Source organism: Argiope bruennichi, chromosome 7, assembly GCF_947563725.1.
Source record: "Argiope bruennichi chromosome 7, qqArgBrue1.1, whole genome shotgun sequence".
In the NCBI taxonomy this organism is placed as follows: domain Eukaryota; kingdom Metazoa; phylum Arthropoda; class Arachnida; order Araneae; family Araneidae; genus Argiope; species Argiope bruennichi.
This window is the reverse complement of record NC_079157.1, coordinates 6,111,004-6,169,509: the sequence shown is the minus strand read 5'-3', so window position 1 is coordinate 6,169,509 and position 58,506 is coordinate 6,111,004. Positions and strand designations below refer to the sequence as shown.

Genomic DNA, 58,506 nt, shown 5'->3' with positions numbered 1-58,506 from the left:
CAAAGCATTCTATGCACCTCACACGCAGTTTTCTTCAAATAAAAGCAAAAAATCAAAACTTCCCTCAAATAGCGAGAATTTATTACATATTTTACCGAGACTAAAGTTACAATGCAAGTACAAATTCACTGATGCTGTCGTTAAGTTGGCAGATATCCAAAAATAATAGGTGACATTTTTGATTTGACGATTTCGACCACCATTTACCACTGTAGTCATCTATCGAAAAACGGAGGAAGTGAAATTGTACACCAAGTATTAAATACTCAGTAGTTGTTCTCTTATGCAAAATATTTATTTCAAATTTTCAGCAATGAACTTGAAATCCATAAAATTGATGTTCGTTCCCGGTTTTGCATCTGAATCCAATTCTAATATTTGAAACAAATCTCTTTACATTGCCTTGAATAAGATTAAAACAATATACACGTTTCTTTTTTAGACAAAATACTGCATTCATGACACGAATGATCCATAGAATATCCGGATTGCGTGCAACGTTCAGCACATTCCCTCCACTGATAAAATTGTTCTCACGTTGAATTAGCATGGAATACAGAAGAAAGGGTAGCACGTTTGTTCTTGAATTTCAAATCGGATAGCTTTCTAAGCAAATAAAGTATTTCCTCAAAAGCTATCGTGTAATTCCATCCATTTTGATTGCTTCCACGAGTAATGTTCCTTATTATTTTACTTAAGGGAGCTATCAGAAATATTCAGAGATCGATGCGATATAACTTGCATATACACTTTACCACACCAATTAAGCGTGTCATGTTCTTATTGCTCTAGTAGTGGTTTATGCAAAAACATTAAATTATGTGTATTTATTCACGTTTACATGCCTAATAAACGTTGATAAAAACTTGGATGGCTTTGAGAGTCTCAAACATTTAAAGATTTTGGAAAGATTGAAGGAATATGAGGTTTATTATACAACTCCAACAATATTCGAAACATTATAAATAAAAATTAACCTAAGAAATGAATAAACATAATGAGTTCATTAAACCTTGGTTGATTGCCAATTAAACCTTCTAAAAATAATTTAAAAAATCTAATTGTTTGTAATAAAATATAAAAATGTGAGTGGTAGATAACATCCCAGTGATAAAACGAATAACGCAGATTTTTAGGGAGTCAGAGGTTGGTGTTAGGTTCTCGTATTTTGAATCGACAAAGATCTAATTCAATATATATAAATATATAGTGTATCTTTATCCAGTAGAAACTAAATTTATTTCTAAGTGGTGAGGAAGAGATCGACCTATCGTCTGAATTAGTTTGTTTATGGTGTATTGATATCAAACTAATTGTTGAATTTGTCGAAAATAAGACTGTGCCGAGTAGACAACAAGAAATCGGGCCACTAATGATAAAATGAGCAGATAATGATTTGATTAGTGTAAAAAAAATAATAATAAGGAACAGAAACAAATTAAAAGTCATATGGATTTTAAAAATGGGAAAAGTTGACGAGGTTTCACAAATAAGTTCAAGAAAGTAGCTGAAGATGTATGATGTATTCTTTGATGATTTAAAAATGGACATTTTACAAAAATCTCAGAAACTTATAGTGAGAATTTACAGCATAGATATATAGGCCTCTCTTTAACAAATTTCTAGAAATTCAATTCTGGCATATTCTGTGAGCAGTTAGTTGCCTAAAAAGAAAATCGCTTTTACCATTTTTCTATATAGGTTAGTTTTCTAAAGCAATAACTGTATATATTATTTTTGCATTTGCGAGCTTGAATAATATATTTTCTTTATTATTTATAGATATTTACAAGATATTTACTTTATTATTACAAGATATTTTCTTTTCGAAAAATGAGTTCAAGGATGGATATGAATCAAAAATTTGATACCTGTTTGTCCAGAGATCGGTACATTTTGAAAGTGAGAAATATTGATATGTTAATTTAGATGTCGTCTTGGTCTTTTGGCCGTTGCCCAAAACTACAATGTCTGTGCCAAAACAACTTCTGTTTCTAGAAATATATCTGCCAAATAAACTTATATACGAAATAATGCAATTTTATAGCTCTTCATCGAACTTTTCAAGAAATTTATTATGAAGATTTCCAGTAACAATCTTACAATAGGAATAAAGTCTCACAAAGATTAAATATATGAGAATGGTCAAAAATTGTGTTTAACCCAAAAACAGTTTCTTAAACCATCAATATTCTCTGTAAACAGAAATGTACTTTTCAAGACCTTTGCTTTCACTGATTTCATTTATTTTCTAGCGGTCGAGTGTCACAACACCAAGCGGCTCATATTTATCTTCCGGTCATTTCGGAGGGTGATAAAGATTTCTTGCCTCAAAGCAGATCTTCGAAATTTTTTATAATGTGCATTCAACTGCACGAAAAATTTTTTCTTTTACACTTTACCATTTTGGATATCGATGTTGCTTTCTGAAGTTTTTATTCGTTTTTGATTAAAACAAAGGAATTGTTTAAATGGCTTATATAAATCTTTATTGAATCGTGAATAAAGATAAATCTCATTTTTTTTATTCTTTATGAAACTCTAATATATTTTTTCAATGGTATAGTATTATTGATCAATTTGCTTGCCGGCGTCCTGGCTTAGGGGAAGCGCGTCTTCTCCGTGATCTGGGTGTCCCGGCTTCGAGTCCTGGTTCTGGCATAGTTGTTCTTCTCCCTGTGTTCTGCCTATGAGGTGTGTGAAAGAGCTCCCATGTAAAAAGATGTTGTGTAAGCGAGTGTGTGAGTGCCATCTTTACATGAGCTAGAAGTCAGAATCCTCCTACTGCGTCCACCTTTCCGTGGTAACACGGGCAAGACATCATCACCAATTTGCTTGAAATTCAGTTGCAGTCGTATCGATTTTAATTAGTGTTATTATAAAAAAAAATCTTTGTCATAAGAAACTTTTAGCTTTATTTGATTACCACTGTCTAGTATCTCTATTTTTTTTTATGCATTTTCTGTCTTACAATAAAAATATACTTTAATTGATGTAGTAGAAACGCACCATTTTTTAAGTATAATGATAAGAAATATAAATTGATGCCACTGAATGTTAAAATATATTCGTTTTTTTTTTTTTTTTTTTTTTGCTTTTGTGATAGAATGTCTCATATAAAACGCATAAAGGACTTCATAAATAAAACATTAATTGCTAAGCACAAGTTAATACTATTCCACTACCTTTTCAGTAATGTATTTTATGTACATTTGAAAGCAAATTGCATTTCATTATGAAATTAATTCAAATAATTTTAAAAACAATATTTTTTTATTGCAATTGTTTGGTTTCATTATTTTCATTTTTCTTCACTAAAATTTCCGTTAACATTTTAAGATTACAAGTGACATCTTTGCAAAATATTTTAAATAAAGGATCATGTATAATTCGAACTTCCTTCATAATGACAGCAGGAGAAATTAAATTTAGAAAACGACGGAATAACGCTCGGTTAATCGAATTCTTTTTACTACTAAATAATGACATATTAACCTCAAAAACGACTTTCGAGCTTCCACATTCAGTAAAGAATTATAAAAACATTTTAAAGTGAATAGCTTTTGAGGAAACCAAGAGTACTTCAAATTTAAATGAATCCTTCATAGCATGATGCGACAATTTTGTTGCACATCATTTCATTTCTTACAAATTAATTATTACAATAAGTACATTATACATTTTTATCAATTTTAAAGCATATGCTCAGAAACTTTGAATAAATGCTCTTAATGTATCATTTGTTATTAATAAGTTGATTTAAATTTTGGAAACTAGGGAGGACACACATATGGAAACATTGAGAAAATTAAATCTCATTTCTACGAGCTCTATAATATATGTTTTTGTGTAATGTTACAATAACTTATTTCAAGACCAATAAAGGTAATGTTACAATAACTTATTTCAAGCCAATTATTTCAAGGTATTTCACACTTCATCAATCATTTATCAAAATACTATGTATTTTGTCACTTTTTAGAAGTTGAATAACAATTCATGCAAGAAATTGATTTGAATATAAATTTTTGAAACATCTATTTTCGATTAAATACTTAAATTCCTTTGAAATTTTCTGTAAATAGAAATAGTTTTTTGAATATGAATCTTCATCTCGCAAATTTTGTCATAAAAAATTAACTTTTATTGTCTTGCACACAAGAATTTGATTATATGAACAAACTAAAAACACACTAACAATTAGGAAGCAAAGTGAAAAAGGAATAATAAAAATAAGAAGAAAAATAAGTGGAAGCAAAAATAAGAACTACAAAATTAATGATTTTCTTGTTGTTGTCTATTTCATAACATGAAATTTGTTTTTTTAATACTCATAGAATTTTGGAAACAACATTTTTTTGCTTTCGAAAAAATTCATTTATCTAATTCCTGAATACAAAATTATTATTATAAGTTGATATATTTCCATTCTTGTTCCAAATGAAGAAAATTATTTATTAATCTCGTTTATTACCTATATTACATGTGCACATTTATAAATAAATTTCCAAGAAATATATGAAAAACAAAGAAACAAAACTGTCTGGTTGAATGGAGTGCATTTTTGGCAACTAAGAGAAATCATGAAAGATCGTTGATATCTATGGTATTTCTTTCGTTCATTTAGACATTCATTCCTCATTATCAGATGTTTTTTTATACCAAAAGAAGTCATTTCAGAATTACTTCTAATCTTCTTCCAGATCAAAAAGACATTCATTTATCCCAAGTATCACTTGAATTAGATGCGCATCGTTAAAAATATGCTCCTAAAAAGGACAAAACGGCCAAATCGATTGAGTGCCTGGACAACCAAGAAAAAACATGAAAGATCTTCAATATCTATGGTATTCCTTTATCCATCTGAGGCTTTCTACCTTTATTATCCGAGGTATTTTTTATATATTAAAAGAAGCAATGGAAAATCATTAGATAGCGCTGCATTCGCAATTATGAATGTTTGTTTGTTTGTTTGTCTGTGGTTTAATGGCGCAAGAACCATGTTTGGTTATACTGCGCCAAGCAAACGGTAAAATCAGAGCAGATTATAAAATATAAAATCTATTATATCAACATAAAACTGGTTAAAATATAGCACTGTAAAAATCAAATTTATGGCAGTATAATATGAACATGGGTGTTTGATTGAGTTTGATGTTTGATGTTTATGGCACAAGAGCCAGATTTGGCTATGCTGCGCCAAATATATGGTAAAATGAGATAAAAAAGTTTTTAAAAAATTTTAAGCTAGGTGTTAAAATTTTTGTCAATAGTAATATCGAGTATTATAAAAATATAAATCTTCAAAAGTTTACTAATGAATTATAAAATTAGATAAGATGTAAAAACCCAATTTCTTTTAAAAATTTAAAAATGTTCGCATGAGGATTTTCTCCCAATAAGTCACGGATGTTCAAATTTGATGTTCCGAAATGATGCAGCCGGTTTCTAATAAAAACTGGACATTCGATTAAAATATGAACGATGGTAAATTCGACTTGACATGATGTGCAAGTTGGACATCGTTCACCAAACAAAAGGTGTTTGTGGGTGAAACGGGTGTGCCCAATGCGAAGTCGTGTCAGTTTGACATCAAGTTCTCTCACTGGGATAATTGGCCATAATGTAATATGTGATTTAATAAAATGTAACTTATTAGATATTTGGAGGTCCCACGATTCTTGCCATAGTGAATGAATATGATGAGATAGATACTTCTTCGCATCAAGATAGGGAAGTGGTCGTTGTAGATATACTGATGCTTCCTTAGCTGCAACATCTGCTTTCTCATTTCCATTTATGCCAACGTGGCTAGGTAGCCAGCAAAATATTATGTCTATGCTTTTAGATTGTAGAGTTCGTAGAAGACAAACTATCAATGGCTATTGGATGCGTCATATTATGATGATTACCAATAGCTTCAAGAGCGCTCATACTATCGGAATAAATACAAAATTTTTGTTCCCCAAGAGTGGAAATTTTTTCTAGTGCAAATAAGATTGCCATTAATTCGGCCGTTAAAACAGAGTGACTATTGTCTAATCGTATACTTAAAATATTTTCAGAAAAGACGATACCACATCCCACATGATGAGCAGTTTTCGATCCATCCGTAAAGACAGCAGTGTAATCTGAAAACTTATATCGGTGATAATTAAAAATTTGTTGGAAAATGGAGGGTGAAACTGTAGTTTTATCAAAAGTAGAAAATGGATTATGAAATGAAATTTGTGGAATATCCCAAGGTGGGAGGGATATAAAATTTATAGGATGGATTTGGACATTACAAAGATCTGAGTTGTCAAGTAATTGTTTCATCCTCTCGCAAAAAGGAGGGATATTAGAGGGACGAGCATTGTATAATCGGCCAATGCCAACAGGAATATTCATGTCCCGCATAGGGTGAGTAGTATGACATTTCAATCTTAAAAAATATTGGACGCACAACTTTTTGCGACGTAGATTTAGTGGCAATTGGTGACAAACGACATATAAGGTGTGCACGGGAGAAGTTCGAAACGCTCCAGAACAGATCCTGAGAGCTGTATGATGCACAGTATCTAATTGCTTTAGAACACTAGTACGTGCAGAACCATACACTTCGCACCCATAATCAATACGCGAGAGTACTACAGACTGATAGATGCGAAGTAGAGATGTTCGGTCCGCACCCCATGATGTAGTTGAAAGAACCTTCAAAATATTAAGTGATTTCTCACACTTCTTCCGCAGATAACGGATATGAGGAAGGAAAGTGAGTTTACGATCAAATATCAGTCCTAAAAACCGAACCTCATCCACAACTGCTATTCTAATTCCCCGAATATTAATTATAGGGTCTAGGTGGAGGCTTCGTTTTCTACAGAAATGGACACAACAGCTCTTTTCAGGGGAGAGTGTGTGTCCATTCTCATCGCACCAATCTATGAGCTTGTCAACAGCTTTCTGAAGTTGCCGTTCTATTAAGGCCATACTAGATCCCTGACAAGAGATCTGTAGGTCATCGACATACAATGTGCCAGAGACAGATGATGGTATGATTTTGAGGATTTGACTCAAATGAAGGATAAAAAGGGTGACACTCAATACACTTCCTTGAGGAACACCCTCCTGTTGGATAAAAGTATTAGATAACGTTTGGTTAAAACGAACACGAAAATTACGAAATTCTAAGAAATTTTGAATAAAAACAGGCAGGTTACCCCTAAACCCCATATCAAATAAAATTTTAAGAATACCATAGCGCCATGTACGGTCATAAGCCTTTTTAATGTCAAAAAATATCGAAACAAGATGGTTTCGGCGAACAAACGCATTGCGTATTTGAGATTCAAGGTGAATAAGATTATCAACTGTGGATCGACCTCGACGAAATCCACTCTGAAAGGGTGAAATACAACCTTTTTTCTCTATTTCATACATGAGACGTGAATTGACCATACGCTCGAATGTTTTACATAAGCAACTAGTCAAAGCGATCGGTCTATAGTTCGGAGGATCTACCGGATCTTTCCCTGGCTTCAGGATAGGAATCACAATCGCCTCTCGCCACTGTTCTGGAAACACTTGCTCATTCCAGATTCTGTTAAAGAGATGAAGGAGATGAAAGAGAGAGGATTCATCCAGATGGCGGAGCATGCTGTATGTTATTCCATCAACACCTGGGCTAGTATCACGTGTCCGAGAGAGAGCCTTCTTTAGTTCATATATCCGGAATGTGCAGTTGTATGAAAAGCAACTGCGAGTTTCGAATTTTAATTTTAGTTGTTCTGCCCGTCTCTTTTTCTTGAGAAAAGCTGAATTACAGGAAGTAGAATTGGAGATATCAGCAAACGTTTGACCCATGATATTCACAATGTTCAATGGGGAAGAGTAAGAAGACGATCCAACGGTTAATACAGGAAAAGTAAACTCTCTATATATGCCATTGGCCGCCCGGACTTTCCGCCACACTTGGGCGCTGGATGTAGTAGAGGTGATTGAGGAAACGTACCTTATCCATGAAGCTCTTTGGCTTCGACGTCGTATACGGCGCGCATTTGCTCTTGCCTTTTTAAATGCAATGAGGTTTTCAGTTGTAGGGTATCTTCGAAAGATCCCCCATAATCTCTTTTGGTTCCTATAAGCTTCACGACAAGCGTCGTTCCACCACGGTTTGTGATATTTTCGTGGAAAGGATGAGCGCTTAGGAATTGTAGCATTCGCAGCACCAATGATACAGTCGATAACATTTTGAACCGCATTGGTAATACTAGTAGAAGTAACCATTTCATCAGTAATCACTGCTTTCCTAGTAAACGTACCCCAGTCTGCTCTGTGGAATACGTAAGTCTGTGGATATTGCGTTGCATTGTTCTCATCAGCACGGGATATGATCAAGGGAAAGTGATCGCTATTGTATAGATCACTTGCCACTGTAATGTTCAGCAAAGGGGAAAAGTGCAGGAGTGCAAATAGCCAAATCAACAGAATGAAATGTACCTGTGGGTTCATGAAAATGTGTCTTCTAGTTATTATTGAGCAGACAGAGACAGTTATCAGAAATAAATTGTTCTATCTGTCGCCCGCGAGAATTTGTTCTATCAGAACCCCACATAGTACCATGGCCATTGAAGTCACCTAGCAGTATGAAAGGCACTGGAAGTTGATCAACCAGAATGTTAAGATCATTTTGAGAGATAACATCATTCGGTGGTAGATAAATACAACAGACTGTAACTAATGTTTTGACGTGCACCTGTACCGCCACAGCCTGCAAGGAAGTGTGTAGGTTTAGGATAGTACTGGGGTAATTGTTGGAGGTCAAAAGGCACACTCCACCAGAAGATAAGTCAGTAATGTTATCCTTTCGGACACAATTATATCCACGTAACTTCAAGTGCACATTTGACTTCAAGAACGTTTCTTGAAGAGCTATACACACAGGGTGTGTGGAATTCACGAGAGCTTTGAGGTCTTCCAGCTTTGTCCTAATTCCACGACAATTCCAGGAAATAAAAGGGGCCATTAATGAGTGGGAGTTGGACTGTTATCAACGCCAGTGAGAGGAGTTGCCGACTGTTCGCAACCCATGTGGAAATCTTCATCATCCTCTGAAGGATGGATTTTTAATAGCTCAGAATTAGATGGATTCCCAAATAAAGAAGGCAAGTCCTTGGTGGCCAGACCAGCTTTGCCTATCTCAAGAGCAACTGACTTCCGAGATTTCAAATCTTTCAGGGAAGCACCTTTCTTTGAAAATTTCAAAGTCAAAGACTTTTGGGCTTTTGATATGCGTGACCTTTTCTTAAAATCAGATGGTTTTGCCTTTATTGGACTTAAAATTAAGTCAGAATCGGATTCGCTTGATAAAATGGTTACAGGTTTTGTTTGTACCTCACAATTTCTGAGTGATTTTGTTACGGAGGCGTAGCTACGACCTTCGGTTGGAGTCTGCGCTAACACCAGTCGTCTGGCTTCCTGAAATGATATATCTTTTTTTACCTTCGTTGTAACAATTTCTTTCTCGAGCTTCCATTTGGGGCAGGCTCGTGAGAAAGAGGTATGCTCTCCCTTGCAATTTGTGCATTTTTCTTTTAATGTGCAGTCAGTGCTCTCATGACCAACTTCAGCACAACGAGCACATGTCAGCTTGCCGCGACAATTAGCCTTTGAATGGCCAAAACGCTGGCATTTAAAGCATCTCAAGGGATTGGGAATAAATGCCTTCACAGGTAATTTGAGATATCCTGCTTTTATCGATTCTGGTGCCTTAGGGGAATTAAACGTGAGAACTAGATGCTTCGTTTCAAGAAGCTTACCGTCACGTCGAATAGTAATACGCCGGGCATGTGTCACTCCTTGCGAGCTTAGTTTCTGAGTTATTTCCTCCAGTGAAACATTAAACAATTCACCGCAGGTTATAACACCTTTGGATGAATTAAGCGTTCGATGTGCACTCACATTTACTGGTATCGTTGCTAATGCTTTAAATTTCAAAAGTTGTTGAGCTTGCTTGCGGGAATTCACTTCCACAAGCAAGTCTCCAGAACGTAATTTTCGAATTGAAACAACTTCTCCGACAGTGCTTGATATAGCTTTTTCCACTAAAAATGGTGAAACTGTATGAAAATTTTCTTCATCTTTGGTTCTTTTAATCACGAAAAATGATTCAAAGTGTTTTGTAAATACATTTGATACAATTGGTTGCCCACTGAAGGGAGCACGTTTGGATTTGCCCATACGATATTAGAAGTGTTTCAGGCCCGACGGCACCGCCCACCACGGAGCCCAACAAGGGAAGGCAGCCACCGGCTCTGGCCATTCCCAGCCTCGGCGCTTACCCTAGCGCTAGCCGGAACCTATACGCTGGGAGTTACCCCCGGGGACAGTGACCACCCTTAACGCCAAGCCCAAGGAGTAACCCCTTCGCTTGATCCCTAGCAGACTAGCCACTCAGGTGACTAGCTACCAGCCGATTGATGCACAGGGGACCACAGTACACCACCCGTCTTTCAAATGGGTTGCCACGCACGGCCAACACGTGGGGTTTTGGCTGTCCATGAGAAGCAGGAAGCAAACAGAGCGGCGACAGCTTCTCATGGAGAGCTCCCTCGCTTGCCGTCGAGGGAAGGAAAGACACAGCAGACAGCAGAAGGCGTAGAGGAGTGGAAACTTAAAGGGAGTATAGATCCCTGGGTACCTCGGGATTGGGACACCCGTACTCACCTATAGTAGGTGAGCCCCTGAGGGGGAACATGGGTGTTAATATGATATTGAAAACGTAATGAAAAGCAATGAGAAAATGCAAAACTAACAAACGGTAAAAGGTTCTAAATGCAAGTATAAAAACGAATGGCTCGTAAAAACGCAATTATGAATGATAAAACCCTTATTCAATAAATTATTGACGTTTATTGCCGGAAGAATGAGAAATAGAATCCTTGTAAGTCACCTCTTAGGTCCACCGTGAAGCTTCAGCAATACTTAGAATGCTTCTCCAGGCATTTATCGACACACAAAAATGGTATTACATTTCCGATTTATATATAAAATGCATTATTGCAAATAGATCGAGTGATTAATAAACAGTTTCGGTAGTTCTCGTAAAAAAGTGGATTAGTTTTAATATTGATAATGCTTTTGAAATGGATCAAAACACTCAAAACAGGAGAAAACACGTGGAAATGAGATTATTTTAGAGAAATTAAACTATTTTGAAAATTTGTTTTTCATTAACTGAAAAGGGAAAACAGCTATATTTATTAAATGGTAAACGCTATTTTTATCAAGTGGTAAAAGCTATTTTTATTTAAAGAATATAAATGCAATTACTTATAAACGCAACGGCATAATAACAATGAAATTTGACATGCGACTTTGAGACGACAACTGTAGTTCCGTATCATATTTCATTCAGTCGGAATAAAAGCTTACAAAATACGTATTCACGTGACATATTAAGTAAAAAATGGCATATTAAGTTCCCAGCAAAAATCTATATTTTGTAACCGTTGTTCGACAGAGTCATGCAACATATTCACTGTCTCACCCAAGGCTCACAATTTCATGCACTTTGTGTCTCGTGTCAAGAAAGTGTCTGGAAGAACTCGCCCGCTGGTTTCATGAACATTCAAAGCAAAATCATAACTTTTATTTTATAAATGTAATTTTATTTTGCAATATCATTCAAAATAATTCATATAAAATCAAAATAATATATTTCTTAATTAAATTATATTGTATTTGATAATTTATCTTCAAATGATTCTTTGAAAATAATGACAAAATATGAGCCGAAATTGACATTCCATTATTATTATATTTTAAAAGTTTTGAGATTGAATAATTTTAAATAAATTCTTAAAACTCAGTAAATTGTGGCTGAGGCCAAAACCAAATTTCTTTACAACTATAGTAGTGGCTAAAATAGTGCGAATCTTTTGGAAAAAAAGCGTATTTTCAACGCCTCATGGACCATAATTACGATTTTGTTAAGAGAAATTCCATAAAGTTGCATATTATTTTCAAGTTCATTTTAACAAGAATTTAAAAGAATATTATTTCTGATGGATATTTCTAATGGAATAATGACATATGCTCAGAGAGAGAAGGGGGGGGGGATAGAGAGAGAAGAGACACGCAATCATCATAATTATAGGGAGAAACAGAAGTAGAGATTTCAATTTTCATTTTATTTTTAAATGCAATATCAACAAATATTTTTCAGTATTAAATTTACATTTATTGTTTAAAGGTCATTTATTCATTAAAAAAACATTAATAGCTATTTCCTGTTTGTAGATTGAATTAAAAACTGAGAAATAATAATTATTTCCTACTTTGCGAATAAAAAATCTTGATATTTAATTGCGATTCTTTACAAAGTAAAATGAATGCTGCAAAATAAGGCTAATTTCTAGGCAGATATAAAATTAGTTATTTTATTCAATTTTATTTTATATTTTGACACAAAAAATAAACAATAACATTCCCATCAATACAATTTATAGCTATATGACATTTATTGAATATATAAATTGAGATAGGATCCAAGCATAAATTTAAGTACACTATAAAATGGAAAAAATATATATTTTCCATCAACTTCCATTCCAGGATAATACAAATATCGCTTTCAATGACATATTGTATGGTAGTAACAAAAGTAATTAAATAAATAAAACAGACAAAAAGTGGAATCGTTTATTTATAGAAGGAAATTCTTATTTACTTAAATCAAGTTTAAAAGTTTTGAGTTTGACTTTTTGGAAATCTCTCCTGCATTCCTTTTGCCAAAGAAAGTGTCATTTGCATCCCAGAAGAAGTTTTAGCAAACAAAAATAATTCACAGTAAATAAAAGAAAACGTCAAAATAAAATTGAACGTGACAGGTTTCAAACCTTTTAAGATTTTTTTCTGAACTTATTTTCGCTCTCTGAGAAGTTAGCCGATAAATTCTTTGTTGTTTTGGATAGAAATCCGATGAAGAAGCTTTTAGAGTCCGTCTCGCTTTCCTTTCACGATTGAGTAAAAGATCAAGAAATAAAACATAAAATAAACGAATATTTTCTCCAGAAAGTTAGGAAATGACGGATCTATATTCATATTTAACAGTTTGGTGGCATTTAATTTTTCTTCTTCCTTTGTTATCATTTAACTAAGACAACTTTGGCATGCGAAATAAAATTTCTATTTTGATCCTTCCTTATTTCTGTCCAAAAACTCGTACAAGAAGAAGAGCTCTAGACATTCTAAATCATCCATCATCCCGTCTTCAGGATTTTGAAGAAAAAATAAAACAATAAAGTTAATAAAATAATCATTCAAACACATACTCTTGTACCAATGCACTCTGAAGTAAAATGGCAAGTATGTTTATTTTAATTATCTTATCTTTCTTAATTGCTAATTTATATTTTCTAACCATAAATACTATAGAATCTTATAATTAATGTTTATAAATTAATTACCAGGTATCTATACTTTTATGAAGTAAAAATTTAATTAAATGAAACATTAAAATTATAAGATCAGAAATATTAAACTAATATTACTCATCTAAAAATTAGAAATATATAAGATCTGAAAATGCTATCATTAAATAAGTGAAAAACCGATATCAGAATTCCATTTGCTCTATTATAAACTAATCAAACTGTTTAAGCATCGATATTTAGAAATCTAACACTACTGAATATTTATACTAATGTACAAATTAAATCACAGGTATATCATCTGGAAACACTAATATGGCAAGAAATGACTGAAAAATAAGTTAACATTTCATGTATTCAAAAATGAAACATATTAAATTACATAAATGTTTAATAATTGAAGTTTAGAAATCAAATATTACTGAAAATTGATTTATTTAAAACAATTTAATTCAGAGAACAATACAAAAGAAAGAATTTCACTGATTACTTCTTAAAGCAATAATATAATATTTAAAAAAAATTTTATAAATAGAAAATAAATCAAAATAATATCATCCAAATAAAATTGCAGTTATGTCTAATTAAGTCAGAAGATTTCCAATGAATTACTCTTATTTAAATAAAAGTATAAAAATATTAAATTCTTAAATATTATTTTTTTTTAAATATGGTGAATGGGAATTTCCAAAACAGTGTATGGCAGCCTTTATTTATATCTGCTTCTATTCATCCACGTCTGATCACTAAGCGGTCTAGACTAGTCGAAAATTTCACTAAGATATTTTGCAGCTCTCAACATAAAACATTTTTTATTCAATCCATTCGGATGAGTAGAATTTAAAATTATATAAAAAATATAACACTTTATAGAGAATACTATAGCTAATGCGCGAAGAACGAGGTGGATAGCAGACGTTCAGAGGTACGTGGTTGGTGGTTGGTAGTTGGTAGTTAGTGTTTTATGGCGCAAGAACCATACTTGATCATACTGCGCCAAGCAAATGGTAAAATAATAGACCAAACTATATAAAAAAAAACACATGATAAAATATAAAATCAAAAGTTATCAACATACAAATTCCAAAAAAAAGTTCTAGTACGTACAACGTTAATAAATTTAAATGAAACAGTGGTATAAAAACGCATTGCATTGAAGCAATGTAAAAATCAGGCGTTAATGAAAGTTAAAAGTATTAAATACATGTGTAAAAGCTAATGTATTTTAAAAATTTAAAGATGTTTGGGTGGAATTTTTCACCCACCAGATCTTGTAAAGTTAATGACGATGATTTAAAAAAGTTTAAACGGGAGGAATTAAAAGATGGGCACTCGATTAAAATATGATTAATGGTAAAATCCACATGACATGCAGGGCACTTTGGTGCCGCCTCGCCAAAAATGAGATGTTTATGCGTGTAGCGAGTATGCCCAATGCGGAGGCGAGTCAACTTGACATCAACCTCGCGTATAGGGTGATTAGGCAAGTGTCCAAAAATTGGTTTCACAGAATGAAGTTTATTCTGGATCTGCAGATCCCATGTGTTTTGCCAGGTAAAATAGATGTGTTTATTAAAGGCCTTCCTAACATCACTGTAGGGAAGACCTTGGTTAAAGGGCGACACTGCAGATTTTGCAGCAGAATCCGCCTGTTCGTTGCCATAGATTCCTACATGACTACATGGGTCCCGACCCAACAAAAAAGGATATCAAAATTTTCATTTTGCAAGGTGTGCAAAGTGAACAGAATTCGTATAGCAATTGGATGTATTTGATAATTGTGGTTGGTTCGTTAGGGTTTTTTGGCGCAAGAACCATACTTGATCATGCTGCGCCAAGCAAATGGTAAAATCATATACCAAACTATAAAACCAGACATGATAAAGTATAAAAGAAAAAGTTATCTACATTCAGATTCAAAAATAAATGTTCAAGTACGTACAAGGTTAAAATCTAAATGAAACAGTAGTGCAAAGAACGCATTATAATGAAGCGTTGAGGAAGTCAAGCGTGAACAAAAGTTAAAAGTATTAAATACAGGTGTAAAAGCCAATGGATTTTAAAAATTTAAAAATGTTTGGGTGGAATTTCTCACCCACCAGGTCCTGCAAAGCCAATGACGATGACTTAAAAAAGTTTAAACGAGAGGAATTAAAAGATGGGCATTCGATTAAAATATGATTAATGGTGAAATCTACACGACATGTGGGACATTTAGGTGCCGCCTCGCCAAAAATGAGATGTTTATGCGTATAGCGTGTATGTCCTATACGGAGGCGTGTCAATTTGACATCAACCTCTCGTATAGGGTGAACAGGCCACAAATCAGTCCTTGGGTTTATTGAATGCAATTTGTTGTGGATCTGCAGATCCCAAGATTCTTGCCAAGTAGCAAAAAGTCGGCATACAAATGACCTTTTAGCATCACAATATGGGAGGGCCTGAGACAGAAATGTTGATGCAGATTTGGCTGCAAAATCTGCCCTTTCATTGCCCGAAATACCTGCATGACCCGGAACCCAGCAGAAGAGAATATTAAAGCCCCTGTTTTGTAATAGCTGCCAGATAGATAAAATTTGGATAGTCACTGGATGCATCTGGTTATGAAAATGAGCAAGTGCCTCCAAAGCACTCATACTATCGGTGTATATGATAAAATTACGCTGAGCTGAAGGCGGAATTTCCTGTAGAGCGCAAAAAATTGCCACCAACTCAGCAGTAAAAACAGAACAACAATTGTTTAGACGATAGCCGAGTATATCAGATGGAGTCACAATGGCGCAACCAACATGTTCATTTGATTTTGAGCCATCTGTATATACTGGGATAAAAGAAGAATACTGACAGCGGTGCTCATGAAAAATCTGTTGGAAAATAATAGGACTAGTCGAAATTTTATCAAATCCCAAGAATGGGTTCAGAAAAGAAAAAGGGGGAATATCCCAAGGGGGAAAGGAATACAAATCAAGAGATTTAATGGTAACATTATAAAGATTCGAGTCATTCAGGGAAGTTTTAACTCTCTCTAAAAATGGAAGAATATTTGAGGGTCGGGAATTATAAATTCTTCTTAGACTAACAGGTATTATCGTGCTGCATATGGGATGATTTGAGACGGACTTTGCACGAAAATAATATAACGTAGACAATTTTTTACATCGCAAATAAAGTGGCAATTGGTGGCAAATAACATATAAGCTCTCAACTGGAGAAGTGCGAAAAGCTCCCGAGCAGATCCTGAGAGCAGAATGGTGTACGGTATCAAGTCGCCGCAAAACAGAAGGGCGTGCAGAACCATATACCATACACCCATAGTCTATGCGCGAAAGAATGATGGCTTGGTAGACACGGAGAAGAGAGGTTCGATATGCACCCCAAGATGTTTTAGAAAGTACTTTCAAGATATTCAAGTTTTTCTCACACCTCTTCCTCAGTTGTAAGATATGAGGAAGGAAAGTGAGTTTACGATCGAAAACTACACCCAAAAAGCGTATTTCAGCCGCAACTGGAATTGCCATGTTTCGTATTAAGATAACAGGATCTAAATGGATATTTCTCTTCCTACAAAAATGAATACATCGACTCTTCTCGGGAGAGATAGTGTGGCCATTGTTATTACACCAATTTACCACTCTATCAACTGCATTTTGCAATTGTCTCTCAATTAAATTCATGTTGCTACCTTGGCATGAGATCTGCAAATCATCAACATAAAGTGTTCCATGAACAGATGAAGGTAAAACAGATAAAACTTTACTGAGATGAACTATAAAAAGTGTTACACTAAGGACACTACCCTGAGGAACACCCTCAGTTTGTATAAAATGATTTGAATAAAAATTACCGAATCGAACACGAAATGTACGAAGTGATAAAAAGTTTTGTATAAATACGGGCATGTTTCCTCTAAAACCAAATTCAAAAAGTGTGGATAATATACCATAGCGCCATGCACGGTCGTAGGCTTTCTCGATGTCAAAGAATATGGAGACCAGGTGATTCCTCCTAACAAAGGCATTGCGTATTTCTGTTTCAAGTAAAATGAGGTTATCAAAGGTCGATCTGCCTCTGCGGAAACCGCTTTGCATAGGGGAGATGGAACCCTGTTTCTCCAGTTCATAAATTAAACGAGCATTCACCATACGTTCTAATGTTTTGCACAGGCAGCTCGTAAGAGCGATTGGTCGATAGCTCAGAGGGTTCGATGGATCTTTATCGGGTTTTAAGATTGGAATCACAATTGCTTCCTGCCATTGTGAAGGATATTTTTGCTCATTCCAAATTCTGTTGAATAAAAGTAACAGATTGGAAAGAGAAGTGGTGTTCAAATGGCGAAGCATATTATAGGTGATTCCATCTGGCCCTGGGCTGGTATCATGGGCTTGACATAAAGCCATTTCCAGTTCCGACATCTTGAATTCACAATTGTATGTAAAGTTTCTTCTAGTATTGAAATGCAAATGCAACCGCTCCGCGCGATTCCTAATTGCCAGGAAATCAGGATTATAGGAATCAATTGCGGAGACTTGTGCAAATGCTTGGCCGAGAATGTTGACAATCTCTAATGGGTCGGAATGCATCCCAGTTCCCGTTTTTAAAACAGGAAAGGATGACTCATTGTAGATCCCATTAGCAGCCTTTACCTTTCTCCATAGGGTTCGACTGGAAATGTGTGATGTTATAGATGACACAAATGATATCCAGGAATTCCTCTGACTTTGACGCCGAATGCGACGAGCAAGTGCTTTGGCTCTTTTGAAAGCAATAAGATTTTCTGTTGTTGGGTACCTTCTAAATTTATTCCACAGTTTTTTCTGTTGCTTATAACTGTCCCGACAGGCTCCGTTCCACCACGGTCTTCGAAATTTTCGTAGACGTGGGGATGATTTTGGAATAGTGTTGTTAGCGGCGTTCATTATGGTATCAACGACATTTTGTACCGCATCCGTGATGTTTGATGTATTGACCATATCCCGAGTGATTTCTGCCAAATGTGAAAAACCTTTCCAGTCTGCCCGCTGGAATAGGAAACGCGGAGGACAGTTAGTCGCACCGCCGCTATCAGCATGGGAGACAATAACAGGAAAGTGATCGCTGTTATACAAATTTTTGCTAACTGCAAATGTCAGTAATGGCAAGAGTTCAGGTGAGCATATGGCCAGATCAAGAGTATGGAAATTACGTGTGGGTTCATGGAAGTAGGTTTTCTCATCGTTGTTCAGTAAACAGAGACAGTTATTGGCAATAAACTGCTCGATCTGTCTCCCACGAGAGTTTGTATTATCCGAACCCCACAAAGTACTATGTCCATTGAAGTCGCCAAGTATGATAAATGGTTTAGGAAGCTGGTACACTAAGTTGTCAAGATCTTGTTGACGTATGATATCATGAGGTGGCAAATAAATACTGCAGACTGTGACCAATTTTCTAGTGTGAACTTGCACAGCCACAGCCTGTAGTGAAGTGTGTAAAGTTAGTGGTGTGCTTGGATATAAATTCGAAGTAAAGATGCAGACTCCTCCAGAACTGTGATGTCCAGTGTCTGCATCTTTTCTAACACAGTTAAAGCCACGCAATTTTATGTGAATGCTGGGTGTCAAGAAAGTTTCTTGAACACCGAAACAGACTGGATGAAATTTGCTAATAATCGACTTGATATCACACAGTTTGGATCTTATGCCGCGACAGTTCCATGAAAGGAAGGTACCCATTAAGAAAGAGGTTTTGAAGATGAAGTTTTAGAATTATTTGATTGAGTTGCCTCATATTCGCAACTCATTTGCAAGTCATCCTCATCATCAGAAGGGTGTAGTTTAATATCAGGGCTATTTGGCATGCCGAATACGGACGTTAAGTCCTTATGGACAATACCTTGCGTCGCAAGCCCAAAAGCGACGGAATTTTTCAATGTCGATTTTTTCAGTTTTTGAGGAACATCTTGTAATGAGAGGCCACGTTTTGCAAGCTTCAATGTCAGCGATTTTTGAGTTTTTTTCTTTGATTTCTTTTTGAAAACTGTAGGAGTTTCAGGGGTAATACTGATGGAGTTTTCTGTATCTGAAGAAGAAACTTTTCTTAGTTGTTTGGATGTGGTAACGTTTTTAGTACAGTTTGTGCAAGAGCAGTTTGCACAAAATGACCTTTTTATAACAGAAGCATATGTTATGCCAGGAGTAGGAGTTTGAGCTACAATCCTACGCCTAGCTTCAGGATAAGATAGATTTTCTTTGATTTTCAGAGTTATAATCTGTTTTTCAAGCTGCCATCGCGAGCAGGATCGAGAGTAGGACGTGTGATCGCCACCGCAGTTCACGCACTTTTCTGTTGCGGCACACTGCTGGCTGTCATGACCTTTTTCTGCGCATCGGGCACAAGTGAGTGTCCCGCGGCAGTTTGCCTTTGAATGACCAAAGCGCTGGCAGTTAAAGCATCTAAGAGGGTTCGGGATGTATGGTCTTACTGGTAATTTGATGTAGCCTGCATAGATATGTTCTGGTAGTTTTGGAGATTTAAATGTTAGGATGTGGTGTTTAGTTTCTATGATTTCTCCGTCACGCCTGATGGTAATTCGGTGGACATGAACAACTCCTTGTGATTTTAGCTCATCTGTTATGTAGTCAACAGAGAGATTTAGAATTTCTCCACAAGTGATAACACCTTTAGAGGTATTTAATGAAGCATGAGGGCTGACACTGATTGGGATAGTTGCAAGAGCTTTCAATTTTTGTATGATCTGGGCTTGCTTTCGAGAATTGACCTCTACTAACAAGTCACCAGATCGCATCTTTTTAATTGATGTTACTTCACCGACAGTTGCAGTGATGGCCTTCTGCACCAAGAATGGCGATACTGTTTCAAAAGTTTCGTTTTTATCAGACAAACGTTTGACTATGAAAAAACTATCAAAATGGTACTCAAAATTAGAAGTATTTGGAACAATGCGACGCCCACTAAAGGGACCCTTTTTGGGAGGAGCCATGCGATATTGAGAGAAATTCAGGCCCGACGGCACCGCCCACCACGGAGCCCAACAAGGGAAGGCAGCCACCGGCTCTGGCCATTTCCAGCCTCGGCACTTACCTTGGTGCTAGCCGGAACCTATACGCTGGGAGTTACCCCCGGGGACAGTGACCACCCTTAACGCCAAGCCCAAGGAGTAACCCCTTCGCTTGATCCCTAGCAGACTAGCCACTCAGGTGACTAGCTACCAGCCGATTGATGCACAGGGGACCACAGTACACCACCCGTCTGTCAAATGGGTTGCCACGCACGGCCAACACGTGGGACTTTGGCTGTCCATGAGAAGCAAGAAGCAAGAAGCAAACAGAGCGGCGACAGCTTTTCATGGAGAGCCCCCTCGCTTGCCGTCGAGGGAAGGAAAAACACAGCAGAAAACAGAAGACGTAGGGGAGTAGAAACATAAAGGGAGTATAGATCCCTGGGTACCTCGGGATTGGGACACCCGTACTCACCTATAGTAGGTGAGTTGTTGTTGTTGTTGTGCGATTTTATTGGCGCAAGAGCCATTCTTGGCCATACTGCGCCAAGCGTATGGTTTTTGGTTTCATCTCATGATACAAGATATTTTTCTAGAATTTAAAATAGAAAGTTCTGATAAAAATTAATGAATTATTATTTTTTTAAATTGTCCAAATTCAAATTTAACATTGAGTAAAGACAACAAAATTACTCCAAAAGAGAAAAAAATGATTCTGTTAAAGGCTCAGTAATAGACAGTTGAATGATAAAAATGTCAGATACAAGTAAAAAACCGAATAGATTTTAAAAATTTAAAAATATTTGGATGGTATGTTTCACCCACCAAGTCTTGCATGTTAAGTGACGAGTGGAAGAAGTGACGACGATGAACATTAAATTCAGGGCATTCGATCAAAATATGTTTAACGCTAAGTTCAGTACGACATTTGGAACACGTTGGCGCTCTCTCACCAAAAAGGAGATGACGGTGGGTATGACGAGTGTGTCCTATACGTAGGCGAGTCATTTTGACATCAGCCTCACGTTGTGGAAGAATGGGCCATAAACCAATTGTGGGTTTGATGAAATGTAATTTATTATTGATCTGCAGATCCCATGCCATCTGCCATTTAGAAAAGATTTGACATACAAGAGACCTCTTAGCATCACAATATGGAAGCGATTGCGATAGAAATAATGTTGCAGATTTGGCTTCAAAGTCTGCCTTTTCATTTCCGGATATACCTGCATGCCCTGGGATCCAACAAAAAATAATTTTGAAACCCCTATTTTCTAGGAGTCGTAATGTACACAAAATTTGAATGGCAATTGGGTGCATCTGATAATGATAATGAGAGAGTGTTTCTAAAGCACTCAGACTGTCAGTATAAATTATAAAATTACGCTCAGAAAGAGGCAAGATTTCGCAAAGAGCACAGAAAATCGCCACCAACTCAGCTGTGAATACAGAGGAATAATTATGTAGGCGATAGCTCAGAGTATCAGCTGGAATTATGATGCCGCAGCCGACATGCCCATCTGATTTGGAGCCATCTGTAAAGATTGGTGTGAAAGAAGAATACTGACAGCGATGATAAAGAAAAATCTGCTGGTAAACAATAGAAGCAGTAGAAGACTTATCGAATCCTGCAAATGGATTCAGAAAGGAGAAGTATGGGACATCCCAAGGCGGAAAGCAAAATGAATCAATTGTCATGATGGTGAGATTTGAAAGACCCGAATCACGCAAGAGCAATTTTGCTCTCTCACTGAATGGAAGAATGTGAGAAGGACGGGCATCATATAGTCTACGAAGGCTAACTGGAAGGTTCATTTGACAAATAGGGTGATTGGGAACAGATTTTGTACGGTAATAATATGAAATAGATAACTTCAAACGCCTTAAATGAAGAGGAAGTTGATGGCAAATGACATACAGGCTTTCTACTGGAGAGGTGCGAAACGCTCCGGAACAGATTCTTAGAGCAGCATGGTGAATGGTATCCAGTCGCCTTAAAACTGTAGAGCGTGCGGAGCCATACACCATGCAGCCATAATCAATGCGAGAAAGGATGACTGCTTGATAAATACGGAGTAGGGAGGTTCTATCAGCTCCCCAAGATGTTTTAGACAGAACTTTTAAAATATTCAATGCTTTTTCACACTTCTTCCGTAGGTGTAAGATGTGCGGAAGGAAGGTGAGCTTCCGATCAAGAAACACTCCCAAAAACCGAATTTCATTCACAACAGGAATAGGGGTATTTTTAATGCAAATACTTGGATCCTGGTGAATGTTTCTTTTCCTGCAGAAATGAACGCATCTGCTCTTCTCAGGAGAGATAGTATGCCCATTGTTATCGCACCAATCTACAACTTTATTAATGGCATTTTGCAATTGTCGTTCGATTGAATTCATATTACTGCCTTCGCATGAGATCTGCAAATCATCTACATAAAGTGATCCCTGAACAGATGAAGGTAAATGAGTTAAAATTTGACTAAGGTGGACGATAAAAAGTGTGACACTGAGGACACTACCCTGTGGAACTCCCTCAGCTTGATTAAAATGAGTTGAATAAACATTTCCAACACGAACTCTAAAAATCCGATTTAATAAGAAGTTCTGTAAAAATATGGGAAGGTTTCCCCTAAAACCAAAGTTAAAAAGTGTTGAGAGTATGCCAAAGCGCCAAGCACGGTCATAGGCCTTCTCGATATCGAAGAATATGGAAACTAGGTGGTTCCTCCTGACGAATGCGTTGCGTATTTGGGTTTCCAATAGTACGAGGTTGTCAAAAGTTGACCTACCTCTTCGGAAACCACTCTGCAACGGGGAGATGCATCCTTGTTTCTCCAATTCGTGTATGAGACGTGCATTAACCATTCTCTCAAAGGTTTTGCAGAGACAGTTTGTCAGAGCAATTGGTCGGTAGTTCAGAGGGTTGGATGCTTCCTTACCAGGTTTTAATATCGGAATCACAATAGCTTCGCGCCATTGTGAGGGATACTTCTGTTCAGTCCAAATTCTGTTAAATAATAGTAACAGATTTGAAAGGGAAGTTGCATTCAAGTGGCGGAGCATATTGTATGTTATCCCATCTGGTCCAGGGCTTGTATCATGAGCATTAGATAAGGCCGTTTCCAGTTCAAACATCCGGAATTCACAGTTATATGGAAAAGTACATCGGTCATTAAAGCGCAGAGGCAACCGTTCCGCTCGATTCTTAATTGCCAGAAATGAAGAGCTATAAGAATCCGTTGCGGACACTTGTGCGAATGCTTGACCGAGAATATTGGCAACATCTAATGGGGCTGAGTGCGCCACATTTCCTATATTTAAAATAGGTATGGTGGTTTCACTGTATATCCCATTAGCAGCCTTAACTTTTTTCCACAAATGTTTACTGGTAGTGGAGGATGTGATAGATGATACAAACTTAATCCAAGATTCCCTCTGACTACGGCGACGAATTCGACGAGCAAGGGCCTTGGCACGCTTAAAAGCAACAAGGTTTTCTGTTGTCGGGTATCTTCTAAAAATATTCCAAAGTCGTTTTTGGTTTTTATAGCTGTCGCGACAAGCTTCATTCCACCACGGTTTACGATATTTTCTTAAACGTGGGGAAGTCTTCGGAATGGTGGCATTTGCTGCACTTATTATGTTATCAACGACATGTTGCATTGCTTCCGTGATGTCGCAAGTGTTGACCATAGTCTCGGTGACATTTGCCAATCGCATGAAGGCACCCCAGTCTGCCCGCTGGAATAGAAAACGGGGGGGACAATGAGTCACACCACCTCTATCAGCATGGGAGACAATAATAGGGAAATGATCACTATTATAAAGATCTCTGCTCACTGCAAAGGTCAGCAATGGCAGAAGTTCAGGAGAACATATGGCCAGATCAATTGTATGAAAGCTACGTGTAGGTTCGTGGAAGTACGTCTTCTCTTTATTATTGAGCAGACAGATACAGTTATTAGTTATAAACTGTTCGATCTGCCGCCCACGAGAGTTTGTACTATCCGAACCCCACAAGGTACTATGTCCGTTGAAATCTCCGAAAATAATAAAAGGCTTAGGAAGCTGGTCCACTAAATCATCAAGATCTTGTTGGCTAATGACATCGTGAGGTGGCAAGTAAATACAACAGACTGTGACCAATGATCGTACATGAACTTGTACAGCCACAGCCTGTAGAGCTGTATTCAAAGTGAGAGATGTGCTCGGATATAAATTTGATGTAAAGATACAGACACCACCAGAACTGTGAGAGCCAGTGCCTGCATCTTTCCGAATACAGTTATAACCACGCAATTTAATGGGAATGCTTGGTGTCAAAAAGGTTTCTTGGACACCAATGCAAGCAGGATGAAATGTGTTTAAGATGGACTTGATGTCAGAAAGTTTGGACCGGAGGCCGCGACAATTCCATGATAAGAAGGTACCCATTAAGAGGTTCTTGTTGCAGAAAAATTTGGAACAGTGTTAAGGGGTTGCGAGATTTCGCAACTCATTTTTAAATCGTCATCCTCTTCTTCTGATGGATGAAGTGATATGAGCTCAGGGCTTTTGGACGTTCCACCAAAAATTGAGGTTAAGTCCTTGTGGACTATGCCCCGATTAGCAAGACCAAGAGCGACTGAATTTTTGAAAAGTGATTTTTTTAATTTTGGAGAAAGGTCTTTTTCAGATAGGCCACGTTTAGAAAGTTTTAGCTTCCGAGATTTATTAGGTTTCGGTTTTTGTTTGGAAGTTTTTGATTTGACAGGCTCAGGAGCACTGGTAGTTGAATTTTCTGTTTCTGAATCAGATGCTTTTTCAGGAGGTTTTTTATGGGAAGTGTGTTTTGAGCAATTTGGGCAGGAACAGTTTTCACAGAAGGACTTTTGGACCGCAGATGCATAGCTAAGACCAGGTTTAGGAGTCTGGGCCAAAACTTTCCGTCTGGCTTCTGGGTATGAAATATTTTCTTTTATTTTAGTTGCAACTATTCGTTTTTCCAGTTGCCAGCGTTCGCATAAACGAGAATATGATGTGTGGTTGCCATTGCAGTTTGTGCACTTTTCTGGTGCAGTGCACTGCTGACAATCGTGGCCTTTTTCTGCGCAGCGGGCACAAGTGATAGTCCCGCGGCAGTTAGTTTTCGAATGCCCAAAACGCTGGCATTGAAAGCATCTCAATGGATTGGGGATATACGGGCGTACAGGTAATTTTATATAGCCAGCACATATATATTCAGGTAACTGATGGCTATGGAATGTTAGAATAAAATGCTTTGTTGGGAGGAGTTGTCCATCCCGCCTAATTGTTATCTGGCGTACATGTGTCACTCCCTGCGACGATAGTTCTTTCGTTATCTCTTCTATAGGTACATTAAACAGTTCTCCGCATGTTATTACCCCTTTCGAATAGTTTAGCGATGCATGTGAACAGACTGTAACTGGTATTGTGGCCAATGCTTTTAGTTTAATGATTTGCTGGGCTTGCTTTTTAGAGCATACTTCAACCAGCAAATCGCCTGAACGCATTTTGCGGATTGATGCAACCTCGCCGACTGTCGCCGATATTGCTTTTTGGACCAAAAAAGGTGAAACAGAGTTAAATGTATCGTTTTTATCGGATACTCGCTTGATAACAAAAAAGGAATCAAAATGGTGAGTGAAGGATTTGTAATTAGAATGATGCCCACTGAAGGGAGATTTCTTGGAGGAGCCCATATGACATTGTTGAATTTTCGAGCCCGACGGCACCGCCCACCACGGAGCCCAACAAGGGAAGGCAGCCACCGGCTCTGGCCATTCCCAGCCTCGGCGCTTACCTTGGTGCTAGCCGGAACCTATACGCTCGGAGTTACCCCCGGGGACAGTGACCACCCTTAACGCCAAGCCCAAGGAGTAACCCCTTTGCTTGATCCCTAGCAGACTAGCCACTCAGGTGACTAGGTACCAGCCGATTGATACACCGGGGACCACAGTGCATCACCCGTCTTTCTAGTGGGTTGCCACGCACGGCCAACACGTGGGGTTTTGGCTGTCCATGAGAAGCAAGAAGCAAACAGAGCGGCGACAGCTTCTCATGGAGAGCTCCCTCGCTTGCCGTCGAGGGAAGGAAAGACAGCAGAAAGCAGAAGGCGTAGGGGAGTGGAAACATAAAGGGAGTATAGATCCCTGGGTACCTCGGGATTGGGACACCCGTACTCACCTATAGTAGGTGAGCCCCTGAGGGGCTATAGTAGGTGAGCCCCTGAGGGGATTTGATAATTGTGATAGTGGGTGAGTGCCTCCAACTCACTCCTGCTATCAGTGTAAATAATGAATTTACGCTGTGTGGAAAGCGAAATTTTCCTAAGAGCACAGAAAATGGCTACCAATTCAGCAGTAAAAACTGAGCAACTGTTGTGAAGGCGGTGGCTCAGTATATCAGACGGAAATATTATTCCACAACCAACATGGCCATCTGATTTCGAGCCATCCGTGAAAACAGGCAAAAAAGATGAGTATTGATAGCGATGTTGTAGAAAGAGCTGTTTCAAGATTATATGAGAAGTGGAGGATTTATCAAATCCTCTGAAAGGATTAAGAAAGGTAAATTGCGGAATATCCCAAGGCGGAAATCTAAAAGGGTCAACTGATTTAATATGAATATCGCTCAAGTTTGAGTCATGCAGGAGCATTTTGACTCTTTCACAGAATGGTAGAATATGTGAAGGACGGGCGTTATAGAGGCGACGCAAGCCTACTGGTAGTGATATTTCTCTTAATGGGTGATTTAGAACCGATTGTATTCTGAAATAAAACAGAGCGGACAGTTTCTTACGTCTTATATAAAGGGGTAGCTCATGGCAAATAACGTAGAGGCTTTCTATTGGTGAAGTACGGAACGCACCAGAGCAAATGCGCAAAGCAGAATGATGGACGGTATCCAGCCGCCGCAAAACAGATGTGCGGGCGGAGCCATATATCATACACCCGTAATCGATTCGAGAAAGAATAACTGCTTGATAGATGCGAAGAAGGGAGGTTCGATCGGCACCCCAAGATGTTCTGGATAGTACCCTTAAAATGTTTAAGGACTTCTCACACTTCTTCCGCAGGTGTAAAATATGCGGAAGGAAAGTGAGCTTTTGATCGAAAATCACTCCCAAAAACTGTATTTCTTTCACAACAGGAATGGAAACATTTCTAATTTGAATGTTAGGATCCTGATGAATGTTTCTTTTTCGGCAAAAGTGCACACAGCGACTCTTCTCTGGCGAGATATTGTGTCCATTCTTATTACACCAAGCCACCAATTTGTCCACAGCATTCTGCATTTGTCGCTCTATTAAATTCATATTACTACCTTGGCATGATATCTGCAGATCGTCAACGTAAAGTGTTCCAGTAACAGATGAAGGCAAATGATTCAAAATCTGGCTGAGATGAACAATAAAAAGTGTTACACTGAGGACACTTCCTTGGGGAACTCCCTCAGTTTGAATAAAATGATTAGAATAAAAATTGCCAACTCGAACACGAAAGGTGCGATGTCTTAAAAAGTTTTGTAAAAAAATGGGTAAATTACCCCTAAAACCTATGTTAAAAAGTGTATTAAGTATGCCATGGCGCCATGCACGGTCATATGCTTTTTCTATATCGAGAAATATGGAGACAAGATGATTCCTTTTCACAAAGGCATTTCTTATTTGTGTTTCCAATAAGACAAGGTTGTCGAAAGTTGATCGACCTCTACGGAAACCACTCTGCATAGGGGGAATGCTTCCCCTTTTCTCCAATTCGTATACGAAACGAGCATTGACCATGCGTTCAAATATTTTACAGAGGCAGTTAGTAAGGGCAATCGGTCTATAATTCAGAGGGATACATGGCTCTTTGCCTGGTTTCAATATTGGAATCACAATAGCTTCACGCCATTGTGAAGGGTATTTCTGCTCCGTCCAGATTCTATTAAATAGTAGCAACAGATTGGACAGAGATATCCTATTCAAATGGCGAAGCATATTGTAAGTAATTCCATCTGGCCCGGGACTGGTATCTTTGGTTTTAGACAAGGCCATTTCCAGTTCAAATATCCTAAATTCACAGTTGTATGAAAAGTTGGTTCGGGATTTAAACCGCAAAGGCAACCGTTCCGCGCGATTCTTAACTGCCTGAAATGTCGGACTATAAGAATCTATTGCGGACACTTGTGCGAATGCTTGACCGAGAATGTTAGCCACATCTATTGGGGCAGAATGTATGTCATTTCCTGTTTTTAAAATAGGAACAGCAGTTTCATGGTATATCCCATTAGCAGCCTGAACCTTTTTCCATAAAAGTTTACTGGAAATAGAGGATGTGATGGAGGAAATAAAATTAATCCATGATTCTCTCTGAGTTCGTCGCCGAATGCGCCGCGCTAGTGCCTTGGCTCTTTTGAAAGCGATGAAGTTCTCTGTCGTTGGGTATCTTCGAAAAAGGTTCCAAAGTCTTTTCTGGTTTTTTAAACTGTCGCGACAGGCATCGTTCCACCACGGTCTACGAAAATTTCTTAGACGTGGGGAAGTCATCGGGATACTGTTATTTGCTGCGTTCATTATGACTTCAACAACGAGCTGTATTGCTTCCGAAATGTCTGGAGTATTGGCCATAGTCTCAGTGATGTCTGCTAATTGTGAAAAAGCATTCCAGTCTGCTCTTTGGAATATGAAACGCTTAGGACGAAGAGTTGTACCGTCGCTTTTAGTACGGGAGACGATAATGGGAAAATGGTCGCTATTATGCATATCGGTATCGACAGTAAAAGTCAACAATGGCAGGAGTTCGGGAGAACACATGGCCAGGTCTAGACTATGGAAAGTACGTGTAGGTTCGTGAAAGTATGTTTGCTCGTCGTTATTGAGCAGACAGATGCAGTTATCAGAAATGAACTGTTCAATCTGCCTCCCACGAGAGTTCGTATCATCCGAACCCCACAAAGTACTATGTCCGTTGAAGTCGCCGAGTACAATATAGGGCTTTGGAAGCTGGTCCACTAACTTGTCAAGGTCTTGCTGATGTATGGTATCATGAGGCGGCAAATAGATGCTGCAGACTGTGACTAAAGTTTGTATATGAACTTGCACAGCCACAGCCTGCAGAGGAGTATGCAAATTGAGAGGTGTACTGGGATAGTATTGGTATTGTGAGATTTAATGGCGCAAGAGCCAAATATGGCCATACTGCGCCAAACAAATGGTATTAATAAATGCCAAGTACAATTCAGTCATACAATTTAAAATTAAATTATCGTGATAAAATGAAAGACATCTAGTAATGAATATTAGCAGTGGTTTTAAAATTGCAACTCACATCCCAGAAAGTAAATTTTTTCAAAAATGTTAAAAGATTAAAATACCAATTCGAAAGGTGCAACACTCATAACATTAAAACTAGTACAATAAATTACAAAACCAAGTGAAAAGAGAAAAAAAAAATCATTGTAATCTTTTGATCCGATGTTTCTTCAAGTATTTATTATGAATGGGGGTACTGAAAGATTCACAGTGGAAATTTTTAAGATCAACCCATTTAACTTGACAGTCTTGGGGACTTCGTTTAAACACAGGTTTATCAACTGTGGTGGAAACGATAGAAGATTCTGGTGCAGGTGGAGTTTCATTAATTGTTTCATTAGGGTTATATTCAATTGCATTATCTGATTCTATATCACTGTCGGTGTTACGATTGGTTGGTTGGTTTGTGAGGTTTACTGGCGCAAAAGCCACATTTGGCCATACTGCGCCAATCAAATGGTAAAATTATAAAAGATATACTGAACCAACAAATGAGTGTTTTAAAAAAGTGTGCAAAGATAAAATTGCATAATTTAAAAGGTTATCTTGGTATCTGAACATTTAAAAACATGAAAATGTGAAACAAAGAAGAACGAACAAGAACACAAAAATGTTCAACACAAATAGAATAATAGAAAAATTATATACAAGTAAAAATGCCAATAGCTCGTAAGAATTTAAAAATATTTGGGTGGTATTTTTCACCCACCAAGTCTTGTAATGTTGAAGACGAGTTAAAAAAACGAGCACGATACGAATTAAAAGCAGGACATTCAATTAAGATATGGTGAACAGTAAAATTAACATGGCATCTGTTGCACATAGGCGCATTTTCCCCGAAAATGAGATGTTTGTGGGTGAAGCGCGTATGCCCTATACGGAGACGAGTCAATTTAACATCCATCTCGCGTATAGGATGAACAGGCCAAGAAACAACGTCCGTTTTTATAAAATGTAGTTTATTTTGGATCTGCAGATCCCATGACATTTGCCAGTTTGAACAGATGTGGTGATAGATGGACCTTTTAATGTCGCAGAAGGGAATTCCCATGCTTAAAAAATTCGTTGCAGATTTTGCGGCCAAGTCCGCCTTCTCATTCCCCAAGATGCCGACATGACTCGGTACCCAACAGAAAATAATATTTAACCCATCATTTTTTAAAAGTCGCAAGGTGAATAAAATTTTAATGGCAATCGGATGCATCCGAATGTGGTAATGCGATAGTGTATCCAGAGCACTCATGCTATCGGTGTAAATGATAAATTTACGCTGAGTAGAGGATGAAATTTTCTGAATAGCGCAGAAAATTGCTACCAACTCGGCAGTAAAAACTGAGCAGCAATTATGCAGACGGTGGCTAAGTGTATCAGATGGAAGTATGATGCCGCAACCAGCATAACCATCCGATTTTGAGCCATCCGTGAAAATTGGCACAAAGGAGGAATACCGATAGCGATGATATAAAAATAGCTGTTGGAAAACAAAAGGAGAAGTTAATGATTTGTCGAATCCTGTGAAAGGATTCAAGTATGAAAATTGTGGGATATCCCAAGGAGGGAAACTAAGAAAGTCAACAGCTTTAACGCGAACAGTATTAAGCTCCAAGTCATGCAGGAGCAATCTGGCTCTCTCACAAAATGGAAAAATGTGAGAGGGGCGGGCATTATATAGTCGACGGAGACCGAATGGCAAGGAATTATCGCTTAGGGGATGTTTGATAACAGATTTAGTACGGAAATAAAATAAGGCAGACACTTTCTTTCGTCTTAAACAAAGTGGTAGTTGGTGACACATAACATATAAGCTTTCAACTGGAGACGTACGAAACGCACCAGAGCAAATGCGCAATGCAGAATGATGGACAGTATCCAGTCGCCGCAAAACAGATGAGCGGGCGGAACCATACAACATGCATCCATAATCTATCCGGGAGAGAATTATTGCCTGATAAATACGGAGAAGGGAGGTTCGATCGGCCCCCCAAGATGTTTTTGAGAGAACTTTCAAAATATTCAATGATTTCTCACACTTCTTCCGCAAATATAATATATGGGGAAGGAAGGTGAGTTTCCGATCGAGAATCACTCCCAAGAACCGTACTTCGTTCACCACAGGAATCGGAATATTTTTAATTCGAATACAAGGATCCTGGTGAATGTTTCTTTTCCGACAGAAGTGAATGCAATTACTCTTCTCTGGGGAAATAGTGTGACCATTATTATCACACCAAGCTACCAATTTATTTACTGCGTTTTGCAGCTGTCGCTCTATTAGCGTCATGTTACTGCCTTGGCATGAGATCTGCAGATCATCAACATAAAGTGTTCCCTGAACAAATGAAGGCAACTGATTTAAAATTTGGCTTAGATGCACAATAAAAAGAGTAACACTGAGGACACTTCCTTGCGGAACTCCCTCAGCTTGAATAAAATTGTTAGAATAAAAGTTACCAACTCGAACACGAAAAGTACGTTGTGTTAAAAAGTTTTCTAAAAATATGGGCAAGTTACCCCTAAAACCTAAATTAAATAGTGTGGAAAGTATACCATAGCGCCAAGCCCGATCATACGCTTTCTCTATGTCGAAAAATATAGAAACAAGGTGGTTCCTCCTAACAAATGAGTTGCGAATTTGAGTTTCAAGTAATATGAGGTTGTCAAATGTAGAACGACCTCTACGGAAACCACTTTGCAACGGGGAGATGCAGCCTTGTTTTTCCAATTCGAATATTAGACGAGCATTGACCATGCGCTCGAAGGTCTTACAAAGACAGTTTGTAAGAGCAATCGGTCTGTAGTTTAGAGGGACAGATGGTTCTTTGCCAGGTTTTAAGACAGGAATCACAATAGCTTCTCGCCATTGTGAAGGGTATTTCTGCTCAGTCCATATTCTGTTAAAAAGGAGCAACAGATTGGAAAGGGAAATGGTATTCAAATGGCGAAGCATGTTATACGTGATTCCATCTGGTCCAGGGCTGGTATCATGGACTTCAGACAGAGCCATCTCCAATTCATGCATCCGGAATTCACAGTTATATGGAATGGTTCTTCTAACTTTGAAGCGCAGAGGCAACTGTTCCGCTCGATTCTTAATTGCCAGAAACTGAGGGCTGTAAGAATCAATCGCGGAAACTTGTGCAAACGCTTGGCCGAGAAGGTTAGCAACATCTAATGGGTTCGAATACATCATATTACCGGTTTTTAAAACCGGGATAGAAGTTTCGTGATAGATCCCATTGGCGGCTTTTACTTTTCTCCATAAAAGTTTACAGGAAGTGGATGATGTGATGGATGAAACAAAGTTTATCCAAGATTCCCTCTGGCTACGACGCCGAATGCGACGGGCAAGTGCTTTGGCTCTTTTAAAAGCGATCAAATTCTCAGTCGTAGGGTACCTTCTAAAAAGATTCCATAATTTTTTTTGTTTCTTATGACTGTCGCGACAGGCTTCATTCCACCACGGTCTACGAAATTTTCTTAGCCGTGGGGTGGTTTTAGGAATGGTAGCGTTAGCGGCATTCATTATCGAATCAATGACATTTTGTACTGCTTTCGAAATGTCTACATTACTGACCATAGCCTCATTGATAACTGCTGTTTGGGAAAATGTATTCCAGTCTGCCCGCTGGAATAGAAATCGCGGAGGACAAAGAGTCGCACCGCCGCTATCAGCATGGGAGATAATTAAGGGAAAGTGATCGCTATTGTGCAGATCATCCCCAACAGCCAAATTCAACAACGGTAGCAATTCAGGAGAGCATATAGCCAGGTCAAGACAATGGAAGCTACGTGTGGGCGCATGGAAGTATGTTTTCTCGTCATTATTGAGCAGACAGAGACAGTTGTTAGCAATAAACTGTTCGATCTGCTGCCCACGAGAATTGGTACTTTCCGAGCCCCACAGAGTACTGTGTCCGTTGAAATCGCCAAATAAAATGAAAGGCAAAGGAAGTTGGTCCACTAAATTGTCAAGATCTCGTTGACAAATGACAATACTGGGCGGAAGATAAATACTGCAGACTGTGACCAGTGTTCGTGTTTGAACTTGTACAGCCACAGCCTGAAGAGGAGTATGCAAACTGAGAGGCGTGCTCGGATACAAATTAGATGTGAAGATACAGACACCACCAGAACCATGCGATCCAGTGTCTGCATCTTTCCGAACACAGCTATATCCGCGTAATTTGATTGGAATGTTGGGTGTCAAGAAGGTTTCTTGAACACCGAAACAAACAGGATGAAAAATATTGAAAATTGACTTAATGTCATGAAGTTTGGACCGAAGGCCGCGACAATTCCAAGAAATGAAGGTACCCATTAAGAGAGCGGTTTTGAAGAAGCTTTAGAAGCATTTGTTTGAGTTGCTTCATACTCGCAACTCATCTGCAAGTCATCCTCATCATCAGAAGGGTGTAACTTAATATCAGGGCTATTTGGCATGCCGAATATGGACGTTAAGTCCTTATGGACATTACCTTGCGTCGCAAGCCCGAGAGCGACGGAATTTTTTAATGTTGACTTTTTTAATTTTTGAGGAACGTCTTGTAATGAAAGGCCGCGTTTTGCAAGTTTCAATGTCAGCGAGTTTTTAGCTTTTTTCTTTGATTTCTTTTTTAAAACTGGAGGAGTTTCAGGGGTACTACTAATGGAGTTTTCAGTATCTGAAGTAGAAACTTTTTTGAGTTGCTTGGGTGTCGTGTTGTTTTTAGCACAGTTTGTGCAAGAACAGTTTGCACAAAATGACCTTTGTGCAACGGAAGCATATGTTATGCCAGGAGTAGGAGTTTGAGCTACAATCCTACGCCTAGCTTCAGGATAGGATAAATTTTCTTTGATTTTGAGAGTTATTATTTGTTTTTCAAGCTGCCATCCTGAGCAGGATCGAGAGTAGGACGTGTGATCGCCACCGCAGTTCACGCATTTTTCAGCTGCGGCACACTGCTGGCTATCGTGGCCTTTTTCTGCGCATCGGGCACAAGTGAGTGCACCACGGCAGTTTGTCTTTGAATGGCCAAAGCGCTGGCACTTGAAGCATCTGAGTGGGTTCGGGATATATGGTCTTACGGGTAGTTTGATGTAACCTGCATAGATATATTCTGGTAATTTTGGAGATTTAAATGTTAGGATGTGGTGTTTGGTTTCAATGATTTCTCCATCACGCCTGATGGTAATTCGGCGGACATGTACAACTCCTTGTGATTTTAACTCATTTGTTATATAATCAACAGAGAGATTCAAGATTTCCCCACAAGTGATTACTCCTTTAGAGGTATTTAAGGATGCATGGGGACTGACGCTGATTGGAATAGTTGCAAGGGCTTTCAATTTTTGTATGTTCTGGGCTTGCTTTCGAGAGTTGACCTCTACTAACAAGTCACCAGAACGCATCTTTTTAATTGATGTTACTTCGCCAACTGTTGCGGTGACGGCCTTCTGGACAAGAAATGGTGATACTGTTTCAAAGGTTTCATTATTATCAGAAACTCGTTTGATTATAAAAAAACTGTCGAAATGGTTCTCAAAATTTGAATTGATTGGTACGATGCGACGCCCACTGAAGGGACCACGTTTGGAGGAGCCCATACGATATGATAAGTGATTCGGGTCCGACGGCACCGCCCACCACGGAGCCCAACATGGGAAGGCAATTACCGGCTCTGGTCATTCCCAGCCTCGGCATCCACCCTAGTGCTAATCGGTACCTATACGCTGGGAGTTACCCCCGGGGACAGTGACCACCCTTAACGCCAAGCCCAAGGAGTAACCCCTTCGCTTGATCCCTAGCAAACTAACCACTTAGGTGGCTAGCGACCAGCCGATTGATGTACAGGGGACCACAGTACACCACCCGTCTGTCAAATGGGTTGCCACGCACGGCCAACACGTGGGGTTTTGGCTGTCCATGAGAAGCAAGAAGCAAACAGAGCGGCGACAGCTTCTCATGGAGAGCTCCCTCGCTTGCCGTCGAGGGAAGGAAAGACACAGCAGATAGCAGAAGGCGTAGGGGAGTGGAAACGTAAAGGGAGTATAGATCCCTGGGTACCTCGGGATTGGGACACCCGTACTCACCTATAGTAGGTGAGCCCCTGAGGGGGTGTTACGATTGGACATATTTGTGGTCATGGTTTTATTATCTTTAGGCTTGGAGTTTTTCTTATATTTTTTCCTGTTAATAACGGTTTTGAAACTAGCTAAGTTTTGTGAAGTGTCAGCAACTTTACACTGTGGGATATCTTGAGTAGTGTCTTCCATAAGAATACTGGGTGAAAAGTCTTTTATAAATGATTCAGATTTGGGACAAATTTCAGAGGGTGCATAAGATGGTTGAAACGGATTATTATCAACATGCATGATTATAGGCATTATCTGAGTGCCTCTTGTTTCTAGTGTTTTCTTGGCAGCATTAGAATAGCTGGATCCATCAACAGGTCTACGAGCTTTCACCATTCGCTTTGCTTCTGGATATGAAATGCCTTTCTTCACCTTTTCAGCAATCACTTCTTTTTCCAATATCCACGATGGACAGGAGCGAGAAAAGGACGTGTGCGAACCTTTGCAATTAAAGCATTTTTCCGGTGCGTTACAGTCAGAGTTTTCATGGCCTGTTTCTGCACAGCGGGCGCAAGTTAGAGATTAGAGATCCGCGGCAAGAAGCTTTGGAGTGACCAAAACGCTGGCACTTGAAACATCTCAAGGGATTCGGGATATAAGGCCGGACTGCCAATTTCATGTAACCAGCTTTAATGTATTCAGGTATTTTAGACGAATGAAATGTTAGTATCAAATGCTTGGTTTCAAGGAGTTGTCCATCTTTTCGTATTGTTATACGACGGACATGAGTAACCCCTTGACTTTCCAAATCCTTGGTTATTTGAGCAACTGGAGTATGAAAAAGTTCTCCGCAAGATATTACTCCTTTGGAAAAGTTTAAAGTCGAATGTGCACTGACGGTCACTGGAAAGGATGCAATGTTTGTTATTTTCATAATCTGGTGAGCTTGTTTTTGAGTGAGAACCTCAATGAGCAAATCTCCCGAACGTAATTTCCGAACAGTTGATACTGTTCCAAGATGTGCCGATATACTTTTCTCAACTAAAAAAGGTGAAACGGAATGAAACGTATCGTTGGTAGAAGATACTCTTTTCAAAATAAAAAACTTATCGAAATGTTTTGAACATGATAAATCGTTTTGCATTTGATGCCCACTGAAGGGAGCTTTGTTTTTTTTACCCATGCACAAAAGGTCATGAGGTTCGGGTCCCGACGGCACCGCCCACCACCGAGCCCTACAAGGGATGGCAGTTACCGGCTCTGAGCACCCCAGCCTCGGCACTTACCATGGTGCTAGTCCAGACTTATACGCTCAGAGCCACCTCCAGGAACGTTGACCACCCTTAACGCCAAGCCCCAGAGAATGGCCCTTTCGCTTGATCCCTAGCAAACTAACCAAATTGTTAGGTTACCAGCCGAATTGATGCACTGGGGACCACAGTGCACCACCCTTCTAATGGGTTGCCACGCACGGCCAACACGTGGGGTTTTTGGCTGTCCACGAGAAGCAAGAAGCAAACAGAGCGGCGACAGCTTCTCATGGAGAGCTCCCTCGCTTGCCGTCGAGGGATGGAAGGACCAAGCAAAAAGCAGAAGACGTAGAGGAGAGTAAGCATGAAGGGAGTATAGATCCCTGGGAACCTCGGGATTGGGACACCCGTACTCACCTAAAGAAGGTGAGCCCCTGAGGGCGTCGGGGTGGGAGAGCGTCTCTAAGGCACTCATACTGTCAGTATAAATAATGAAGCTGCGATAAGTAGACATTGAAATTTCATGAAGGGCAGAGGAAATTGCCATTAGTTCCGCAGTAAAAACAGAAGAACAGGTATGTAAACGATAGCTCAGTGTACCAGATGGAAGTACAATGCCAAATCCGACATGTCCATCTGATTTCGAGCCATCTGTAAAAACTGGGATGAAAGATGAATACTGACAGCGATGATAGAGAAATATCTGTTGAAAAACCACAGATGCTGTTGTGGATTTATTATATCCAGAAAATGGATTTAAAAAGGAGAATTCTGGATTATCCCATGGGGCAAAGCAAAAGACATTTGTAGACATAATTGTTAAATTAAAGTCCGAGTCCTGCAAAAGCTTTTTCAATCTCACACTGAACGGTGGAATGCAAGAGGAACGAATGTCATAAATTCTCCCAAGACCAACTGGAAGTGTTAATTCAGATATAGGGTGCTTCGGGAGAGACTGCGTTCGGAAGTAATACAAGGCTGCAATTTTTTTACGCCTTAAGTAGAGAGGTAGTTGATAACAAATATTGTATAAACTTTCTATCGGGGATGTTCGAAAGGCACCAGAGCAGATTCTTAATGCAGAATGATGGATAGTATCCAGTCTGCGCAAAACGCTAGGACGTGCGGATCCATACACCATGCATCCGTAATCGATACGGGAAAGAATGACTGCCTCATAAATACGGATTAGGGAGGCTCGATCTGCTCCCCAAGAAGTTCTGGAGAGGACTTTTAAGATGTTCAAGGTTCTCTCACATTTCCTTCGCAAGTATAAAACATGCGGAATGAAGGTGAGTTTGCGGTCAAATACGACCCCCAAAAAACGTATTTCATCAACAACTGGAATAGCATGGCTACGAATATAAATATTAGGTTCCGAGTGAAAACTACGTTTTCTGCAAAAATGGAGGCACCGACTTTTCTCTGGAGAGATGGTGTGCCCGTTTTCATCACACCATGTTACTAGTTTGTTGACTGCATTTTGAAGCTGTCTTTCAATTAAATGCATATTACTTCCTTCGCATGAAATTTGGAGATCGTCAACGTAGAGACTTCCATGAACAGATGATGGTAATTGATTTAAAATTTGACTTATATGAACAATAAAAAGAGTGACACTGAGGACACTTCCCTGAGGAACACCCTCAGATTGAATAAAATTGTTAGAATAAAAGTTCCCCATTCGAACTCTAAAAGTGCGATATGATAAAAAGTTTTTTATAAAAATGGGCAAATTTCCTCTAAAACCAAGATTGAAAAGTGTTAAAAGTATACCATACCGCCATGCACGGTCATAAGCTTTCTCAATATCGAAAAATATGGAGACAAGGTGGTTCCTCCTTACAAATGCGTTGCGAATTTGGGTTTCCAGTAAAACGAGGTTATCAAAAGTAGATCGACCTCGACGGAAACCACTCTGCAACGGGGAGATGCATCCTTGTTTCTCCAATTCGTATACGAGACGTGCATTAATCATCCGCTCAAAAGTCTTGCATAGACAGTTTGTCAGAGCTATTGGTCTGTAGTTCAGAGGGTTTCGTGAATCCTTGCCAGGTTTTAAGATGGGGATCACAATAGCTTCCCGCCATTGTGCAGGGTACGTCTGCTCAATCCAAATCCTGTTAAATAATCTTAACAGGTTGCAAAGGGAAGTTTTACTCAAATGGCGAAGCATGTTGTAAGTGATACCATCAGGTCCCGGGCTTGTATTATGGGCTTGAGACAAGGCTGTTTCCAATTCCGACATCCTAAATTCAGAGTTGTATGGGAAGTTTCTTCTTGCATTAAAACGCAATGGCAACTGTTCCGCGCGATACTTAATTGCCTTAAATTCTATACTATAAGAACCAATTGCGGAAACTTGTGCAAATGCTTGGCCGAGAATATTGGCAACGTCTAATGGGGATGAATACGATGTACTTCCTGTATTTAAAATAGGAATGGAAGATTCACGATAAATCCCATTAGCGGCCTTGACCTTATTCCACAACATTTTACTTGGAGTCGAAGATGTAATGGACGAGACAAAATTAATCCAGGATTCCCTCTGACTACGACGACGTATACGACGTGCAAGGGCCTTGGCTCTTTTAAAAGCGACTAAGTTCTCCGTCGTTGGGTACCTCCTAAATTTGTTCCAAAGTCTCTTTTGGTTCTTGTAACTATCGCGGCAAGCTTCATTCCACCACGGTCTCCGAAATTTTCTCAGACGTGGGGAACTCTTTGGAATGGTGGCATTTGCGGCATTTATTATGCTCTCAACGACATGTTGTACTGCTTCAGTGATGTCGCAAGTATTGATCATGTTCTCTGTGATTTGTGCTAAAAGTTTGAAAGTATACCTGTCTGCCCGCTGGAATAGAAAACGTGGAGGACAAGATGTCATACCGTCTCTATCAGCATGTGAGACCATAACAGGGAAGTGGTCACTATTATAAAGGTCCTCACTTACTGCAAAAGTCAGCAACGGCATGAGCTCAGGAGAACATATGGCCAAATCAATACTGTGGAAGCTGCGTGTGGGCGCATGAAAGTATGTCTTCTCATCATTATTGAGCAGACAGAGACAGTTATTATTAATAAACTGTTCAATCTGCCGCCCACGAGAGTTTGTACTATCTGCACCCCACAATGTACTATGGCCGTTGAAATCACCAAGCAAAATAAAAGGCGAAGGAAGTTGCTCCACTAAATTATCGAGATCCTGTTGAGAAATGGCATCATTGGGCGGTAGATAAATACAGCAGACTGTGACCAAAGCTCGTGTGTGAACTTGCACAGCCACAGCCTGCAGAGTAGTATGCAAAGTGAGAGGTGTGCTTGGATAAAGATTTGAGGTAAAAATACATACACCTCTAGAACCATGATGACTATCATCTGCGTTGCCACCATCTTTCCGCACACAGTTGAAACCACGCAATTTGACAGGAATGTCAGATGTCAAAAAGGTTTCCTGAACACCAATGCAGACAGGATGAAATTTGTTAATAATTGTCTTGATGTCAGGTAATTTGGAGCGAAGGCCGCGACAGTTCCATGAAAGGAAAGTACCCATTAAGAGGTTCTTTTGGTTTTACAGGTATTGGAGACGGTGTTTGAGTGTTGCGAGACATCGCAACTCGTTTCTTCATCCTCTTCTTCAGACGGATGAAGCGCGATGAGTTCAGGACTTTTGGGTGCTTCACCAAAAATAGATGTCAAGCCCTTTTGGACTATGCCCTGCGTCGCAAGTCCCAAGGCGACGGATTTCTGACCTTTAGACAATTTCAACTTAGAAGGCAAACTTGTTTTTGAGAGGCCACGTTTAGAAAGCTTCAACTTCAGGGAATTTTGAGATTTTGATTTTCTTAAAGCCTTTTCAGGTCTACGAATTTCTAAAGTGGTGTTGGTGTTTGATCCAGAATCGTAATCCGATGTTTTTGTATTTGTTTTAGAATGGCTAGGATTTTTGAGACAGTTCTGGCACGTACAGTTTACGCAAAACGATTTCTGTGCGGCGGAGGCATAACTCAAACCGGGAGTCGGTGTTTGAGATAAAAATTTCTTTCTGGCTTCAGGGTAAGATGTTGTTGTTGTTAATTCCGTTTTTATGGCACAAGGGCCACACATGGCCATGCTGCGCCAAAACATGTGGTTAGAGCTGTGAATAAAAGGTAAAATTTTAAATATCATAATTGAAAAATGTTCTTAAAAGCATAAAGTCCAGAATAAAAGAATCGGAACAAATATAAAAGCTAAAAAATTTCAAATGTGAGGGTAAAAACCAATGGTCTTCAAATATTTAAAAATGTTACAATGGGGACGTTCTCCCACCAAGTCACAAATATGTGGTGACGATGCACCAAAAAAAAGTAATCGATGGTGATTAAAAGAGTAACATTCGGTTAAAATATGGATAACCGTATAATGAACATTGCATGATGTTCAGGGTAAGATAAGGCTTCTTTTATTTTCACTGTAATGATTTTTTTCTCAAGTGTCCAGCGTTCGCACGATCTAGAAAATGAAGTGTGACTGCCACCACAGTTCACACACTTTTCAGGTGCGGAACACTGCTGACTATCGTGCCCTTTCTCAGCACAGCGGGCGCAAGTAAGAGTCCCGCGGCAGTTGGCTTTAGAATGGCCGAAACGCTGACACTGAAAACATCTCAACGGGTTAGGAATATAATGTCTTACTGGTAGTTTAATGTAGCCTGCATAAATAAATTCTGGTAAACTTGGACTATGGAAAGTAAGTATATAATGTTTAGTGGGAAGGATTTGGCCATCCCGCCGTATAGAGATCTGTTGTACATTGGTGACACCTTGATGTTTTAGTTCTGCAGATATTTCTTCAAGGGGAACATTAAACAATTCCCCGCAGGTTATAACGCCTTTAGAATAATTTAATGACATGTGTGGACTGACTGTAATGGGAATGGTAGCTAAGGCTTTCAATTTTAATATTTGCTGGGCTTGCTTTTTTGAATTCACTTCAACCAGCAAGTCACCAGAACGCATTTTTCGGATTGAAGAAAGTTCGCCTATGGTTGCTGTGAGTGCCCTCTGTACGAGAAATGGTGAAACAGAATTAAAATTTTCATTTTTCTCAGAAACACGCTTGACAACAAAAAAGGAATCGTGATTTGGAATATTTAAGGTATTTGGTACGATACGACGCCCACCGAAGGGACCGCGTTTGGAGGAGCCCATACGACATTGAAAGAGATTCGGGCCCGACGGCACCGCCCACCACGGAGCCCAACAAGGGAAGGCAATTACCGGCTCTGGTCTTTTACAGCCTCGGCATACACCTTAGTGCTAGCCGGAACCTATACGCTGGGAGTTACCCCCGGGGACAGTGACCACCCTTAACGCCAAGCCCAAGGAGTAACCCCTTCGCTTGATCCCTAGCAGACTAGCCACTCAGGTGACTAGCTACCAGCCGATTGATGCACAGGGGACCACAGTGCACCACCCGTCTTTCAAATGGGTCGCCACGCACGGCCAACACGTGGGACATTGGCTGTCCATGAGAAGCAAGAAGCAAACAGAGCGGCGACAGCTTCTCATGGAGAGCTCCCTCGCTTGCCGTCGAGGGAAAGAAAAAACAGCAGAAAGCAGAAGGCGTAGAGGAGTGCGAACAGAAAGGGAGTAAAGATCCCTGGGTATGGTATGGTATGGTATGATATGGTTTTTTGGCACAAGGTCCAATTTAGGACAAGCTGCGCCATTCACAAGGATTTTTAAACAGTTCCATTATAAAATGTGTAGATAAAAGAAAGATGCATTGTAAAACGTCAAAAGTTAAGAAGATATACGATATATAATGATTTGACACAAGAATCAAAATAAATCTCAATTTTAAATACTATGAAAAAAACCAATGGCTTTTAAAAAGTCAAAAAGTTTTGAGTGAGGTTTCTCACCCACTAAGTCCTGTAAATTTAAAATGGGCGAATGAAAGTAAGTTAAACGATCAGAAGTAAAATTAGGGCATTGAGTAAGAATGTGTGCAATTGAATTGACTACTCCACAGTTCGTACAATGAGGGTTTGGTTTGGTTTGGTTTGAGGTTTTTTGGCACAAGAACCAATATGTAGGTTATACTCGTACAATGAGGGACTCGTTCACCAAACAGTAAATGTCTATGTGTATATCTTGTGTGCCCAATGCGTAGACGAATTAATTTTACATCTGCGCATCGATTTTGTAAAACTGACCACATATTTATTTTTGGTTGAATAGCATGTAGTTTGTTATCAACCTGCGTGTCCCAAACTTTCTGCCACTCCTCATAGATATATCGTTTGATATATCCCGAAATATCACAGAAGGGAACACGAAATTCAAGAGGAATTGAAGCGAATTTTGCAGCCTGATCTGCAAGCTCATTGCCATAGATTCCAACGTGACTTGGTACCCAGCAGAAAATTACGTCGAAGTCTCTTTTCATCAGTACTGACAGTTGTTCCATGATTTGTGCAACAATCGGATGACAAGAATAATCAAAATTTTGCAATTGTTGCAAAACGCTCATGTTGTCGGTATATATGCAAAATTTACGAGAGTCAGATGAGGAAATACTTTGTAGCGCAAATAAAATAGCAGTTGCTTCTGCCGTATACACTGAGCAATATTTGGGGAGAGTATGGTTATAAGTAGCGTTATCTGAAATAACACCGAAACCGACATGATTCATCGTTTTTGAACCATCAGTAAAGATTGTTTTATAGTTGTTATACTGGGCACGATGTTCAAGGAATATTCGCTGAAGCGAGTGTGCATCAATATGAGATTTTTTGAAATCAAGGAATGGGTTTATATGAGCAATACATGGTGTATTCCAGGGAGGAAAGCAGAAATGGTCAATAGATAATATTCTTACTTCGGAAAGTTGTGTGCCAGAAGTGAAAGATTTCATGCGTTCATAAAACGGACGGATAGCTCTCGGACGAGCATTATAAAGTCGTTCTAAGAATTGACTGAGAGTGGTGTAAATTAAAGGATGCTTAGGTATGGATGAAATTTTAAAATAATATTGCAATGACAATTTCTGGCGACGCAGAGAGAGTGGAAGTTGATGGCACGTCACATATAAGCTTTGCACTGGGGATGTGCGGAAAGCTCCAGAGCAAATCCTCAGGGCAGAATGATGGATTGTATCAAGTTTCTTCAAAGCAGTATTGCTGGTAGAGCCATATGCTATACAACCGTAGTCTATTCGGGATAGAATCAGAGCTTCATAAACTCGGAGTAATGATGTCCTATCAGCCCCCCAAGATGTGTTGGAGAGAACCTTCAGAATATTTAGCATTTTCCCACATTTCTTTCGTAGAAAGCAGATGTGAGGATGGAAAGAAAGCTTTCGATCAAAAATTACCCCGAGAAAACGAACTTCTGGGACCCCAGGAAGAACTCTGTTGCTTATATAAACTTCTGGTTCAGGGTGAAGACTACGTTTTCTACAAAAATGGACGCAACAACTTTTACTTGATGAAACTTTGTATCCATTCTGATCACACCATTTGACAAGACTATTCACAGCAGTCTGCAGCTGCCTTTCAATCAGTCTCATGTTTGATCCCTGGCAAGAAATTTGTAAATCATCTACATACAATGTGCCTAAAACTGATGAAGGAAGTATTAAAAGAACTTTAGAAATGTGGATGATAAAAAGGGTAACGCTTAATACGCTACCCTGAGGAACGCCTTCCATTTGAATAAAAGAATCGGATAACGTCGATCCAACACGGACCTTAAAAACACGGTGAGATAAAAAATTTTCAATAAAAAGCGGCAATTGGCCTCGAAACCCAAACTGAAAGAGGGTTCGAAGTATCCCATAACGCCAAGTCTGATCATATGCCTTTTCAATATCTATGAATATCGATACCAAATGATTTTTGCGCACAAATGCATTACGGATTTCCGTCTCCAGCTGTAGAATATTGTCCAGAGTAGATCTACCTCTGCGAAATCCACTTTGATGTAATGGTATGAGTTTTTCCGATTCCAGTTGATGGATCAGTCGAAAATTGACCATTCTTTCAAATGTTTTGCTTAGACAGCTCGTAAGTGCAATGGGGCGATAGTTTGAAGGATCTGTCGGATCTTTCCCTGGTTTCAAAACTGGAATGATAATAGCTTCCTGCCATTGCGATGGAAAAATTCCTTCATTCCAGATTCTGTTATAAAGGCGAAGAATGTTGTAAAGCGAAGGAACACTTAAGTGACGAAGCATGTGGTATGAAATTTTATCAGGTCCCGGGCTGGTATTATTAGATTTGGAAAGTGCCTTTTGCAGTTCACACATATCGAATTCAGAGTTATATGGGAGGGTATGGCGTACTTTAAAGTTAATTGGTTGTCGCTCAGCACAGTTTTTTATGTTTAAAAAGGTAGGATTATAGCTATCTGAGCTAGCCACTTTGGAAAATGTTTCACCAATAATATTTGCAATGTCACGTGGTGATGAGTATGTGAAAGAATTCTTTTTTAAAATAGAAAAGGTAAATTCCTGATACATACCGTTGGCAGCCTTTACTTTTTTCCATAAAATTTTACTAGAAATATTGGATCTAATACTAGAGACATATCGAATCCAATATTCTCTCTGACTACGTCTTCGTATTTTGCGAGCATATGCCTTTGCATATTTGAATGCAACGAGATTTTCTGTTGTCGGGCGCCTTCGAAAAATGTCCCATCGCTTACTTTGCGCCTTCTGTGCTTCACGGCAGGCATTATTCCACCAAGGTTTTGAAAGTTTATGAGGTCTGGTAGAACTTTTCGGGATTGCAGTATCAGCGGCATATAATATGATTTCAGTTATTTGTTTAACTGCCTCTGAGATATCCAAACAATTAACCATTGCCTCAGTGATTGTCGCCAACTGCTGAAAGCTGTCCCAATCTGCCCGTTGGAATAAGTAGACAGATGGTCGTTGTGCCATCCTAACACTATCAGCAAGGTCAATCAAAATTGGAAAGTGGTCACTATTGAGAAGATCTGTTCCAACGGAAAAATTTAAAAGTGGGAGCAATATTGGAGAACATATAGCAAGGTCTAATGAGTGGAATGAACGAGTGGGCTCGTGAAAATATGTCTTTTCATCACCATTTAACAGGCAGAGATTATAATCGTGAATCAATTGTTCAATTTGCTGGCCACGAGGGTTAGTATCTTCATTTCCCCATAGGACGCTATGTCCGTTAAAATCACCAAGCAATATAAAAGGAACAGGAAGTTGATCTATTAAGGAATTTAATTCTTCTTGTGAAATCACTTCACGTGGAGGTAGATATATGCAGCAAACTGTTACGAGTCTCTTTATGTGGATTTGAACAGCAACAGCCTGTAAATTGGTATGAAGAATAAGATGTGTGCTGGGGTAGAGGTTGGCAGTGAAAATGCAAATACCTCCCGAAACACTAACATTTGAATTTGCATTCGCATCTCTCCGTACACAGCTGTATCCTCTAATTTTAGAAATTATTGAGGGTTTTAAATATGTCTCTTGTAAGGCAACACAGGCAGGCTTGTATTCATTTAAAATCGATTTTATTTCGACAGTTTTAGAACGATACCCACGACAATTCCATGAAATGAAACCAGACATAAAAATAACTAAAAAACAAAGGAAGAATTGAAAAAGCTACGTATGGCCTCCTGGGGGCGATTTATTAGGAAAATGTTGATCCATTTCTACATCAGAGATATCAGATGTAGATGGACAAATTGATAGAACAGAATCTGAAGTAGTAGGGATATCTGGAGGTTTAGGAGGGATCTCAGTGTCAGATCTTTTGGCACTTGGAGATTTTGCTTTCTTGCGTTTCTTCTTAGGGAAACGAGCCAAAGAAAATTCAGAATCTTTGGATTGAGAAAGAGGTGGAGAATTTTTTGTCGAAGTAGAAGCTTGATTTCGGCTGGTTTCAGTTTTTTGAAAGTTATTGATCTTAACTGATTCCTGAGCCAAATGTTTACAAGAACATGTGTTCGTAGTTATAATGTCTGTAATCTCTGTCTGAGAGCCAGTACATTTTAATGTTGATTTCATGGCTCCACTATAAGAAAGGCCAGGTTTAGGTGTCCTGTCTAAAACAAACTTTCTCGCTTCTGCATAGGTGATATTTCTTTTAACTTTCAGGCTTTGGATTTCTTTCTCCATCTTCCATTTAGGACAATCACGAGAATAAGCAGGGTGGGGTCCAGAGCAGTTTAAACATTTCAAAGCTTGAGAGCTACAAACTGACGTTTCATGGTCATCAGCTGAGCATTTAGCACATCTAAGGCTGCCACGGCAAGTTCCCTGTGAATGTCCGAATCTCTGACATTTGAAGCAACGCAGAGGATTAGGAACATAAGGTTTAACTTTGGATTGTACGTAGCCAGCTCGTATAAATTTCGGAAGTTCTGGACTACTGAAGGTCAGAATGACATGTTTTGTTGGAATCAATGTGCCGTTGCGTTTAATTTTTATACGATGAGCTGCACAAACTTTTTGAGAACGTAATTCCTGAACGAGTTCAGTCTCTGAACAATCAAAAAGATCTATATCAGAGATGACCCCTCTAGAAAAATTCAGCGTCCTGTGAGGAGTTACCTCTACAGGGAAGTCTCCAAGTTTTGTTAATTTCTGTATAGCAGCAATCTGAGCTTTTGATGAGGTCTCAATTAAAAGATCCCCAGATGGAAGTTTTTTTGTAGATTTAACATCACCAATAAATGAAGTGATCAATTTTTGAACTAGAAAAGGTGAAACTTTATGAAAGGTCTTTGGCGTGTGTAAGATTAGAAATCTAGTATCTTCGGTGATAGGAAAACGTGGCGAAGTGTCTGAAAAACCCATGCAAAAAGGGACAAAAATTCGAGCTCCGACGGCACCGCCCACCATGGAGCCCAACAAGGGAAGGCAGCCACCGGCTCTGGTTGCCTCCAGCCTCGGCGCTTACCCTGATGCTAGCCAGAACTTATACGCTAAGGGCCACTTCCAGGAACGTCTACCACCCTTAACGCAGAGCCCCAGAAGGTGACCCCTTCGCTTGATCCCCTTGAGCAGACCAGCCAAATGGTTGGGATACCAGCCGATTGATACACCGGAGACCGTAATGTACCACCCGTCTAATGGGTCGCCACGCACGGCAAACACGTGGGGTTTTCGGCTGTCCATGAGAAGCAAGAAGCAAACAGAGTGGCGACAGCTTCTCATGGAGAGCTCCCTCGCCTGCCGTCGAGGGAAAGAAAAAACAGCAGAAAGCAGAAGGCGTAGAGGAGTGCGAACAGAAAGGGAGTAAAGATCCCTGGGAACCTCGGGATTGGGACACCCGTACTCACCCATAGTAGGTGAGCCCCTGAGGGGTTGGAACTGACTAAGAATTTTGTTTGTTTCCAAAAAGTATATAAGTAGTCGGTTAATCATTTTTTCTAAGAGTTTGCACAGACAGTTTGTTAAAGCTATTGGGCGATAGTTCAAAGGATTCGTGGGATCTTTATTGGGCTTTAAGAGAGGAATAATTATTGCCTGTTGCCAAGAAGACGGAAAATATTGTTCCTTCCAAATTCGATTAAAGAGATACAACAAGTTTTTCTGCGATTCGTAAGTTAAATGCTGGATCATTGCATAGCTGATGTTATCTGGACCAGGAGAAGATTTATGAACATTTGATAAAGCAAACTGAAGTTCTTGAAATGTAAAATTACTATTGTAAGGCAAATCAGATTGTGACTCAAAATTCAATTTTTTGTTCTCAGAAAGTCTTTTGAAATTTAAAAATTGTGGATTATAATTTTCACTGGAGGATACACTTGCTAAAGTAGAAGCTATTGTATTGGCTATGTCTTTTAAATTTGAAATAGTCTGATTATTAACATTTAATATTGATACAGTATTAGAAAAAGGAGTGCCTGTAGCTTTTTTAACTTTTTGCCAAAGTTCTCGGCTTGAAATAGGAACTTTTAATGTTGAAACAAATTTTTGCCACGACATTCTACGACTATATCGTTGAATACGTCGTGACTCTGCTTTGGCTCTTTTGTATACAATTAAGTTTTCGGTTGTGGGGTATCTTCAAAAGTTGTTCCATGCTTTCCTCTGTTTCTTACGGGCTTGTTGACAGTCACTATTCCACCATGGTTTACTTTGCTTCCTCCGAGTGCATTTAGTCTGCGGGATGGACGCATTCGCAGCATGGATTATAGTTTGGGTAATTAAGTCTAATGCTTGATCAATAGAATAATTCTTTACCATAATTTTACTTATTTTTGAAAGAACAGAGAATGTATTCCAGTCAGCTGCTGTGAATATATATCTAGATGGTTGATAAAAATGATGATGGTTATGCCTATTATCAGTTATAATCAGAGGAAAATGGTCACTGTTGTGGAGATACTTGTCTACAGTCAGATTAAGAAACGGTAAGATTGATGGAGAACAAATGGCAAGTTCGATTGCATGGAAGGATTTTGTAGACTGGTGGAAATACGTTAGTTCGTCTGTATTTAGAAGGCATAGATTGTGATCCTGTAAAAGTTTTTCAATCTGTAAACCCCTTGCATTGGTGTCAGAATTTCCCCAAATGAGGCTATGGCCATTAAAATCTCCGATGATAAGAAACGGAGTAGGAAGTTGTTGAATTAAACAATTTAAATCTGTTTGATTGATGTGTTCATTGGGAGGTAAATATAAATTACATATGGTTATCAAGGATTTTATATGTATTCGAACAGCAATAGCCTGTAAATTTGTGTTTAAATTCAACGGAGTGGACGGGTGGCCGCTTGCAACAAGCAGTGAAACTCCACCTGTAGCTCTATCATTTATATGATTTTTGTAATAAGCAGTGTAGTTTGAAACATGGATATTATCGCCCGGTTTCAGATGGGTCTCTTGTAAAGCGACACATACTGGTGCATAGGTATTGATGAGATCTTTTAAGTCTGATATTTTAGTTTTTAGCCCACGACAATTCCAAGAAAGAAAGTCTGCCATTAAAGAGGGGAAGAAAGGAGAAAAACTGCTTTATAATTTCTTAGAGGAGACCGATTCGTTCGAGTCACTAAAGGACATTTCTTCGTCAGACAAGTGAACACTGAAGAGAGGATCACTGTCCGATTCTTTGTCTTTAATCTTTTTCTGTTCTTTTAAGAAGTCTTCCTGTGTTAAGGAATGTTTTGGTGAAGACCTCATTTGGGCTCTACGCTCTGTTAAAATTTTAGTTCGTTTATTGTCTTTTGTTTCTTTAGTTTGTTTTATTTGGTCAGATTTTTTGTTTGCTTTCTTAGTCTCAACTTTCTGCTTGGTGTTTGGTTTGGATTTCCCAGTTTCAATGGATGCAGAAGTATTATTGAGTGGAAAATTCTTAGCTATCGGTTTTAATTTAGATAACGGGGGGCAAATTATTTTTGTAATGTTTTCATCAGTCAGTGTACTTGAGGAAGTTACTGATTTCACTGCATTGCTATAAGAAAGTGGCCTTTGTTCAGGTGTCAACAGCTTTTTTGCTTCAAAGTATGATATGTTTTTCTTTATTTTAAGTTCTTGGATTTTCTTTTCTAATTTCCATTGTGGACAGTCTCGAGAGTCAGATTGATGTGCTTGTTTACAATTTACACATTGTGGGTCTGCAGTGCACTCATTGGCTTGATGGCCAGCAGTTGCACATCTAGAACAGGTCTGTGTCCCTCTACAAGCTGTCTTGGAATGACCGAAACGTTGGCAATTATAGCACCTGATAGGATTAGGTATATAAGGGCGTACTTTACAGTTTAAGTAGCCTGTTTTAATGCTGGATGGTAATTTCGTTGTATTAAAAGTTAAGATAATACTATTAGTGGCAACCAGAGTATTTCCTTTTTTCATAAAAATGCGTTTCACTGCAATTACACCTTGGCTGGCAAGGCCATCAAGAATTTCACTTTCTGGAGAATTCAAGAGTTCCTTTTCAGATATAACACCACGGCAGAAATTAAGTGTTCGGTGAAGTGTTACAGAAACTGGATGATTTAAAAATGATTTTGCTTGCAAAAAGGATTTGGTTTGAAGAGCAGAAGTTGTTTCGATCAATAAGTCGCCCGACCGAAGTTTCTTGACTGATTTTGGACTACCGCCAATACCTTTCAAAGCTTTTTCAACGGCAAAAGGAGATAATTGAGATATTTTTCCATCAGTAATGGAAAGAATAACAAAACGAGCAGTTTCAGAAAACGGTTCAGTGTCGGAAGAAAAAAAACCCATAAGAGTCAGAAAAAAATTCGGGTTCCGACGGCACCGCCCACCACGGAGCCCAACAAGGGATGGCAGCCACCGGCTCTAGACATTCCCAGCCTCGGCGCTTACCATGGTGCTGGCCGGAACCTATACGCTGAGAGCCACTTCCAGGAACGTCTACCACCCTTAACGCAGAGCCCCAGAAGGTGGCCCCTTCGCTTGATCCCCTTGAGCAGACCAGTCAAATGGCTGGGTTTTGGTTTGGTTTGGAGTTTTTGGCGCAAGGGCCAATCTCGGCCAAACTGCGCCATACGTGCGATAAAAAAAGTTTCAAATCTATTTAAATAACAGCACTTAAAACATTAATTGGTTGGTTGAGTGAGTTTTACTGGCGCAAGAGCCAAATTTGGCCATACTGCGCCAAACTTATGGTGGATAAACAGGATCGTGGTTTAAAACATATGGTAATGTACTATAAAAAGTTAAAATTCTAAAAACATTTTAAAATTACAGCGAAATTGAAAAATAGTGAAATTTAAAACCTTTTTTCTTATCTGATTCCAATAGAGAAATTGTCAAATTTAAAAAACTATACAAAATATGCTTAAGAAAAAATGTTGGAAAAAATTAAAATATCATTAGAGATGCAAACATATAGATAAAATTCAATATATATACACATTACAAAAGCAAATATAATAAATTTCAAGATGTGAATCTTCTAATGTTGAAAGCAAAAAAACAGCATCGAAAAGACAAAAAAGTAAGGTACAAGTTCGCTACGAGTTATATTTCGTTGGAATAAGGTTTTTTTTTCTTTTCTTTTTTATATTTAATCGGGGGAGGAGGACTTATAGTTTCTGGCGAGTCTTCTAAGTCCTCAGACATACGATATTCCAACATATCCCCCCCCTCAGGGGCTCACCTACTATAGGTGAGTACGGGTGTCCCAATCCCGAGGTTCCCAGGGATCTTTACTCCCTTTACGTTTCCACTCCCCTACGCCTTCTGCTATCTGCTGTGTTTTTCCTTCCCTCGACGGCAAGCGAGGGAGCTCTCCATGAGAAGCTGTCGCCGCTCTGTTTGCTTCTTGCTTCTCATGGACAGCCAAAACCCCACGTGTTGGCCGTGCGTGGCGACCCATTAGAAAGACGGGTGGTGCACTGTGGTCCCCGGTGTATCAATCGGCTGGTACCTAGTCACCTGAGTGGCTAGTCTGCTAGGGATCAAGCGAAGGGGTTACTCCTTGGGCTTGGCGTTAAGGGTGGTCACTGTCCCCGGGGGTAACTCCGAGCGTATAGGTAACCGATTAGCACTATGGTAAGTGCCGAGGCTAGATGTCTAGAGCCGGTGGCTGCCATCCCTTGTTGGGCTCCGTGGTGGGCGGTGCCGTCGGACCTGAATCATCTATAATATCGCATGGGCTCCTCCAAGAAATCTCCCTTCAGTGGGCATCGCAAAGTACCTAACCTTTTTACCAACCTTCCACAATTTGATCGCTTTTTTATACTTAAAAGAATTTCTGACAAAAACGAAACCTTTAATTCTGTATCACCTTTTCTTGTGCAGAAGGCTATCTCTGCAACAATTGGTGATGTTATTTCAACACGTAAAATGCGTTCTGGTGACTTGCTGATCGAAGTCTCCAACAAAAAGCAAGCACAGCAAGTAATGAAAATGAAAGCTATAGCTCATATCCCTGTAACCGCTGCCTCTCATACATCGTTAAATTTTTCAAAGGGTGTAATCACATGTGGTGAATTGTTCAATGTTCCCCTTGAAGAGATCACTGCGGAATTGAAATCCCAAGGAGTGACCCATGTACGCCAAATTACAATTAGGCGGGATGAACAACTCCTTCCCACAAAGCATTATATCCTTACATTCCACAGACCAACAATCCCAGAATTTATATATGCTGGATATATTAAACTTCTGGTCCGACAGTATATCCCAAACCCTTTGAGATGTTTCAAATGCCAGCGTTTCGGCCACTCGAAGATTAGTTGCCGCGGGACACTAACATGTGCCCGCTGTGCAGGAAAAGACCACGATAGTGAACAGTGTAACGCCCCCGAAAAATGCGTGAACTGCGGAGGCTGCCACGCATCATTTTCTCGAGCCTGCGAACGCTGGAAAATTGAAAAGCAAATAACTTCGATTAAATTTAAAGAATCAATTTCTTATTCTGAGGCAAGACAAAAAGTATTAGCTCAAACACCCAAACCTGGTGTGAGTTATGCTTCCGTTGTAAAAACACCCTTTTGTGCAAACTGTCAATGCACAAACTGTGTGAAATATAACTCCCAAACTACAACTGTCAAAAACTCTTCCGATTCTGAGATTGAAAATTCACCATCCAGTGCACCAGAAACTAGCAAACCAGTCCGATCGAAATCGAAATCAAACTCCAATTCTCAAAGAGCACTAAAGCTAAAGCTGTCAAAACGGGGACTCTCACCAAAAGAACTAAGAACGAAGTTAAAAAAATCTGCAACACAAAGTTCTGTCGCTTTGGGACTTGCGACGAAAGGTAATGTCCATAAGGACTTAACGTCCATCTTTGGCTCACCTAAAAGTCCCGATTCCATCTCCCTCCATCCGTCTGACGAGGAGGATGAATTGCAAATGAGTTGCGATGTTTCGCCAACTCTTCATAACACTTGCCATTATAAACTCGATACTTCTGTTACTTGATGGGAACTTTCATCTCTTGGAACTGTCGTGGTCTTCGGTCCAAAGTTCTTGGCATAAAGCATATTCTTAATCAGCTCCATCCTGCTTGTTTTGCTTTTCAGGAAACATTCCTGAAACATGACATTGCTGTGAAAATCCGTGGTTATAACTGTGCTCGGAAAGATGCTAACACTGGTTTGGTTTGGTTTGGTTTGGTTTGGTTGTTTGGATTTTTTTGGCGCAAGAGCCATTTTTGGCCAAGCTGCGCCAAGCACATGGTATGAAATGCTACTAGATTAAAAAGAACCAAACATCATAAAGTCTAATATAAAGTAAAATACGCAAATTCGGATGATATAAAACACATTCAAAGAGTAAAAATTCCAAATGAAAGTTTGAGAATAGATTTTCACATAAAAGGTGTTGAAACAAATTTAATAAATAAAAGACGATAAATCAATAAAAAGTGTTAAATGCGAATATAAAATCCAATGGTTCTTAAAAATTTAAAAAGGTTTGGGTGATGTTTTTCACCCACCAATTCCTGTAGGGTTAATGATAATGACTTAAAGTAGTGTAATCGATACGAGTTAAAACATGGGCATTCAATTAAAATGTGCTTGATGGTAAAATCAGCTTGACATGTTTGGCACACTGGCACCCTTTCACCAAAAATCAGATGCTTGTGCGTGAAGCGAGTATGTCCTATACGGAGGCGGTTCAATTTGACATCTTCCTCTCGTATAGGTAGAACGGGCCATAATCCAATGTTGGATTTCACGTCATGCAATTTGTTATGGGACTGCAAATCCCATTGGTTTTGCCAAATTATAAAAATAAGACTATTGAAGGACTTCTTCACATCAGTGTACGGAAGTCCTTGGTTCAAGGTAACCGATGCCGATTTTGCAGCAGTGTCCGCCTTTTCATTGCCAGCGATGCCCACATGACTCGGAATCCAACAAAAATTAATTTGGAAGCCCTCATTCTGCAAGAGACGTAAAGTGTATAGAATACGGATAGCAATGGGATGTATTCGATTGTGGTAGTGAGAAAGCGTTTCTAGTGCACTCATGCTATCGGTATAAATCATAAATTTTCTTTGAGAAGAATGCAAAATTTTCTTTAAAGCACAGAGTATTGCTAATAGCTCAGCAGTAAATACCGAGGAAAAGTTATGCAGACGGTAATTAAATGTATCGGATGAAAGTATTATGCCACAACCAACATGTCCATCGGATTTTGAACCATCTGTATAAATTGGAACGAAAGAAGAATACCGATAGCGATGATATAGAAAGAGTTGCTGAAAAATAATAGGAGCAGTTAATGACTTGTCAAATCCTGTAAAGGGATTCAAATAAGTAATTTGTGGTATATCCCAAGGAGGGAAGCAATAATCAATAGATTTGATACCAACATTATCAAAGTCGAAGTCTTGTAAGAACTTTTTTACTCTCTCACAGAAAGGCATAATATGAAAGGGCCGAGCATCATAAAGTCTGCCGAGGCTAAGCGGTAGTGTTATTTGACTTATAGGATGTCTTGGAACAGATTTTGATCGGAAATAATACAAGGCAGATATTTTTTGGCGCCTTAAGCATAGAGGTAGTTGGTTACAAATAACATGCAAACTCTCTACAGGAGACGTGCGAAATGCACCAGAACAGATCCGTAAAGCTGAATGGTGCACGGCGTCCAACCGCCGCAAAACAGAAGATCGGGCCGACCCATACACCATACACCCATAGTCGATACGGGAAAGGATGACTGCTTCATAAATTCGCAGTAGGGAAGCACGATCGGCACCCCAAGATGTTCTGGAAAGCACCTTTAAGATATTTAATATTTTCTCACACCGCGTCCGGAGGTATAGGATGTGTGGTAAGAAGGTCAATTTCCGATCAAAGATAACTCCCAAAAATCGGGTCTCATTCACAACTGGAATAGTTGTACGTCCAATGTATATAGCGGGATCCAAATGTACATTTCTCTTTCTGCAGAAATGGATGCACTGACTCTTCTCAGGAGAGATTCTGTGGCCGTTGTTATTGCACCAAGCCACCACACTGTTTACTGCATTTTGTAGTTGTCGTTCAATTAGATTCATATTACTACCTTGGCAGGAGATCTGCAAATCGTCTACATAAAGTGTTCCATTAACAGAGGGCGATAAAATCGATAAAACTTGGCTCAGATGAACTATAAAAAGTGTCACACTGAGGACGCTTCCTTGAGGAACTCCCTCAGATTGGATAAAAGAATCAGAGTAAAAATTAGCAACCCTAACTCGAAACGTTCTATGGGATAAAAAGTTTTCCAAAAATACGGGCAAATTTCCTCTAAACCCAAAGTTAAAAAGGGTGGAAAGTATACCATAGCGCCATGCACGGTCATACGCTTTTTCGATATCGAAGAATATTGAGACAAGGTGATTCCTCCTGACAAATGCGTTGCGTATTTCGGTTTCCAGCAAAACGAGGTTGTCAAAAGTAGACCGACCTCTACGGAAACCACTCTGCAACGGGGAGATGCATCCTTGTTTTTCCAATTCGAACATTAAACGAGCATTGACCATGCGCTCGAAGGTCTTGCAAAGGCAATTTGTCAACGCAATCGGCCTGTAATTCAGAGGGTTCGATGTCTCTTTACCAGGTTTTAAGATTGGAATCACAATAGCTTCTCGCCATTGTGAAGGGTACTTCTGTTCAGTCCAAATTCTGTTGAAAAGCATTAACAGATTGGACAGGGAAGTAGTATTCAAATGGCGAAGCATGTTATACGTGATTCCATCTGGTCCAGGGCTCGTATCATGGACATGAGACAAGGCCAATTCCAGTTCATACATTCTGAATTCAGAGTTATAAGGAAAGGCACTTTGAGTATTAAAAAGCAGCCGCAACCGTTCTGAGCGATTCTTAATTGCCAGAAAATCAGGAGTATAAGAATCTGCTGCAGAAACACGTGCGAACGCTTGGCCAAGAATATTAGCTACATCAATGGGGTCGGAATGCATCACATTTCCTGTTTTTAATACAGGAATCGAAGCTTCACGATAGATCCCATTAGCAGCCTTTACCTTTTTCCACAGAAGTTTACTGGACGTCCTGCATGTAATGGATGATACAAAATTAACCCATGAGTCTCTTTGGCTACGACGCCGAGTGCGACGAGCTAGCGCTTTGGCTCTTTTAAAAGCGACAAAGTTCTCAGTTGTTGGGTACCTTCGAAAGATGTTCCAGAGTCTTTTTTGATTCTTGTAACTATCCTGACAGGCTTTGTTCCACCATGGTTTTCGAAATTTTCTTAGACGTGGTGAACTCTTAGGAATAGTGGAAGTTGCGGCACATATTATACTATCAACGACATTTTGAACTGCTTCCGAGATGTCTGATGTATTGACCATCGTCTCCGTTATAGCTGCCATTTGAGAGAAAGCAGTCCAGTCTGCCCGCTGGAATAAGAAACGCGGAGGACAAAGAGTCGCACCGCCGCTATCAGCATGGCAGACGACAATAGGAAAATGGTCACTATTGTACAAATTAGTACTTACTTCAAAGGCCAAAAACGGCAGGAGTTCTGGAGAACATATGGCCAGATCAAGGCTGTGGAATGTACGTGTGGGTTCATGAAAATATGTTTTCTCATTATTATTGAGCAAGCAGAGCGAGTTGTTGGAAATAAATTGTTCTATCTGCTGACCACGAGTGTTTGTATTATCTGAACCCCACAAAGTACTATGGCCATTGAAATCGCCAAGTAAGATGAAAGGTGAAGGAAGCTGGTCCACTAAGTTGTTGAGATCTTGCTGACAAATGACATCATGTGGCGGTAAATAAACACAACAGACTGTGACCAATGTTCTTGTGTGAACCTGCACAGCCACAGCCTGTAGAGATGTGTGTAAAGTAAGAGATGTACTGGGATATAAATTGGATGTAAAGATACAGACACCACCAGAAGTTCGAGGCCCTGTGTCTGCATCTTTCCTAGTACAGTTATAGCCACGCAATTTTATGGGAATATTGGGTGTCAAGAACGTTTCTTGAACCCCAAAACAGATGGGATGAAATGTATTGAAAATGGTCTTGATGTCATTAAGTTTGGAACGAATGCCGCGACAATTCCAAGACAGGAAGGTACCCATTAAGAGAGTCTTTTTGAAGAGGAACCAGAAGAGGCAGTGGTTGGAGTTGCCTGAATTTCGCAACTCATCTCCAAGTCATCATCATCCTCAGATGGGTGTAATTTTATATCAGGGTTATTATGGGGAATATCACCGAAGATAGATGTCAAGTCCTTATGGACCACACCCTGCGTCGCTAACCCTAAGGCGACGGAATTTTTTGATTTGGACTTTTTTAATTTCAGAGTGAGGTCCTTATGCGAAAGGCCGCGTTTTGCAAGCTGCAGTTTCAGTGAATTTTGAGATTTTCGTTTAGCTTTTGGATTTAGTTTGCCAACTTGAGATGTTTCAGGTGCACTTGTAGAATGGTCTGTATCGGAATCTGAATTTTTCCTGGGATTTCTAGGTTTTGTGGCAAGGTTTTTACAATTTTTACAAGAGCAGTTCTCGCAAAATGATGTTTTAACTGCTGAAGAATAACTTATGCCAGGGGTAGGAGT

The 58,506-nt window shown here is 39.2% G+C and overlaps 4 protein-coding genes across 4 annotated transcripts; 1 reads left to right on the top strand and 3 right to left on the bottom strand.

The window, feature by feature from the left end:
- Positions 1-9,006: 9,006 nt before the first annotated feature.
- On the bottom strand, positions 9,007-10,221 carry LOC129975021 (uncharacterized). Its single transcript, XM_056087881.1, has one exon. The coding sequence runs from the start codon at positions 10,219-10,221 to the stop codon at positions 9,007-9,009; it is 1,215 nt and encodes a 404-aa protein (XP_055943856.1).
- A 14,624-nt stretch (positions 10,222-24,845) lies between these two features.
- On the bottom strand, positions 24,846-26,114 carry LOC129975020 (uncharacterized). The gene has a single exon (XM_056087880.1). The coding sequence runs from the start codon at positions 26,112-26,114 to the stop codon at positions 24,846-24,848; it is 1,269 nt and encodes a 422-aa protein (XP_055943855.1).
- Positions 26,115-46,650: 20,536 nt separating this feature from the next.
- LOC129975019 (uncharacterized) lies at positions 46,651-47,892 on the bottom strand. Its single transcript, XM_056087879.1, has one exon. It carries the CDS (start codon positions 47,890-47,892, stop codon positions 46,651-46,653), a length of 1,242 nt encoding a protein of 413 aa, XP_055943854.1.
- A 4,731-nt stretch (positions 47,893-52,623) lies between these two features.
- LOC129975018 (uncharacterized) lies at positions 52,624-53,901 on the top strand. The gene has a single exon (XM_056087877.1). It carries the CDS (start codon positions 52,624-52,626, stop codon positions 53,899-53,901), a length of 1,278 nt encoding a protein of 425 aa, XP_055943852.1.
- The last annotated feature ends 4,605 nt before the right edge of the window (positions 53,902-58,506 follow it).

Bases quoted from the DNA above. Each gene is read 5' to 3' on its own strand.
- LOC129975021 (XM_056087881.1), bottom strand. From the start codon at position 10,221: ATGGGCAAATCCAAACGTGCTCCCTTCAGTGGGCAACCAATTGTATCA.
- LOC129975020 (XM_056087880.1), bottom strand. From the start codon at position 26,114: ATGGGCTCCTCCAAGAAATCTCCCTTCAGTGGGCATCATTCTAATTAC.
- LOC129975019 (XM_056087879.1), bottom strand. From the start codon at position 47,892: ATGGTGGGCGGTGCCGTCGGAGCTCGAATTTTTGTCCCTTTTTGCATG.
- LOC129975018 (XM_056087877.1), top strand. From the start codon at position 52,624: ATGGGCTCCTCCAAGAAATCTCCCTTCAGTGGGCATCGCAAAGTACCT.